The sequence below is a fragment of the Triticum aestivum genome, chromosome 6D (genome assembly GCF_018294505.1).
Source record: "Triticum aestivum cultivar Chinese Spring chromosome 6D, IWGSC CS RefSeq v2.1, whole genome shotgun sequence".
Taxonomy (NCBI): Eukaryota; Viridiplantae; Streptophyta; class Magnoliopsida; order Poales; family Poaceae; genus Triticum; species Triticum aestivum.
Genome location: NC_057811.1, coordinates 129,314,285 through 129,386,373, shown reverse-complemented (window position 1 = coordinate 129,386,373; position 72,089 = coordinate 129,314,285). Strand labels below are relative to the sequence as shown.

The window sequence follows — 72,089 nt, the reverse complement described above, 5'->3', positions numbered from 1 at the left end:
GTTCCTCCGGTAAACGGGAGTTGCATAATATCATAGTCATAGGAACATGTATAAGTCATGAAGAAAGCAATAGCAGAATACTAAACGATCAAGTACTAAGCTAACGGAATGGGTCAAGTCAATCACATTATTATCCTAATGATGTGATCCCGTTAATCAAATGACAACTGATGTCTATGCTAGGAAACATAACCATCTTTGATCAACGAGCTAGTCAAGTAGAGGCATACTAGTGACACTCTGTTTGTCTATGTATTCACACAAGTATTATGTTTCCGGTTAATACAATTCTAGCATGAATAATAAACATTTATCATGATATGAGGAAATAAATAATAACTTTATTATTGCCTCTAGGGCATATTTCCTTCAGTCTCCCACTTGCACTAGAGTCAATAATCTAGATTACACAGTAATGATTCTAACACCCATGTAGCCTTGGTGCTGATCATGTTTTGCTCGTGGAAGAGGCTTAGTCAACGGGTCTGCAACATTCAGATCCATATGTATCTTGCAAATTTCTATGTCTCCCACCTGGACTTGATCCCAGATGGAGTTGAAGCGTCTCTTGATGTGCTTGGTTCTCTTGTGAAATCTGGATTCCTTTGCCAAGGCAATTGCACCAGTATTGTCACAAAAGATTTTCATTGGACCCGATGCACTAGGTATGACACCTAGATCGGATATGAACTCCTTCATCCAGCCTCCTTCATTCGCTGCTTCTGAAGCAGCTATGTACTCCGCTTCACACGTAGATCCCGCCACAATGCTTTGTTTAGAGCTGCACCAACTGACAGCTCCACCATTCAATGTAAACACGTATCCGGTTTGCGATTTAGAATCGTCCGGATCAGTGTCAAAGCTTGCATCGACGTAACCTTTTACGACTAGCTCTTTGTCACCTCCATAAACGAGAAACATATCCTTAGTCCTTTTCAGGTATTTCAGGATGTTCTTGACCGTTGTCTAGTGATCCACTCCTGGATTACTTTGGTACCTCCCTGCTAAACTTATAGCAAGGCACACATCAGGTCTGGTACACAACATTGCATACATGATAGAGCCTATGGCTGAAGCATAGGGAACATCTTTCATTTTCTCTCTATCTTCTGCAGTGGTCGGGCATTGAGTCTGACTCAACTTCACACCTTGTAACACAGGCAAGAACCCTTTCTTTGCTTGATCCATTTTGAACTTCTTCAAAACTTTGTCAAGGTATGTCCTTGGTGAAAGTCCAATTAAGCATCTTGATCTATCTCTATAGATCTTGCTGCCCAATATGTAAGCAGCTTCACCGAGGTCTTTCATTGAAAAACTCTTATTCAAGTATCCCTTTATGCTATCCAGAAATTATATATCATTTCCAATCAGCAATATGTCATCCACATATAATATCAGAAATGCTACAGAGCTCCCACTCACTTTTTTGTAAATACAGGCTTCTCCAAAAGTCTGTATAAAACCATATGCTTTGATCACACTATCAAAACGTTTATTCCAACTCCGAGAGGCTTGCACCAGTCCATAAATGGATCGCTGGAGCTTGCACACTTTGTTAGCTCCCTTTGGATCGACAAAACCATCCGGTTGCATCATATACAACTCTTCTTCCAAAAATCCATTCAGGAATGCAGTTTTGACATCCATTTGCCAAATTTCATAATCATAAAAGGCGGCAATTGCTAACATGATTCGGACAGACTTAAGCATCGCTGCGGGTGAGAAAGTCTCATCGTAGTCAATCCTTGAACTTGTCGAAAACCTTTCGCAACAAGTCGAGCTTTATAGACAGTAACATTACCGTCAGCGTCAGTCTTCTTCTTGAAGATCCATTTATTCTCAATGGCTTGCCTATCATCGGGCAAGTCAACCAAAGTCCACACTTTGTTCTCATACATGGATCCCATCTCAGATTTCATGGCCTCAAGCCATTTTGCGGAATCTGGGCTCATCATCGCTTCCTCATAGTTCGTAGGTTCGTCATGGTCTAGTAACATGACCTCCAGAACAGGATTACCGTACCACTCTGGTGTGGATCTTACTCTGGTTGACCTACGAGGTTTAGTAGCAAATTGATCTGAAGTTTCATGATCAATATCATTAACTTCCTCACTAATTGGTGTAGATGTCACAGGAACCGGTTTCTGTGATGAACTACTTTCCAATAAGGGAGCAGGTACAATTACCTCATCAAGTTCTACTTTCCTCCCACTCACTTCTTTCGAGAGAAACTCCTTCTGTGGAAAGGATCCAAATTCAGCAACAAAAGTCTTGCCTTCAGATCTGTGATAGAAGGTGTACCCAACAGTTTCCTTTGGGTATCCTATGAAGAAACATTTCTCCGATTTGGGTTCGAGCTTATCAGGTTGAAGCTTTTTCACATAAGCATCGTAGCCCCAAACTTTAAGAAATGACAACTTTGGTTTCTTGCCAAACCATAGTTCATAAGGCGTCATCTCAAAGGATTTCGATGGTGCCCTATTTAACTTGAATGCAGCCGTCTCTAAAGCATAACACCAAAATGATAGCGGTAAATCAGTAAGAGACATCATAGATCGCACCATATCTAGTAAAGTACGATTACGACATTCGGACACACCATTACGCTGTGGTGTTTCGGGTGGCGTGAGTTGCGAAACTATTACGCATTGTTTCAAATGTAGACCAAACTCGTAACTCAAATATTCTCCTCCACGATCAGATCGTAGAAACTTTATTTTCTTGTTACGACGATTTTCCACTTCACTCTGAAATTCTTTGAACTTTTCAAATGTTTCAGACTTATGTTTCATTAATTAGATATACCCATATCTGCTCAAATCATCTGTGAAGGTGAGAAAATAACGATACCCGCCGCGAGCCTCAACATTCATTGGACCACATACATCAGTATGTGTGATCTCCAACAAATCTGTTGCTCGCTCCATTGTTCCGGAGAACGGCGTTTTAGTCATCTTGCCCATGAGGCATGGTTCGCAAGTACCAAGTGATTCCAAAAGTCCATCAGTATGGAGTTTCTTCATGCGCTTTACATCAATATGACCTAAACGGCAGTGCCACAAATAAGTTGCACTATCATTATCAACTCTGCATCTTTTGGCTTCAATATTATGAATATGTGTATCACTACTATCGAGATTCAAAAAATAGACCACTCTTCAAGGGTGCATGACCATAAAAGATATTACTCATATAAATAGAACAACCATCATTCTCTGATTTAAATGAATAACCATCTTGCATCAAACAAGATCCAGATATAATGTTCATGCTCAACGCTGGCACCAAAGAACAATTATTTAGGTCTAAAACTAATCCCGAAGGTAGATGTAGAGGTAGTGTGCCGACCGCGATCACATCGACTTTGGAACCATTTCCCACGCGCATCGTCACCTCGTCCTTAGCCAATCTTCGCTTAATCCGTAGCCCCTGTTTCAATTTGCAAATATTAGCAACAGAACCAGTATCAAATATCCAGGTACTACTGCGAGCATTAGTAAGGTACACATCAATAACATGTATATCACATATACCTTTGTTCACCTTGCCATCCTTATTATCCGCCAAATACTTGGGGCAGTTCCGCTTCCAGTGACCAGTCTGCTTGCAGTAGAAGCACTCAGTCTTAGGCTTAGGTCCAGACTTGGGTTTCTTCTCTTGAGCAGCAACTTGTTTGCTATTCTTTTTGAAGTTACCCTTTTTCTTCCCTTTGCCCTTTTTCTAGAAACTGGTGGTCTTGTTGACCATCAACACTTGATGCTCCTTCTTGATTTCTACCTCCGCAGCCTTTAGCATTGCGAAGAGCTCGGGAATTGTCTTATTCATCCCTTGCATATTATAGTTCATCACTGTAGCGACTAGACCTCAAACAGTCTAGTCTCTGTGCATCAGTGTCATCCCTGGATCGGTAATGCTGACACGCACAGTACTTGAAGGATTTATAACAGAGTAGCAATCACACACTTATTACATCGAATGTCTCAAAAGAGAACTTAATACAATAAATACGGCTTAAGGCCATCTAAAAACGATAACAGCGGAAGGCTTGGAAGATAAAGTGAGTCCATCAACTCCAACGGCATCACTGAGTATAAGACCACGACCTATGGCACCTTACTCGTCATTTGAAAAGTCTGCAACATGATACGTTGCAGCCCGAAAACGGGTCAGCACATGGAATATGCTGGCAATGTAACGCATAGAGAGTAATGAACAGAATAATGCTATCACTACATGCATGTTTGGCTGGTGGAAAGCTCTATGGTTACAGTTTTGCGAAAAGCCAATTTTTCCCTACCACAAAGGAATAAATTTTATTTAACTATCATGGTGGTTGTTAAACATTGAGAAGGTACCTCCAACTCAATCCCAATTAAGAACGTGATTAACCCAATCAAATTAAATTAAGTAACATGATGGTGAGATTCACATGATAATCCAAGAACTAGATACTCAAGATGTCCATAACCGGGGACACGGCTAACCATGATTAGATTGTACACTCTGCAGAGGTTTGCGCACTTTACCCCACAAGACTCGATCGCCTCCGCTTGATTTCTCGCACTACATGGTGTTTGAGAAACGGATGACCGAGACACAGTCTTTCAGAAACAATACTCTTTAGTCCGGGTGGACAGTTACACCTACTTTCCCCTACATCTGCTAGCCCACCTCTTCAAGAGGTAATGTAACCTACTCAACTATGCTAGAGCCCATAATAGCTTTTGGCTGCACACGGAAGTTTCTAGCATGAAAAATCTCGTGACCCCTTTGAGTCTGGGTGGCGGTCCATAGGATGATCACACGGGTACTCCGGGATATCCAAAAATACAGGCAACACTGGGTTCTCCAGGTGCCTCAATCCACCCAGATGTTGATTAAAGTAGCCAGCTTAAGTTGAACCATTAATTAACAATCTCACATCTGTCATGGTAAAATTCACTCAAACCCAATCCACGTCTACGAGCATAGCATAGCAATATAAGCAAACGTAGAAGTAACTCCCAATGGTTTGATATAAACAGGGCAATAGGTACTACCTCATCTACTTCCCAAAACCCATGTTTTAATCAGATCCTAATCATGCAATAGTTTGAGGATTGATCTAATGCAATAAAACAGGGTGGTAGAGAGGTATGATCAAAGTGTTACTTGCCTTGCTGATGATCCGTGAAACCTAGAGACTCGTAGTAGCACGCTTCGCACTCCGGGTACTCTATCGCAAACAAACAATACATAAATAAGCAACCAAGCAAGGGTGCACGGATAAAACTCAAAATAAGAGTTCTAACCAGAAAGTTCAACTTAAGAACTCCGGTTTGCAAAAAGAATCAAATCGAACGAAGCAACGAAACTCAAACGGAGAAAGAAACAAGCTTCGTTTACTAATCTGGACCTAAGTCAAATTTTACAGTAGCAAAAACTTGTTTGAGTTGGTTAATCAGAAAGAGGGTTTCGAGACAAAACTCTAGGCGCTTGAATCGCCTGATTCCGATAAACGAGCGAAAAGTTATACTAAAACGAAAAACAGATCGGAAATCGCGATCGAAAATAATCGCGAAAAATCCAAGAAAAAGAAAAACTGACGAACAGGCTAACGAACGAACGTTCGCTGTCTGCGGTTAAACGAACGAAATCGTTCGTTAAAACGAATGTACGGACGAATGTCCGCAAACTAAATAAACCGGAAAAAAACTAAACCGATCTATAAAAAAACCGCGGTTTCCAAAAAAACCACGGTTTTCCGAAGAAAACCGGCGGCGGCGTGGGTGGCTACCTCCGGCGGCGGCGAGGTCCGGCGAGGGGCAGCGGAGCTCCGGCGACGGCGGCTACGGGCGGCGGCTCCGGCGGCGGCGGCGGCGGGGCGGCGGCTAGGGTTTCGCAGGGCGGGCGAGCGGCTCGGGCTGGGCTGCGGGGCTCGGCCTCCCGGCTTATAAAGGCCGGCCGGGCCAGAGTCCTAGCCGGACACGGCCCGGTAGGTCGGTTCGTTTTCTTTTTCTTTTTTTAAATTGGACGTGCAGAAAAAGAAAGAAAAGAAATACTAAACGGACTCCAAAAATCCCGAAATAAATTTTCCCCGTCCTCTAAAAATAAGCTGGACAAGATGAACATTTATTTGGGCCTAAAATGCAATTTTGAAAAACGCGTATTTTTCCTAATTCAAATAAAATCAAATAAAACCCAAATAAAATCAAATATTTGTTTTTAATATTTTTCCTCCAATATTTCATTATTTGTGGAGAAGTCATTTTATCCCCTCTCATATATTTGATATGAAATATTTTCGGAGAGAAAATAATTAAAACAAATGATCCTATTTTCAAAATTTGAGAAAAACCCAAATATGAAACTAATGAAATCCCCAACTCTCTCCGTGGGTCCTTGAGTTGCGTAGAATTTCTAGGATCGCAAAACAAAATGCAATAAAATATTTTATGCATGATGATCTAATGTATAACATTCCAAATTGAAAATTTGGGATGTTACAATCACGAAGCTCTTGTAGCTTGGTGGCAGTGATTGAAGAATTCTGTCAATGACACTATCATCCGGAAGATTAACTCCCAGTTGAATTAAGTGATTGTTATACCCAAACATTTTGAGTATATGTTCACTGACAGAACTATTCTCCTCCATCTTGCAGCTGTAGAACTTATTGGAGACTTCATATCCCTCAATCCGGGCATTTGCTTGAAATATTAACTTCAACTCCTGGAACATCTCATATGCTCCATAACGTTCAAAACGTCGTTGAAGTCCCGGTTCTAAGCCGTAAAGCATGGCACACTGAACTATCGAGTAGTCATCAGCTTTGCTCTGCCAGACGTTCATAACATCTGGTGTTGCTCTTGCAGTAGGTCTGGCACCTAGCGGTGCTTCTAGGACGTAATTCTTCTGTGCAGCAATGAGGATAATCCTCAAGTTACGGACCCAGTCCGTGTAATTGCTACCATCATCTTTCAACTTTGCTTTCTCAAGGAACGCATTAAAAGTTAACGGAACAACAGCACGGGCCATCTATCTACAACAACATAGACAAGCAAGATACTATCAGGTACTAAGTTCATGATAAATTTAAGTTCAATTTAATCATATTACTTAAGAACTCCCACTTAGATAGACATCCCTCTAATCATCTAAGTGATCAAGTGCTCCAAGTCAACTAAACCATGTCCGATCACGATCATCACGTGAGATGGAGTAGTTTCAATGGTGAGCATCACTATGTTGATCATATCTACTATATGATTCACGCTCGACCTTTCGGTCTCAGTGTTCCGAGGCCATATCTGCATATGCTAGGCTCGTCAAGTTTAACCTGAGTATTCCGCGTGTGCAACTATTTTGCACCCGTTGTATTTGAACGTAGAGCTTATCACACCCGATCATCATGTGGTGTCTCAGCACGAAGAACTTTCGCAATGGTGCATACTCAGGGAGAACACTTATACCTTGAAATTTAGTAAGAGATCATCTTATAATGCTACCGTCGATCTAAGCAAAATAAGATGCATAAAAGATAAACATCACATGCAATCAATATAAGTGATATGATATGGCCATCATCATCTTGTGCTTGTGATCTCCATCTCCGAAGCACTGTCATGATCACCATCGTCACTGGTGCGACACCTTGATATCCATCATAGCATCGTTGTCGTCTCGCCAACTATTGCTTCTACGACTATCGCTACCGCTTAGTGATAAAGTAAAGCAATTATAGGGCGATTGCATTGCATACAATAAAGCGAAAACCATATGGCTCCTGCCAGTTGCCGATAACTCAGTTACAAAACATGATCATCTCATACAATTAAATATAGCATCATGCCTTGACCATATCACATCACAACATGCCCTGCAAAAACAAGTTAGACGTCCTCTACTTTGTTGTTGCAAGTTTTACGTGGCTGCTACGGGATGAGCAAGAACCGTTCTTACCTACGCATCAAAACCACAACGATAGTTCGTCAAGTTAGTGTTGTTTTAACCTTCTCAAGGACCGGGCGTAGCCACACTCGGTTCAACTAAAGTTGGAGAAACTGACACCCGCCAGCCACCTATGTGCAAAGCACGTCGGTAGAACCAGTCTCGCGTAAGCGTACGCGTAATGTCGGTCCGGGCCGCTTCATCCAACAATACCGCCGAACCAAAGTATGACATGCTGGTCAGCAGTATGACTTGTATCGCCCACAACTCACTTGTGTTCTACTCGTGCATATAACATCTACGCATAAAACCAGGCTCGGATGCCACTGTTGGGGAACGTAGTAATTTCAAAAAAATTCCTACGCACACACAGGATCATGGTGATGCATAGCAACGAGAGGGGAGAGTGTTGTCCACATACCCTCGTAGACCGAAAGCGGAAGCGTTAGCACAACGCGGTTGATGTAGTCGTACGTCTTCACGATCCGACCGATCCAAGTACCGAACGTACGGCACCTCCGAGTTCAGCACACGTTCAGCTCGATGACATCCCGTGAACTTCGATCCAGCAGAGCTTCACGGGAGAGTTCTGTCAGCATGACGGCGTGGTGACGGTGATGATGTTGCTACCAACGCAGGGCTTCGCCTAAGCACCGCTATGATATGACCGAGGTGGAATATGGTTGAGGGGGCACCGCACATGGATGGAATAGATCAACAGATCAACTTGTGTGTCTAGAGGTGCCCCCCTGCCCCCGTATATAAAGGAGCAAGGGGGGAGAGGCGGCCAACCAGGGAGGGTGCGCCAAGGGGGGAGTCCTACTCGCACCGGGAGTAGGACTCCTCCTTTCCTAGTAGGAGTAGGAGAAGGGGGGAAGGAGGAGGTGGATAGAAGGAAGGAGAGGGGGGCCGCCGCCCCCTTCCCTTGTCCAATTCGGACTGGGGCAAGGGGGGCCGCGCGCCACCTCCTGGCTGCCCTCTCTCTTCTCCACTAAGGCGCAATAGGCCCATTACTTCCCCGGGGGGTTCCGGTAACCCCCGGTACTCCGGTAAAATACGGATTTCACCCGGAACACTTCCGGTATCCAAATATAGGCCTCCAATATATCAATCTTTATGTCTCGACCATTTTGAGACTCCTCATCATGTCCGTGATCATATCCGGGACTCCGAACTACCTTCGGTACATCAAAACACAAAACTCATAATACTGATGGTCATCTAACTTTAAGCGTGCGGACCCTACGGGTTCGAGAACTATGTAGACATGACCGAGACATGTTTCCGGTCAATAACCAATAGCGAAACCTGGATGCTCATATTGGCTCCTACATATTCTACGAAGATCTTTATCGGTTAAACCGCATAACAACATACATTGTTCCCTTTGTCATCGGTATATTACTTGCCCGAGATTCGATCGTCGGTATCTCAATACCTAGTTCAATCTCGTTACCGGCAAGTCGCTTTACTCATTTCGTAATACATCATCCCACAACTAACTCATTAGTTACAATGCTTGCAAGGCTTATAGTGATGTGCATTATCGAGTGGGCCCAGAGATACCTCTCCGACAACCGGAGTGACAAATCCTAATCTCGAAATACGCCAACCCAACAAGTACCTTTGGAGACACCTGTAGAGCACCTTTATAATCACCCAGTTACGTTGTGACGTTTGGTAGCACACAAAGTGTTCCTCCGGTAAACGGGAGTTGCATAATCTTATAGTCATAGGAACATGTATAAGTCATGAAGAAAGCAATAGCAGAATACTAAACGATCAAGTGCTAAGCTAACGGAATGGGTCAAGTCAATCACATTATTCTCCTAATGATGTGATCCCGTTAATCAAATGACAACTCATGTCTATGGCTAGGAAACATAACCATCTTTGATCAACGAGCTAGTCAAGTAGAGGCATACTAGTGACACTCTGTTTGTCTATGTATTCACACAACTATTATGTTTCCGGTTAATACAATTCTAGCATGAATAATAAACATTTATCATGATATGAGGAAATAAATAAGAACTTTATTATTGCCTCTAGGGCATATTTCCTTCATGTATGTCACGGGTGCACGGTTGAGCCGCACGAAAAGCTTTAAGGCTATAAAAGGAAAAAAGCAAAAAGAGAGGAAAAAACAATGGGAACAAATAGGGAGAAGGAGACGAACAAAGAGTTCGGCGCTAGGCATAGAATCTTCGGAGTCTGGCCGCATTCCAAGGGTTCGGCTCTAGGCGATTATCTGACGCATCACGCAGGTGGTACGCTCCTCCAGTCAGAACTTCGTCAATGATGAAGGGACCCTCCCATTTGGGCTTGAGTTTGTCCTTTTTCTTCTCTAACAAGCGTAGAACGAGTTCGCCAGCATTATAAGTCTTGGCCCATACTTCTCTGCTTTGATATCTGCGGGCCTGATGTTGATAAAATGCGGAACGGGCTTTTGCGACGTCGCGCTCCTCCTCCAAGGCTTCTAGGCCGTCCTACCGATCGAGCTTGGCCTCTCTCTCTCTCTCTTCGTACATGCGCACTTGAGGTGAGTCATGAATAATGTCGCAGGGTAACATAGCCTCTGCACCGTACACCATGAAGAAAGGTGTGTATCCGGTAGTGCGATTGGGCGTGGTCCGCAGTCCCTAGAGTACGGAGTCGAGCTCCTCAACCCAGTGCTTGTCTGATTCCTTCAAAGACCGCACCAGCCTAGGTTTGATGCCGCTCATAATAAGACCATTGGCCCATTCGACTTGACCGTTTGTTTGCGGGTGATAGACGGAGGCGTAATCGAGATTAATGCCCAGATTGGCGCACCAATGTTTTACCTCATTGGCTGTAAAGTTGGAGCCATTATCGGTGATGATGCTGTGTGGAACACCATAACGGTGTACAACGCCGGATATAAAGTCTATCACTGGTCCGGCTTCAGCCGTTTTAACTGGTTTGGCCTCTATCCACTTAGTGAATTTATCCACCATGACCGGCAGATATTTTTTCTTATGGCTTCCTCCTTTAAGGGGTCCGGCCATATCAAGCCCCCAGACCGTGAAAGGCCAAGTGATGGGGATTGTTTGCAGAGCACTGGGTGGCATATGGCTCTGGTTGGCGAAAAGCTGGCATCCGACGCAATGTTGAACAAGGTCCTGTGCGTCTGCTCGGGCCGTCGGCCAATAAAAACTTGTACGGAAGGCCTTGCTAACAAGGGCCCGAGCTGCGGCGTGGTGACCACTGAGACCGGCATGAATTTCAGCCAAGAGCTGCCGCCCCTCCTCCTCGGTGATACATCTTTGAAGGACTCTGGTAGCGCTTTTCTTGTAGAGCTCTCCGTCGTGAACCTTGTAGGCCTTCGAACGCCGGACAATGCGGCGGGCCTCATTCCGATCCTCAGGGAGTTCCTTCCTATTAAGGTAGGCCAAGAAGGGTTCAGTCCATGGGGCAATGACTGCCATAATGAGATGGGCCGACGGTGTTATTTCGGTGGCTGAGCCCCCGATGATATCGGTGTGCTCGGAATATGGGTTGTGTTCGGATCCGGACTGGTGTTGCTGCTCTCCCCTTGAGATGTTAGGTGGGACGGGGTCGCGCTTGGCGCCGATGTGAGCAAGTACGTCCACCACTTGATTACTTTCTCGAGCCACATGATGAAACTCGAGCCCCTCGAACCGGGCCGACATTTTCAGGACGGCATTGCGATAAGCCGCCATCTTTGGATCTTTGGCATCGAAATCTCCATTTTATTTGAGATATTGCGAGTTTGAGTCCCCGCGCACTTCCAGGCGTTGTATGCCCATGGAGACGGCCATCCAAAGACCATGCAATAAGTCCTCGTATTCGGCTGCGTTGTTGGAGTATGTGTATAATATTTGGAGTACATACTAGACTACGTCTCCAGTGGGGGACGTTAAAACGATGCCCGCTCCTAATCCTGCCAGCATTTTGGAGCCATCGAAATACATAACCCAGTTGGAATATGTGCCGTACTCTTTAGGGAGTTCGGCCTCTGTCTATTTGGCGACGAAGTCCGCCAATACTTGGGATTTAATGGCTCGACGTGGTTTGTATGTTATGTCGAATGGAAGGAGCTCAATGGCCCATTTGGCAATCCGGCCCATAGCGTCGCGGTTGTTTATTATATCATTGAGAGGTACTTCGGAGGCCACCATGATCGAACACTCTTGGAAGTAGTGTCGTAGCTTCCGGGATGCCATGAAGACCGTGTATGCTATTTTTCGATAATGGAGGTACCGGGATTTGCATGGTGTGAGGACAGTGGATACGTAATATACCGGCTTCTGAAGCGGGAATTTGTGTCCGTCTTGCTCTCGCTCAACGACGAGCACGGCGCTCACCACCTGGTGTGTTGCCGATATGTATAATAGCATGGGTTCGCCGACGTTTGGCGCGGCCAGGATTGGGTTGCTCGCTAGAAGGGCTTTTATTTCCTCCAGTCCGGCCATTGCCGCGTCCGTCCACTCGAAGTGATCGGTGCGCCGGAGTAGGCGATATAGTGGCAATGCCTTTTCTCCCAATCTGGGGATAAAGCGGATTAAAGCTGCCACACATCCGGCGAGTTTTTGGACCTACTTAAGGTCTGTTGGTATAGCCAACTGTGACAAAGCTTGGATTTTGGCTGGATTTGCTTCGATTCCTCTATTGGAAACAATGAAGCCCAGTAGTTTTCCAGCAGGGACGCCGAAAACACACTTTTCCAGATTGAGCTTGATGTCATATGCACGGAGGTTGTCGAATGTGAGACGTAAATCATCTATCAGTGCCTCGACGTGCCTGGTTTTGATGACGACGTCATCCACATATGCTTCAACTGTCTTACCGATCTGCTTCTCCAGGCATGTTTGAATCATGTGTTGGTAGGTGGCGCCAGCGTTTTTGAGCCCAAAAGGCATAGTGTTGAAGCAGAAAGGCCCATATGGGGTAATGAATGCCGTTGCGGCTTTATCGGACTCCTTCATCTTGATCTGATGGTATCCGGAGTACGCATCGAGGAAACACAGTGAGTCGTGTCCTGCGGTTGCATCAATGATCTGATCGATGCGAGGGAGGGGGAAGGGATCCTTAGGGCAAGCCTTGTTGAGGTCTTTGAAATCGACGCATAGGCGCCAGGATTTATCCTTCTTTGGTACCATCACCAGGTTTGCTAGCCAGTCCGGGTGTTTTATTTCTCTGATGAATCCGGCTTCGAGTAACTTGGCTAGCTCTTCTCCCATAGCTTGTCATTTAGGTTCGGAAAAACGCCGCAGTGTTTGTTTGACCGGTTTATTTCCCTTTAAGATATTGAGGCTGTGTTCGGCTAGCCTGCGTGGGATTCCTGGCATGTCAGAAGGGTGCCAGGCGAATATGTCCCAATTTTCACGCAGGAACTCTTGTAGCGCGGCATCGACCGTTGGGTCGAGTTGTGCCCCGATAGATGCTATCTTGTTGGGGTCTGTTGGATGGACTTGGAATTTGACCATTTCTTCTGCCGGCTTGAAGGAGGTAGATTTGGGTCGTTTGTCTAGGATCACACCATCCCTGTCCATCATGGAGCGCAGTGCAGTTAATTTTCCAGCCACGAGGGCTTCAGATAATGCCTCAAGGGCGAGGGATGCGGTTTTATTTTCGGCGCGGAGTGCTATGTCCGGATCACTGGCAAGAGTGATTGTGCCGTTGGGCTCGGGCATCTTAAGCTTCATGTACCCGTAATGAGGTATAGCTTGAAAGCGTGTAAATGCATCTCGCCCCAAGAGGGCGTGATATCCGCTATTGAAAGGGGCCACTTGGAACGTTATCTCTTCGGACCGATAATTCTCCGGCGTGCCGAATACCACGTCAAGTGTGATTTTTCCCGCACACCGCGCCTCCCGACTGGGAATGATTCCTCGGAAGGTCGTGCTGCTTTGCTCGATGCGGTTCCTGTCTATTTCCATTTTGTGGAGTGTATCCTCGTAGATGAGGTTTAGTCCGCTGCCGCCGTCCATGAGAACCTTGGTGAGCCGAAAGCCGTCCACGATTGGACTGAGGACCAAGGCGGCTGGTGCTCGGACTGTCCTATATTTTGGTTCGTCACTGGCATTAAAAGTTATAGTCGTGTCATTCCAAGGGTTTATTGCTGCGATTTGGCAGACTTCGGCGAGTTCGCGGAGTGCCCTTTTGCGCCTATTGTTTGAAGCGAATGTCTCGAAGACCGTCAATACTTTGAGGTTGTCGTCTTCCGGGGGGTGTTGTTCTGGGGTATTCTTGGTGAGGATATCCTCGCCGCTCTTGGCCACTTGCCGGAGTATCCAACATGCTCTAAGGATATGGGTTGGTATGTTATCCGGTGTTGTGTGTATTTTGCATGGCCCATCGAGCCATCCTTCCAGAACGGTTCCGCGCCCCGTAATGGGCTTGTATTTCTTTGCTATTGGACCGGGCGTGCCACGAGGGTGTGCCCTTTTCGCGTGAACGAGGGGTTGAGTGGGGACCGATGGTTCCCAACGGGCTGCCTAAGTTTTCCAGGCGCTTTCCATTGCGCTGTACTTCTGTACGATAGTTGCCAAGACAGCGAAGTGTAATATACGGCGGTTGATGGCATTGAGGATTCCTTCGTCCATGCAATTGGTGCGGAACGCTGAGATCACGTCTTCGTCGCGACAATCTTTAATCTAGTCTTTGACAAGAAGGAATCTGGCCCAGAAGTGATGGACCGTTTCCTGAGACTGTTGTTGTATGCTCATGAGAGCGCTTATGTCTGGGTGGGTGGGTGGATTTAAATCTGAACCTTGACCCAATTTTGGATCCGGAGTTTGAAGATCTTCCGGACTCAACAGTCCAAGCTCCGAGATATCAACTGATTTTTTAGGCTTGTTGTCCGATTCTATGTTCGGAGGACAAGATGCATGTCTTCGCAGGTGGGTGTCCGGCTCTTCGAGTTCGGAGATCCGGACATAGTCCGTCCTCAGTACGGAGGAAGAGTTGTTGTCTCGCTCCTCGACTACCGCTATCTGGTGGGTGATCGGTGGAGCTTTGATTTCTCTCTGATCGGGTTTAAGCCCAATTCGATCATAGTCTGTAGCGACCCCCAGGGCGGCGATGTGATCTAAGAGCTCGTTTAAGGACGAAAGCTCCGCCGGATCCATCTGCTTGGAGTGTTCGGGGTCAATGCGAAGGGGATTTTCGATGACCCGAGAGGTCATCGTCGGCTTAACGGCCGAACGGGCGGTCATGATAAAGCCGCCCAGCCGGAGCTGGGGCCAGTGCTCGTACAGAGGTGATATTGTCCTTGAGAACAAGGTGAGCCATCGATCCTATCTTCGATGTCACGGTGGAACTCTCAATGAAAGCACCAATGTCGGTGTCAAAACCGGTGGATCTCGGGTAGGGGGTCCCGAACTGTGCGTCTAAGGTCGATGGTAACAGGAGACGGGGGACACAATGTTTACCCAGGTTTGGGCCCTCTCTATGGAGGTAATACCCTACTTCCTGCTTGATTGATCTTGATGAATATGAGTATTACAAGAGTTGATCTACCACGAGATCGTAATGGCTAAAACCCTAGAAGTCTAGCCTGTATGACTATGATTATGATGATCGATGTCTACGGACCTAGTCCTCCGGTTTATATAGACACCGGAGGGATCTAGGGTTACATAAGGTCAGTTATAGAGAAAGGAATCTTTATATTCAATCGCCAAGCTTGCCTTCCATGCCAAGGAGAGTCCCCTCTGGACACGGGTAGAGTCTTCGGTCTTCGTATCTTCACAGCCCATCAGTCCGGCCCATGGCTAACAGGTCGGACGCCCGAGGACCCCTTAGTCCAGGACTCCCTCACCCGCCGCGGAGACGCCGCTCGGCCGGCGTACCAGCAACGCCGGCATCGTCATCAACGAGGGTGGTAGGCGCGCCCCCTCCTCGGCTCCTTCGCGCTCCGTCAAGCCAAAGACGGAGCCGGGGCTCACCGTCGTCAAGACGGAGCCGGGGCTCCCCGTCGTGAAGACGGAGCCCGGACTCGCTGGTGGCGTCTAGGAGGAGGAGCTTGACGATGCGGCGACCCTGAAGTGGGCGCGCGACAACTGGGCGTAGACGGAGCTGCAGCGCCAGCGCCTCGCCTTCGAGGCCTTTGAAGCTCGGCGTCGGGGTCAGGACGAGGGTGGCGTGGACGTCCTCGATGACAGCGACGACGACGACGTGCCGCCGCCCCCGGTCCGCCATGGAGGCGCCGGGCAGGGGTCCAGCAGGGGCGGCCGCACCATCAAGAAGGAGGAGGCCGACGACGACGACGAGGACGGCGACGACGTAGGCGACTACGCCGCGCTCAGCGACTTCTTCGCCCCGTAGTTGTTCTTTTAAATAACTTATGTAAATGCCGAACATGTCCAATATTTATGTTGAGTTTGCCGAATTTAGCCGAACTTTGCCGAATTTTGTTTTTTTTCAAAATAAAAACCCGTGCCTGGGGGCGACCCTGGGGCGAGCGGCTGGAAACCCGCTCGCCCCCGCGCCGATTTTAGCGACGGCTCGCCTCCAGGGGGCGCTTAAACCCGCCGCTTTGGGGGCCAACGGCTGGAGATGTCTTAGCTTTATAGACGAGAGAGGTTTATATACAAGAGATACAAACGATATGCACCGCCACACACGGCAGGCACATCCACCCCACCACTCCACACGCTATGCTACTACTCTATACCATATTGATCTCCTCTTCCTCTCGCCGATGCCCATAGCATGATTTCCTGAAGGATTATATCGGCCGCTCCCCATTCGTTGACGATGTTGCTGTTGCGAAATACCCTGCCATTTCTCTGTTTCCAGAGGTTCCAACAGACTGATGTGCAAATTGTATCGAATCCTCTCCGGTATCTCTTGTCGATGCGTTTCCTGGCGGATACCCACTAGTCCCCTAATGTGTCTTCCGTGGTCGGTAGCAAAGCTACATCGATGCCAAACTTCCTGAAGCACAGAAACCACACTTGTCTCGCATAAACGCATTGCAAGAGTATATGATCCACCTTGTCTTCCTTTTGGTCGCAAAGGAAACAAGCCGAGCTGTGGTCTTGCAATCCATGTCTCTGTCGGCGATCCGATGTCCAAACTCTGCACTGAAGGGCAAGTCACAGGAAAAGTTTGCAAGTAAGCGTTGCCCAACTATGCTAGATAGCTGAGGCACATTGGAATCTGACTCCCCCTTCACACATCATTTTGTAAGCAGATTTTGCCGAGTACATGTCGCTTGCATCCCATTGCCAGATCGGGGTATCCTTTGTGTCAGGGACAAGCTCCATATGTACCAGAACTTCCCATAGCTGGATGAACTGCAGAAGATCCTTTGTATTCATCTCTCCCACGATATCTTGTGTCCATGCATGAAGGTGCATGACCTCCTTCACTTTCCTCCTGTTAACCACCTGCTGCCGATCTTTCTTGACAAGCAACGGGGCGATCTCCTTCACGCAAGCGCCGTTGATCCAACGATCTCTCCAGAATAGCACCCTAGATCCTTCCCCAACTTCCCATTTGACCAAGCTGTCAAAAGCCATCATAACTTGCTTGTCTGTGCAATAGTTGAGCCCTTGCCAGGGCCGCGAGCTGTCAGTACGCTTCAGCCACTCCCACCTTAACCTGAGAGCTATCCCTTGTTTGTAAAGATCCACCAGACCAAGACCTCCTAGCTGTTTTGGCCGGCATACTCGACACCACGCTACCGCGCACTTGCCGCCCTGAATCTCTTCCGATCCTGCCCAAAAGAATGCACGACATCCTTTATCCACTCTCTCCAGCGCCCACTTCGGGGCTTTCACCATGATCAGGTGATGAGTGGGCCTGGCCCGCACAACCTGGTTCACAAGAATGAGGCGTCCGGGCCTGGTGACAAGGCCTCTCTGCCAGCCTGGCATCATCTTAAGTACGTTATGCACAATAGGCTGCCATTCCGATCGCGTGAGTTGTTTGATCCCCAACTGTAGCCCTAGGTATCTGATGGGAAAAGTCTCCAGCTTCCATGGCAAGGCCTGTCGCACCAGCTCCTCCTCGACCTCCTCCGATCTGATCATAACTGCCAAGGATTTGGCGAAGTTAACCTTGAGACCCGATGCCTCGCCGAATAGTCTTAGCGCCTCCTGAACAAACCACAAATCCGATCTCCACAGCCTTATGAACATTACGACATCATCAGCATACAGAGAGAGCCTCTGTATCGGAGCGCAACCGGGGATATTGTTGATTGCGTTCATCTCATGCGCCTTCAAAATCATAGCAGTGAGGACGTCCATCGTAATGACAAAGAGCAAGGGTGAGATGGAGTCCCCCTACCTCAGTCCACACGCATGCATAAACTTCCTGCCAGCACATCCGTTAACTACCACTTTCGAACTTGCCGTCCTGAGCAGCGTAGCAATCCATGATCTCCAAGTGCTCGAGAAACCCTTGGCTCGCAGCACTTCGAATAAGAACGGCCAGGACAATGAGTCGAAGGCACGCGAGATATCTAGCTTTAGCATCACACTCTTCATCTTCCTTTTGTGAAGTTTCCTTGCAAGTTGCCTAACTAGCAAGAAGTTGTCATGGATATTCCAGCCCCTAATGAACGCCGTTTGGTTTGCATGTACCAGCTCTCCCATGCACGGGCAAAGCCTGGAGGCCAGAAGTTTGGACGCTAACTTCGGAATGCTATGGACCAGGCATATCGTCCTAAAGTCGTTGATATGGCAGGCCTCCGGCTTTTTGGGGATCAAGGTGATAAGGGCTTGATTTAACCTTCCAAACCCTCTCCCATTGTTGAGGAAAAGCTTGTTCAATGCTGCCATCACATCACCTTTCACAATCGCCCAAGCACACTGAAATAAGACACCAATGAACCCATCTGGCCCCGGCGCGCGATCCGAGGGCATATCCCTCACTACTTTCCAAGTCTCCTCTTCTTGGAAGACCAAATCTTGGTCATCCAGGTCGATTGGCTCAATACCCAGATAATCCAGGTCTAAGGTGTGCTCCCTAGATCCACAACTCCCCAACAGATCACTATAAGCCTCGAAAAAAGCCTCCTATTTCGCTGCTTGGTCCGTGATGGTGGTTCCTGCCACAGAGATCGCAGGAATAAAGTTTTTCAGCTTCCGTCCATTGGCCACCAGGTGAAAAAGTTTGGTATTGGCATCTCCCTCCTGCAGCCATCTCATCCTCGACCGTTGTCTCGCAATCGCTCGTTCCAAAGAAGATAACCCAAGAACCAGGTGCTTCAGAGTTCTACGCAACCATCTCTCCTCTCCCGTGAGCACACGAGTCTCCCGCGCACAGTCAAACCTCAGGATCACAAGATTTGCAATTGCAATCTGCATATCAATGTTGCCTACTCTCCTCTGACCCCACGCCGTTAAGTGCTTATTAGCACAACTTCTCAACAGGACATCAAGCCTCACGAACGGGTCTGAGATGGACTCATCACATATCCATCCTTCCTGCACCGCCTCCAAAAACCCTTCCAACTTCACCCAGAAGAGTTCAAAACAGAATCTTTTACGCGGTTGCACTTGATCCTCCAATGAAAGAAATAGCGGGCAATGGTCTGAGGCATTGGTTGACAGTGCCTGCAGCAGGCACTCCGGGTAGGCCAGCTCCCAGTCCACAGAGACCAGTCCACGATCAATTTTCGTCAGCGTGGGCCTCTCCCTCTCGTTGCTCCATGTGAACCTCCTTCCATGCAAGAACAATTCCTTGAGTGTGTTATCGTCGACAAATCTCTTGAATTTACCCATTATCCTTCTGTCTAGCAGGGAATTATTCTTGTCGGCAACATTTAGAATCATGTTGAAGTCTCCAATTGCCATCCACGGTCCCGGGAAAAGCAGCTCCCTAGCTGATAGCTCCTCCAGCATTGCGACCTTTTGTGCATCCTCTTGAGGCCCATAAACCACTGACATCCACCAGGGATCGCCCTCCGTCTGTGTCACGTAGCCCGTGATGAAGTTAGTATCGGTCACCGTGTTCGAAATCGATGCCCTTGACGAGTCCCAAGCAATGAAAATACCACCCCGGGTAGACGACGCCGGCAAGTATGCAAACCCATCATATGTTGGCCCTAGGCATTGCAAGATTACATAATGGTCTACCCTCTCCAACTTAGTCTCTAAGATACACTAGATAGCTACTTTCATGGAATCAGCTAGCTCACGTAGGGGCATTCCGCTTAGCCGGGCTGTTCAGCCCCCTCACATTCCAACATACTAACTCCACGACTGTGTACGACATTTGGAAGCAATAAGCTCCAATGTCCGTAACAAACGCTAACTACCTACACGGCTATCATGCTCTCCATCTCTCCGCCAAAGCTAATTGGCAGTGCCTTCCCGAAGATTGCCGCAATAGCCTTGAGTTGCGGCTCGCGGAGAGGCGAGTCAAAGACCACTCGCAACTGCTCCAACGCCCCCTCAGACACCGCAAGATCATCTTCTGCAATGCCTAGTGTCTTGAGTAGAATTGTTTCTGCCGCCGTGGCCTTGGATTTGGACTGGTTACCCACACCCACTGACCGAGTGTTGCATCGTGGAGTGAATGGGTCCTGGCTCGTGCGCACTCCTCGTATCGTCTCAATCTCTTTCAATAAAGGCGGGGCTAGTTTCTTGAGCATACCGGCCCAAAAGGATTTGATGTTGCCCAAAGCCAGCTGCTCTTTGGCCGAGAGACCCGCCTCCAAGGGCTGCACCGTGCTATCAGCCCCGTGAACCACCAGTTGCATGTCACCGGACATAGTCATGTCGCATGCAGATGCACCCACCAGTTGCATGCCGCCGGACGTAGTCATGTCGCATGCACATGCACCCGCTGGTGCAGTAGCACTAGGCTCCAAAATCGGAGCTTCTAGCACTGGCTTACGCGCTGGAACCACCTCCCCACTCCGCGCAGCATCCAAAGTTGATTCTGTCGCGATCTTGGGTCCCACCTGCGTAACCGATCAATTGACCGCAGCGATCGCGTCTGCCACCAAGTCCCATCCATCCGCCAAGGCAGCCCCAACATGATCAGATCTCGGGGCAACCCGCCCCTCCTCCAGCTGGATTGATTGTGGCACCCTCTCCTCCGTCCTGGGGGCTGAATCCGGCCTGGCCACAGGATCCGGCCGCAATAGATCCAAAACCCCCCTGTCGCTGTCTCGCTCGGCTGTCCACCCACCTGGGGATCCAATCTCTTGTCCTGGTCATTGATCAGAGCGGGTCCCTCAGTCCTGACTTGCCTCCCATCTGTCTCGGTAGCAGTGACCAGTCTTGGAGCCGTTTGCTCGATCCCCACTTTATTCGCTGGGCCTGCGCTCCCTCCAATGCTATCTCCAGCAGTCGATGTGCCAACCCCACTCGCTGGCAGCACCGCATTGGCTACCAGCACATTCGAGACGGTCCGCACCTCACCCTCAGTTTGAATCTCCTTGTCCTGGTGGCCGTGGTCCAACCTGCTGACCTCAAAAGTAGGCATGGCCACCTCTGTCATTGGTGAGAGGCGCCAAACAGAGGGGCCCACCCTGCCCTGAAGGGGGAACCTCCAGCCACCACTGCGGTCATCACACACCCCTCTCGTCCATGGCGGAACCACCCAATCACCTCCAGCGAAGGAATCCAAGGAGCTATCCGGAATCCCAGTCTGGCCGCTATCACCGCTCGAGCTGCCCGATCTGCGCCAAAGCTGTGGCTCCGAGAAGTCTCGCATCCTGCCTATGTGAATGATAGTGGAGGTACACTAGCAGCTGGCGGAAGGACGGCCGCCGTGCCGCAGCGTTTGGCGCCAACTCCGGTGGCTCGGGAATCCATAGCCGGCGACTCACCGGCACATCCTCCGGATCCACACACCATGCCCGCAGCTTGAACAGCGACAGGTCTTTGCGGCTCTCCGTCTCAGGGGCCAAGCTCTCAATCAGACATGCCTTCCCCAGCAGCTCCGCCTCCACGCTCCAAGACCATGCGTGCGATGGCACCCCCTCGATCAGGACGTCCACCTGACATCGCATCAGCCTTGAGGTCGCCTGAGCTTGCCGCAACCATGGCTTGGAATGGAGCTGGATGCCAAGGTGGTGAATGACCGGCGAGCTGAGCGCCCTGTTCCGAGCTTCATGGGACGAGAACACCACCAAGAAATCCTCCGGATGGTACTTGTGAACCGAGAACTAGTGTCGTGGCAAGTGTAGCTGCGCCGCAATCGCCTCCTCACAAGTCACCGGCGGCCTGGCACCTCCCACGTACATCACCACAGCCAACTGAAGCCGGCACTCCAGGCCATTCATGTCCGCCGCACGCGACATCACGCACACCTCCGGCAGGCACAACTCAAGCAGAGGCGCTGCCACCATGGGGTTGGGGGAGGGCACGGTGACCATGGGAGGAAAGTTGGGCGCAACTGACAGAGGCAGCGCCCTGGGCGCGCTCTGTCCAGGCTCCAACAACGATCCCCCCATACCCACCATCCCAGCCGCCCGTCCCGGCATGGAATTGGACACCTTGGCAATCACCGCACCCCACAGTTCGTCCTCCGAGATGGGGCTCCGAGGCCGCTTGCACTGCGAGGACACATGCCCCGAGAGCCCGCACCTGATGCACATCGGTTTGCTGGTGCAGTCCTGCCGACGGTGACCCTCCTTGAAGCAGCGAAAGCAGAGTCCATAGAGGTCAGGAGGGATGAGCCGCCGCTCCGACGAGGTAGGCGAGTCTCGACCACCCTGGGCACCAGCCTCCTGCTGGCAACGCAAGGCACGGCGCCGGCGCCACATGGCCTTGCGGGAAGGCGCCGACTTGCGCCAAGCCGGCCCGAGTGCGTGCCTTGCCAGGGCCGGCCGCTCCACCTCCACCGACGAGGAGCGAGCGGAGCACGGGGAGCCTGAGAGCCCCAACCCTGAGACCACCGGCTGCTCTAGACGCCGGGGACACCGAAGGCAGGCTGTTCTGATGCGAGCCCATCGCGAGAGAGGGGGAGTGGACGCCGGGGCCGAAGTTGTTGGGGAACGTAGTAATTTCAGAAAAATTCCTACGCACACGCAAGATCATGGTGATGCATAGCAACGAGAGAGGAGAGTGTTGTCCACGTACCCTCGTAGACCGAAAGCGGAAGCGTTAGCACAACGCGGTTGATGTAGTCGTACGTCTTCATGATCCGACCGATCAAGTACCGAACGCACGGCACCTCCGAGTTCAGCACACGTTCAGCCCGATGACGTCCCCCGAACTCCGATCCAGCCGAGTGTTGAGGGAGAGTTTCGTCAGCACGACGGCGTGGTGACGATGATGATGTTCTACCGACGCAGGGCTTCGCCTAAGCACCGCTACAGTATTATCGAGGTGGACTATGGTGGAGGGGGGCGCCACACACGGCTAAAAGATCAAACGATCAATTGTTGTGTCTTTGGGGTGCCCCCCTGCCCCCGTATATAAAGGAGCAAGGGGGGAGGTGCGGCCGGCCAGGAGGAGGCGCGCCAGGAGGAGTCCTACTCCCACCGGGAGTAGGACTCCCTCCCTTCCTTGTTGGACTAGGAGAGGAGAGGGAAGGAGAGAGGGGGAAAGGAAAGGGGGGGTGCCGCCCCCCTCCTTGTCCAATTCGGACTTGGGGGGGAGGGGCGCGCGGCTACCCCTTGGCCGCCTCTCCTCTTCCACCAATTGGGCCCATGAGGCCCAATAGCCTCCGGGGGGTTCCGGTAACCCCCCGGTACTCCGGTATATATCCGATAACCCCCGGAACCATTCCGGTGTCCGAATATAGTCATCCAATATATCAATCTTCATGTCTCGACCATTTCGAGACTCCTCGTCATGTCCGTGATCACATCCGGGACTCCTAACAACCTTCGGTACATCAAAACATATAAACTCATAATATAACTGTCATCGAAACGTTAAGCGTGCGGACCCTACGGGTTAGAGAACTATGTAGACATGGCCGAGACACGTCTCCGGTCAATAACCAATAGCGGAACCTGGATGCTCATATTGGCTCCCACATATTCTACGAAGATCTTTATCGGTCAAACCGCATAACAACATACGTTGTTCCCTTTGTCATCGGTATGTTACTTGCCCGAGATTCGATCGTCGGTATCTCAATACCTAGTTCAATCTCGTTACCGGCAAGTCTCTTTACTCGTTCCATAATAGATCATCCCTCAACTAACTCATTAGTTAAAATGCTTGCAAGGCTTATAGTGATGTGCATTACTGAGTGGGCCCAGAGGTACCTCTCCGACAATCGGAGTGACAAATCCTAATCTCGAAATACGCCAACCCAACAAGTACCTTTGGAGACACCTGTAGAGCACCTTTATAATCACCCAGTTACGTTGTGACGTTTGGTAGCACACAAAGTGTTCCTCCGGTAAACGGGAGTTGCATAATCTCATAGTCATAGGAACATGTATAAGTCATGAAGAAAGCAATAGCAACATACTAAACGATCAAGTGCTAACCTAACGGAATGGGTTAAGTCAATCACATCATTCTCCTAATGATGTGATCCCGTTAATCAAATGACAACTCATGTCTATGGCTAGGAAACATAACCATCTTTGATCAACGAGCTAGTCAAGTAGAGGCATACTAGTGACACTCTGTTTGTCTATGTACTCACACATGTATTACGTTTCCGGTTAATACAATTCTAGCATGAATAATAAACATTTATCATGAAATAAGGAAATAAATAATAACTTTATTATTGCCTCTAGGGCATATTTCCTTCAGTCTCCCACTTGCACTAGAGTCAATAATTTAGATCACATCGCCATGTGATTTAACATCAATAGTTCACATCACCATGTGATTAACACCCATAGTTCACATCGTCATGTGACCAACACCCAAAGGGTTTACTAGACTCAATAATCTAGTTCACATCGCTATGTGATTAACACCCAAAGAGTACTAAGGTGTGATCATGTTTTGCTTGTGAGAGAAGTTTAGTCAACGGGTCTGCCATATTCAGATCCGTATGTATTTTGCAAATTTCTATGTCTACAATGCTCTACTCGGAGCTACTTTAGCTAATTGCTCCCACTTTCAATATGTATCCAGATTAAGACTTAGAGTCATCTGGGTCAGTGCCAAAACTTGTATTGACGTAACCCTTTACGACGAACCTTTTTGTCACCTCCATAATCAAGAAACATATCCTTATTCCACTAAGGATAATTTCGACCGCTGTCCAGTGATCTACTCCTAGATCACTATTGTACTCCCTTGCCAAAATCAGCGTAGGGTATACAATAGATCTGGTACATAGCATGGCATACTTTATAGAACCTATGGCTGAGGCATAGGGAATGACTTTCATTCTCTTTCTATCTTCTGCCGTGGTCGGGTTTTGAGTCTTACTCAATTTCACACTTTGTAACACAGGCAAGAACTCTTTCTTTGACTGTTCCATTTTGAACTACTTCAAAATCTTGTCAAGGTATGTACTCATTGAAAAAACTTATCAAGCGTTTTGATCTATTTCTATAGATCTTGATGCTTAATATGTAAGCAGCTTCACCGAGGTCTTTCTTTGAAAAACTCCTTTCAAACACTCCTTTATGCTTTGCAGAATAATTTTACATTATTTCCGATCAACAATATGTCATTCACATATACTTATCAGAAATGTTGTAGTGCTCCCACTCACTTTCTTGTAAATACAGGCTTCACCGCAAGTCTGTATAAAACTATATGCTTTGATCAACTCATCAAAGCGTATATTCCAACTTCGAGATGCTTGCACCAGTCCATAGATGGATCGCTGGAGCTTGCACATTTTGTCAACATCTTTAGGATCGACAAAATCTTCTGGTTGCATCATATACAACTCTTCTTTAATAAATCCATTAAGGAATGCAGCTTTGTTTATCCATTTTCCAGATTTCATAAAATGCGGCAATTGCTAACATGATTCGGACAGACTTAAGCATAGATACGAGTGAGAAACTCTCATCGTAGTCAACACCTTGAACTTGTCGAAAACCTTTTGCGACAATTCTAGCTTTGTAGATAGTAACACTACTATCAGCGTCCGTCTTCCTCTTGAAGATCCATTTATTTTCTATGGCTTGCCGATCACCGGCAAGTCAACCAAAGTCCACACTTTGTTCTCATACATGGATCCCATCTCAGATTTCATGGCCACAAGCCATTTTGCGGAATCTGGGCTCATCATCGCTTCCTCATAGTTCGTAGGTTCATCATGGTCAAGTAACATGACCTCCAGAACTGGATTACCGTACCACTCTGGTGCGGATTTCATTCTGGTTGACCTACGAGGTTCGGTAGTAACTTGATCTGAAGTTACATGATCATCATCATTAGCTTCCTCACTAATTGGTGTAGGAGTCACATGAACAGATTTCTGTGATGAACTACTTTCCAATAAGGGAGCAGGTAGAGTTACGTCATCAAGTTCTACTTTCCTCCCACTCACTTCTTTCGAGAGAAACTCCTTCTCTAGAAAGGATCCATTCTTAGCAACGAATGTCTTGCCTTCGGATCTGTGATAGAAGGTGTACCCAACAGTCTCCTTTGGGTATCCTATGAAGACATATTTGTCCGAATTGGGTTTGAGCTTATCAGGATGAAACTTTTTCATATAAGCATCACAACCCCAAACTTTAAGAAACGACAACTTTGGTTTCTTGCCAAACCACAGTTCATACGGTGTCATCTCAACGGATTTAGATGGTGCCCTTTTTAACGTGAATGCAGCTGTCTCTAATGCATAACCCCAAAACGATAGCGGTAAATCAGTAAGAGACATCATAGATCGCACCATATCTAGTAGAGTACGATTACGACGTTCGGACACACCATTACGATGTGGTGTTCCGGGTGGCGTGAGTTGCGAAACTATTCCGCATTGTTTCAAATGAAGACCAAACTCATAACTCAAATATTCTCCTCCATGATCAGATCGTAGAAACTTTATTTTCTTGTTACGATGATTTTCAACTTCACTCTGAAATTCTTTGAACTTTTCAAATGTTTGAGACTTATGTTTCATTAAGTAGATATACCCATATCTGCTCAAATCATCTGTGAAGGTGAGAAAATAACGATATCCGCCACGAGCCTCAATATTCATCGGACCACATACATCTGTATGTATGATTTCCAACAAATCTGTTGCTCTCTCCATAGTTCCGGAGAATGGCGTTTTAGTCATCTTGCCCATGAGGCACGGTTCGCAAGTATCAAGTGATTCCAAAAGCCCATCAGCATGGAGTTTCTCCATGCGTTTTACACCAATATGACCTAAACGGCAGTGCCACAAATAAGTTGCACTATCATTATTAACTTTGCATCTTTTTGGCTTCAATATTATGAATATGTGTATCACTACGATCGAGATCCAACAAACCATTTTCGTTGGTGTGTATGACCATAGAAGGTTCTATTCATGTCAACAGAACAACAATTGTTCTCTAACTTAAATGAATAACCGTATTGCAATAAGCATGATCAAATCATATTTATGCTCAACGCAAACATCAAATAACACTTATTTAGGTTCAACACTAATCCCGAAATTATAGGGAGTGTGCGATGATGATCATATCAATCTTGGAACCACTTCCAACACACATCGTCACTTCACCCTTAACTAGTCTTTGTTCATTCTATAACTCCTGTTTCGAGTTACTAATTTTTAGCAACTGAACAAGTATCAAATACCCAGGGGCTACTATAAACACTAGTAAGGTACACATCAATAACATGTATATCAAATATAGCTTGTTGACTTTGCCATCCTTCTTATCCGCCAAATACTTGGGGTGGTTCCGCTTCTAGTGAAAAGTCCCTTTGCAGTAGAAGCACTTAGTCTCAGGCTTAGGTCCAGACTTGGGCTTCTTCACTTGAGCAGCAACTTGCTTGCCGTTCTTCTTGAAGTTCCCCTTCTTCCCTTTGTCCTTTCTCTTGAAACTAGTGGTCTTGTCAACCATCAACACTTGATGTTTTTCTTGATTTCTACCTTCGCCGATTTCAGCATCGCGAAGAGCTTGGGAATTGTTTTCGTCATCCCTTGCGTATTATAGTTCATCACGAAGTTCTACTAACTTGGTGATGGTGACTAGAGAATTATGTCAATCACTATTTTATCTGGAAGATTAACTCCCACTTGATTCAAGCGATTGTAGTACTCAAACATTCTGAGCACATGCTCACTAGCTGAGCAATTCTCCTCCATCTTGTAGGCAAAGTACTGTCAGAGGTCTCATACCTCTCGATACGGGCATGAGTATGAAATACCAGTTTCAACTCTTAGAACATCTTATATGCTCTGTGGCATTCAAAACATTTTTGAAGTCCCGGTTCTAAGCCGTAAAGCATGGTGCACTAAACTATCAAGTAGTCATCATACCGAGCTTTTGTCAAACGTTCACAACGTCAGCATCTACTCCTGCAAATAGGTGTATCAAGGACATAATTCTTCTGTGAAGCAATGAGGATAATCCTCAGATCACGGATCAAATCCGCATCATTGCTACTAACATCTTTCAACATAATTTTTCTCTAGGAACATATCAAAATAAACATAGGGAAGCAACAACACGAGCTATTGATCTACAACATAATTTGCAAAATACTATCAGGACTAAGTTCATGATAAATTTAAGTTCAATTAATCATATTACTTAAGAACTCCCACTTAGATAGACATCCCTCTAATCCTCTAAGTGATCACGTGATCCATATCAACTAAACCATGTCCAATCATCACGTGAGATGGAGTAGTTTCAATGGTGAACATCATTATGTTGATCATATCTACTATATGATTCACGCTCGACCTTTCGGTCTCCGTGTTCCGAGGCCATATCTGTTATATGCTAGGCTCGTCAAGCTTAACCTGAGTATTCCGCGTGTGCAACTGTTTTGCACCCGTTGTATTTGAACGTAGAGCCTATCACACCCGATCATCACGTGGTGTCTCAGCACAAAGAACTTTCGCAACGGTGCATACTCAGGGAGAACACTTATACTTTGATAATTTAGTGAGGGATCATCTTATAATGCTACCGTCAATCAAAGCAAGATAAGATGCATAAAAGATAAACATCACATGCAATCAATATAAGTGATATGATATGGCCATCATCATCTTGTGCTTGTGATCTCCATCTCCGAAGCACCATCATGATCACCATCGCCACCGGCGCGACACCTTGATCTTCATCGTAGCATCGTTGTCATCTCGCCAATCTTATGCTTCTACGACTATCGCTACCGCTTAGTGATAAAGTAAAGCATTACAGGGCGATTGCATTGCATACAATAAAGCGACAACCATATGGCTCCTGCCAGTTGCCGATAACTCGGTTACAAAACATGATCATCTCATACAATAAAATTTAGCATCATGTCTTGACCATATCACATCACAACATGCCCTGCAAAAACAAGTTAGACGTCCTCTACTTTGTTGTTGCAAATTTTACGTGGCTGCTACGGGCTTAGCAAGAACCGTTCTTACCTACGCATCAAAACCACAACGATAGTTTGTCAAGTTGGTGCTGTTTTAACCTTCGCAAGGACCGGGCGTAGCCACACTCGGTTCAACTAAAGTTGGAGAAACTGACACCCGCCAGCCACCTGTGTGCAAAGCACGTCGGTAGAACCAGTCTCGCATAAGCGTACGCGTAATGTCGGTCCGAGCCGCTTCATCCAACAATATCGCCGAACCAAAGTATGACATGCTGGTAAGCAGTATGACTTATATCGCCCACAACTCACTTGTGTTCTACTCGTGCATATAACATCAACGCATAAAACCTGGCTCGGATGCCACTGTTGGGGAACGTAGTAATTTCAAAAAAATTCCTACGCACACGCAAGATCATGGTGATGCATAGCAACGAGAGGGGAGAGTGTTGTCCACGTACCCTCGTAGACCGAAAGCGAAAGCGTTAGCACAACGCGGTTGATGTAGTCGTACGTCTTCACGATCCGACCGATCAAGTACCGAACGCACGGCATCTCCGAGTTCAGCACACGTTCAGCCCGATGACGTCCCTCGAACTCCGATCCAGCCGAGTGTGGAGGGAGAGTTTCGTCAGCACGACGGCGTGGTGACGATGTTGATGTTCTACCGACGCAGGGCTTCGCCTAAGCACCGCTACAGTATTATCGAGGTGGACTATGGTGGAGGGGGGCACCGCACACGGCTAAAAGATCAAACGATCAATTGTTGTGTCTTTGGGGTGCCCCCTGCCCCCGTATATAAAGGAGCAAGGGGGGAGGTGCGGCCGGCCAGGAGGAGGCACGCCAGGAGGACTCCTACTCCCACCGGGAGTAGGACTCCCTCCCTTCCTTGTTGGACTAGGAGAGGAAAGGGAAGGAGAGAGGGGGAAAGGAAAGGGGGGGCGCCCCCCTCCTTGTCCAATTCGGACTTGGGGGGGAGGGGCGTGCGGCTGCCCCTTGGCCGCCTCTCCTCTTCCACCAATTGGGCCCATGAGGCCCAATAGCCTCCGGGGGGGTTCCGGTAACCCCCGGTACTCCGGTATATATCCGATAACCCCCGGAACCATTCCGGTGTCCGAATATAGTCATCCAATATATCAATTTTCATGTCTCGACCATTTCGAGACTCCTCGTCATGTCCGTGATCACATCCGGGACTCCGAACAACCTTCGGTACATCAAAACATATAAACTCATAATATAACTGTCATCGAAACGTTAAGCGTGCGGACCCTACGGGTTCGAGAACTATGTAGACATGACCGAGACACGTCTCCGGTCAATAACCAATAGCGGAACCTGGATTCTCATATTGGCTCCCACATATTCTACGAAGATCTTTATCGGTCAAACCGCATAACAACATACGTTGTTCCCTTTGTCATCGGTATGTTACTTGCCCGATATTCGATTGTCGGTATCTCAATACCTAGTTCAATCTCGTTACCGGCAAGTCTCTTTACTTGTTCCATAATACATCATCCCGCAACTAACTCATTAGTTACAATGCTTGCAAGGCTTATAGTGATGTGCATTACTGGGTGGGCCCAGAGATACCTCTCTGACAATCGGAGTGAGAAATCCTAATCTCGAAATACGCCAACCCAACAAGTACCTTCGGAGACACCTATAGAGCACCTTTATAATCACCCAGTTACATTGTGACGTTTGGTAGCACACAAAGTGTTCCTCCGGTAAACGGGAGTTGCATAATCTCATAGTCATAGGAACATGTATAAGTCATGAAGAAAGCAATAGCAACATACTAAACGATCAAGTGCTAAGCTAACGGAATGGGTCAAGTCAATGACATCATTCTCCTAATGATTTGATCCCGTTAATCAAATGACAACTCATGTCTATGGCTAGGAAACATAACCATCTTTGAGCAACGAGCTAGTCAAGTAGAGGCATACTAGTGACACTCTGTTTGTCTATGTACTCACACATGTATTATGTTTCCGGTTAATACAATTCTAGCATGAATAATAAACATTTATCATGAAATAAGGAAATAAATAATAAATTTATTATTGCCTCTAGGGCATATTTCCTTCAGGAGTGGCCGTCGACGTTGGGGGGTGGACGTCGCAGTCGGAGTGGCTGGCGGCGAGGGAAGGGGGCCGCCGCGGCCGGGGCGGCCGGCGGTGGGGATGGGCGCCGAGGGGAGGAGAGGGGGAGAAGGGGCGTACCAGCAAGATGTCACTCCTAGGTGTTAATTAGAGCAACTCCAACGGGCCGACCCAAACGGACGGCGATTTCGTCCGCTTTTTGTCCGTTTGGGTCGGCCGCCCGCCCGGCGTCCGCCCTGTTTTTCATATGGGTCGGCAGCGCGCCCAACGCGTCGACCCATATGTCCAGGCGTGGCCGGCTGGCCGCACAATTTTACATTGATTTGCATTCAAACATATTGTGAAATGAAAATGTTAACAAGCAAAATAGTTTAGCCGCCCAAATAAATAGTATAGTTTTACAAGCCAAATACAAATAAAAATGTTTCACATAGTTTTGCAAACGAATAAAAGAAGATACATCTATTGATTGCCAACATGAGTCCACATATGTTCAACCAAATCATTTTGCAGTTGCACGTGAGTTTCCCAATCACGCATGTCTTCATGAAACTGAGTGAACTGCTCAAATGTTGCCGCTACTCCATGCTCAGGCACAACATTCTCACCCTGAAACTGAAAGCCTTGATCGTACAGACGTTCCGGGCGCTCATCTTCTACGATCATATTGTGCATGATCACACAAGCAGTCATCACCTCCCATAGTTTCTGCGTGCTCCAAGTATTAGCAGGATACCGAACGATGCCCCATCGAGATTGCAAAACACCAAAGGCACGCTCGACATCCTTCCTAGCACTCTCTTGCTCTTGGGCAAATCTTTTCCTTTTCTCTCCGACAGGGTTGGGTATTGTCTTGACAATAGTGGTCCACTGAGGATAGATACCGTCACCCAAATAGTCCCTTTTGTCGTAGTTGTGGCCGTTGACAGTAAAGTTCACCGGTGGGCTGTTGCCTTCGGGAAGCCTAGCAAACACCGGCGAGCGCTGAAGCACGTTGATATCATTGTGTGATCCAGCCATGCCAAAGAAAGAGTGCCAGATCCAGAGATCTTGAGACGCCACGACCTCTAGTATGACAGTGCAAGCCCTGACATGTCCCTTATACTGCCCTTGCCAAGCAGAAGGCAGTTCCTCCACTCCCAGTGCATGCAGTCTATGCTGCCAAGCATCCCCGGGAAGCCCCTGCTGGCATTCATCGCCAACAAACGGGCTGTATCTTCAGCTGTCGGCTCTCTCAAGTACTCAGGGCCAAACACAGCAATCACAGCCTTGTAGAACTTATACAGGGACTCTAGGCATGTAGACTCGCTCATACGAACGTACTCGTCAATGAGATCACCGAGCACTCCGTATGCAAGCATTCAGATGGCGGCAGTGCATTTTTGATAAGAGGAGAAACCAATCTTGCCGACAGCATCCTCTTTGCACTCAAAGTAGTCATCATAGCCGACCACTCCCTCTCTAATACGGTTGAAAACATGCCTACTCATACGGAACCGGCGACGGAATTTGTGATGTTTGAACAACGGGTTTGTTGTATCAAAGTAGTCCTTCCAGAGAAGGAAATGCCCGCTCTCTCGGTTGCGATTCAACGCCGGAAGGTGGCTCGGAATGAAGCCACGGAACAACGGCTGCTGGTTGTTGAGGTGGTGATGGACCAACACGGCAACCAATATCTCCTCCTCGTCGTTGGACGACAAATCGTCGGAGTCGCAAAGGAAATTGTGGAAAAAGAACTCGTCGGCGGAGTCCATTTTCGTACCTTGGCAAACTGTCGAACAGCTTGCCGGCGTCGAAGAAGGAGACGGCCGGCGAGGAGAGACGCGGCGCCCACAGACCAGCTAGCTGCCCTGCCGGCGTCCGACGAGCGTGCCGGTCGGATGTGGCGGGGGCGGCGAGGCATCTTCTTGGTCGCGGGCGGCTGTGCGGTGGGGGAAGCGGCGGCGGGAACCAGTTTGCTCCCCGGCGGCAAAACGGCGGCGGCGGGCGACGGGGGGCAGGGGCGCCGTTGCTGGGCGGATGTGGAGGCGGCGGCAGCTGGAAGAGTCGCCGGCAAAAATGGGCGGCGGCGTCGGTGACGGAGGAGGCGGGGCGAGGGTTGCTTGTTGCCGGGGGGAGGGGTGAGAGGGGAGGCAAATGTGCCACAGACCAGCGGGCCCGGGGACAGGAGTAGGCGAGCGCGCGCGCGTCCGTCACGTGTCCGCGCCGACGCAAATCAGGCTCAAAAATGGGCCAGGAATGGGTCGCCCGCGGACGAAAAACGGACGCGCGTCCGTTTGGGTCGGCGCGTTGGGCCGCCTTTTCTGTCTGCACCGATCCAAACGGACGGCCGCGGATGAAATGGGTCGCCCCATTGGAGTTGCTCTTAGGGTTTTCGATGAAAGACATTGCCTGATTCTTTGGACGTGGCTAGAGAGCGCCACGGCGCTCGTTTGTTGCCTGGAGCGCACAGCCGTATATAGTAATTACATGTCCTTGTGTTCAACTGTCTACACTAGAAAAGGAAATTGTTTGTCCACATCCTCTACACACATGGCTATCGATGCAATCAACCTAAATCCTATCCCACGTGCATTTATTTTAGGGTTTAAAAAATTGTAAAAGCCATAACTTTCGATTCAAGTATCGAAATTCAATTCTGTTTTCACCGTCAGGTTTCTCACGACGAGTTCTTCAAAACTAGATCCTATATGAGTACATTTCGTCAATTTTTTTCAAGGGCAACTTTGGGTGCAATGGAGGCAACTATAGTGTTATAGGGAAGCAACTGGTCTTTTTGCCCTAGTAGGACTGACTATTAGGTTGGTTTGCGTAAAAAATGAGAAAAATCACACAAAACATAACGCAACTTTAGTGCTACATGCAAAACAAATTCATTGCACTGTGTGTATCTGTGAATTTTGCTAACATCATCCCAACTTGAGTATCATGACTGCTCAATTGCCTATTGTTGATGGTCAGTTCCTACCCTTGATGTTCAATTGCCTATACATGCTATAAATTACCTATCATTGATGTATAGTTGCCTGCTTTTGGTAATGAGTTGTCTACAATTGTTGCACAATTGCCTAACTTTTCAAAATAGTTGCCTACAATACAATGAAGTTATTTATCATTGTTTTCTAGGTTGCCTACAAACACTCTAAAGTGGCCAAGATTCATCATCATGTTGCCTACCATAACTAGCAATAGTAGACACGAAAGCATCACGGGTAGATGACTTCATAGTATTATAGGCAATTTAGAAATGATGACATACTAGCGTGAACAATAGGAAAATTAGAGGTACTGGCGAGGAAGTTAGGAGAAAATTAGATAAAATTAACTAGGACACAGAATGTAGTGAAGTTGCCTGCTTTTAGCACTAAAGTTGCCTCTGGTAGAAGGAAAATTGTGATGTTATATACCTCTGTTTCGAAGTTGTTTTGTATCATTAGTTATATGCTTATTGTTGCTAATTAGTTATTTTTAATGGAGTGAGGTTGCTTCTGTTTAGTACTAAAGTTGCCTCATCTAGCATCAAAATTGCTCTTAAAAATATTAAAGAAACATATTCATGTTGAGTTTAGTTTTGGAAAGCTCGTCACGACCTGACTAGCCAACTCATGTGTGTTTTCCATCATTATTTCTGAAGATTTCAATGATTTTTGTAGGCAACTCGACCAAAAATTAAGGATTTGCGTAGGTTTGTAGGCAATTGTCTGATCCGCTCCGCTATGAAACTTCTGATAACCCCCTATGCAACTTCTCATCTAACACCGTGACCTGACTAGCCAACGACCATGCGCTTAGTAGTGTTGACAACTTAGATCCCATGATGGACAACTTTCATAATATTTTAGGCAATTACGGATCACTCGTGGGAAGCTTCGTAGTGATGTAGGCAACTTGGTTTCTGAGGCAGACAACTCCAAAACCATGTTAGACAACTTCCCATTTTACGGTGAACAACTTTCACAATATGATAGGCAACGAACTATGTAACCACCTATTACCTATTGCACACAACTAAGTAGGAGGCTACTACGCGAATTCACTTATACACATGGTGCAATTCTTCTAGCATCGAAGTTGCTCATCTTTAGCACTAAATTTGCCTCATCTAGCATCAAAGTTGCTCTTTAGAAAAGATCATCAAAAGATATTCATATGGGAGCTAGTTTTGAAGAGCTCGTCACAAGGAATTCAGCGGTGAATACGGATCATCATTCGGACACGCGGTGTGAAAATTATAGTTTTTTGAATTTTCTTGTACCAGAATTAATGCACATTACGTCATCGCTGGGTTGACACGGTTGGTCGGACGAGGTGAAGAAAAATCAACGCCATGTAATTAAAGAATCTTTCCATATATAGAATAAATGGATGGACAGTTTACCAAATCCGAAAGCAGTTGTTGCATCGTTCAGTCTATGAGCATGGGCTCGCGACGTCCATTAAGCGCAGTTGCACGATTGAGTATCTGGGTGATTCTTTTTATCAAACCGTGCTCCAGAGCCACGTTTCTCAGCTTGGCCTCAAAGTGAAAAGTGAAAGACCGCGTGGCTCGCCGCTCCGTTTTCTTTTGGACTCCGGTCTCTGGTTGCGCAACGTGCTGTTGCCGCCTATAAATACCACGGTCGGGGATCGGGGTTTCTCCTCTCCTTATTCCTTCCGAGTTTCTTTTCTTTCTTTTCGCCACCCCTTATCTTGCTCCGATGCAGTTGCTCCTCGCTGTGGCTTAGCTAGGGTTTCCTCAGCAGCCGGAGGTGCACATCGAGGGCAGATTTATCGGCTAAGTTCCGACTGGCGGCGCCGTAGGACGAGTTCGGGCCTACTTCGGCGACTGCGAGTTTGGGTTCTCATCGGCCAGTGCGTTCATCTTATCGAGGTACGAGGTGGCTCTCAGTTGGGGATTCTCGGGGTAAGGGTCGATCGCGAGGCTGCGGTTCCGAGCGCGAGACTCCGATCCAGTTTCTCCACTGCCTTAGCGCCTTTTCTCCACTTTATCTCCTGTTTTAAAAGAATTTTTTTTGCTCCCACCGCGTGCATCTGTTCTTCTGACATGCGCTTGCTGTTTGCTTGCTTATGCACCGTTTTGGTAGGGGTTGAATGCATGCTAGATTACAGACACGTTTGCTGTTTGCTTGCTTGTCCCCCGTTTTGGTAGGGGTTGAATGTATGCTAAATTACAGATTTGTGTGCTGTTTGCTTGCTTGTGCCGCTGTTTTGGTAGGGGTCGAATGTATGTATGCTTACAGATTTGTGTGTTGATTTAGTTGCGATAGGTTGATTTCCGGTGGGGATTGGCCTGGGGTAGCCCGGTGAGCACCAACGCATTGTGGCAACAGATAAAAGAAGGTGCACTAGTGCAGATCTATTGTTGGCACGAGCAAACAATAGATTTGCGGAAACACTAACGCCCACACGCATCTCGCCCACACGCGTGGATCCGCGTCCGTTTGTGGGTGCATGAATCTTGGCATGTTTGTGGTGCCATGTAGGACTGGGCTGGTGTGTGGGCATTCACCCGGTCGCCCACACGTCCGTTTCACCACACGGAGGGGCCGGTGTGTGGGTGTTTAGCAGTTCGCCCACACGTCAGTTTTCACTCACGCACAGGGGCTGGTGTGTGGGCGTTTATCAGTTCGCCCACACACCCATCTCCTCTCCCACACCCAAAGCTGTCACTTGCCATGTGTTTTGCAGGGTACATGGCAACTGCCCTAGTGTGTTTTGTAAGCAGATGGCAACTCTCTCTTTTACCCGAACATGTCAGTTGCCATGTGTTTTGCAGGATACATGGCAACTGCCCTAGTGTGCTTGTAAGCAGATGACAACTCTCTCTTTACCCGAACATGTTATTTTGTCATGTCTCTTTGTAGCACTACACGGCTACTGCCTAGTGTTAGTAGGTGGCAACTTTTAAAGTTTTCAAATCATGGCAACTGTAGTAAACGAGACCATACATGGCAACTGCCTAGTGTTAGTAGGTGGCAACCCCTAAAGTTTTCAAATCATGGCAACTATAGTAAGCCAGACCATACATGGCAACAGCTGCAGTTGTCCAAAAACGGCATCTGGCACTCGACCTGAGATGGCATCCGACATGGCAACTCTAGTTCAGCGACATGATAACTGCAGTTAAACGAACATGGGAGAGGGTCCGGAGCATGGCAACTGCGGGGCGCGTGGTGACTATCATGCGGGGTGTGCGGGACCATGAGGTAGGAGGCCTGACGTACGGGCGTATGGGCGTTATCTATTTTGCCACATGTAGGCGTGTGAGAGAGACCGCAAGGAAAAAAAGAGGTGTGTGGGCATTATTTGTTTTGCCCACACGTAGGCGTGTGGGCTGATCCTCTTAGACACCACACCACACAAAACGTGTGGGCAAACCCCTTAACGCCCACACGTGTGGTAGTTATCGTCGTCCTAGATTTGATAAGAGGTGCGGAAAAAAAACGCAGATAGATTCCGACTTGAGTTACGACTTATGCTCTCCAAGCCTTTGGCACTTGAAAGTTTCTAATACTTTCTTAGATTTACCATTGCCAACTTATGTCAATCATCTCAATCTTCATAGATCCAGACACTAACTTGAACATGGTACTTGCCAACACCATTGAGCACCCTTGCGCACTTCTTTGACCACCTATTTATCTTAGTCCATTATGTTCCATGTGCGACGCATTAACCACGTCGAGCCTTTGCAATCTCAACCACTAGAGAAATTTCACTATATAATTCGACCGGCATTGAGGTGCATCACGTGCTTCTCTTTTTCCACTACATATACTTCACCTATGCTACGCAGTAGCCTCTAGTCTCCTTCATCAGCTCTGACATGACTCCATGGTGGATGATCACACGACCTTTGTGCCCATCTACTCTCGTCTCAAATATCCCCACATCCGTCTTCTCTATTTAAATGAACTCCACACCCTATTTGTGTTGAAGCCAATGAGCTCTTGCCAGCGAACCTAGGGCTTGCACGACATCTTGCAGCGCCACAGAAGTTGAATATAATCAGCATCGAACATATTAGGATCTACTAAATCAAATATTTACAGCATGAAAATATATTTTAGGATGAATCTAATCTAATAAAACTAATTTGGTGTTACAAATGTTGGTATATTTTTCAATTCAATAGTCTTGGTCAAACTTAGAGATGTTTGACTTAGGACAAAGTGCGAACTTCAAATATTTTGGAACGAAGGGAGTAGGTGTCAATTCCTATTATGATCTCATGCACATGTATAGGTTTGATAAAAATTAGCTCCAATCAGACTTAGCACATCCGATTGCTTCAAATTTTGACCGCCTATATCTTATGTATCTTTAGAATTTCTATCCTCTTCTCTTATGGCTGCCCTTGTTTGTGCTTGTCATGGACCAACGATTTGGTTGTGTTGTTGCTGCTCCATCTTGGCCCACCATGTGTGCCTTGTGGAGGCACCATGACGTCAGTTGGCTCGGTCGTGGATGCATGTGTTGTCGCCACTTCAAATCCTTTAGTTGATTCGCTGAAACTGCACACCATTCTCATCGATCATCACTTGTCCTCATATATTCTTTTTATCTCTATTCTATGTGCGGGCACCCATGATCAACTAGATCCTTTGCATTGTTAAGCTTCATGCACTAGCCAACGCAACCAAAAGTCCAAACTAATGGAAAGGGCTAGGCAATCCACGTATACACTTCAACACCCCCTCTCGTGTGTGACGTGGGAAGTCAACACGTGAATAGACTAAGAGGGCTCAAGAGGCTATACGTGGACACAAGGGGGGGGGGCAACAACAGTTTTTGGATAAATTGCGAAAGCCAGGACTTGAACTCAAGACCTTAGCCCCTGATACAATGTTAAGCTTCATGCAGTAGCCAACGCAACCAAAAGTCCAAACTAATGGAAAGGGCTAGGCATCCACATATACACTTCAACATGCATATCGCTTTAATTGTTACATAATCTTTGGCTTGCTTTAGCATTTCCAAACCTCCATTGCACCATGGGTCCGAAAAAGGTGTTGCCGAAAGCTTACCCTCCACCATACCATCGTCCTACCCATTTAGTGGTGGGGACGAGGGGGCGAGTAGGGGCCTGCATCCCCAACCATCGACGAGACATTTGGCAATTAGTAGGTTAGCAATCACACAACCGTTTACACGTACTAGCCCCCTGTCTCATGGGAAAAGGGACTATGAGAAGCACATATACTAGCCCCTCGCTTAAAATCAGGAAAAGGAGGAGCTATGAGAAGCCCACTCTTGATGGAATCCTTTCATTAGTCTCCAAGGCCTGGCGTAATTAGTCTATCGTGATTAACGCAAACAGTTAGGGTTGTGCCATTGCCTCTGCCTCTACACCCCTGTTGTCTGCCCTTTAGCTCGCGACCAGAACAAGGGTCTGCACTAGGGAACTCTTGCCTGCACTACTCTAGTCTTCGATTTAGTCATAGAAATAATAAGGCTAGCAATATCACTATTGATTATTCCCTTCGTTCCAGAATATAAGGTGTATTGGTTTCCGTGCAAGTCAACCATTTGAATGTTTGACCAAGATTATAAAATAAAATAACAACATCTGCAATACCTAGTAGATAAAATATGAAACTACTTTTCATGATGGATCAAATGATAAAAATTTCGTATTGTTGATATATTTTTCTAAAAACTCGGTCAAACTTGCACTTGTTTGACTTAAAAAAAAACAAATACACCTTATATAAAGGAACGGAGGGAGTACTATATTATCTCTCTCAAATTATATACATTAGATTTAGTACTTTTGGTTATGTGATATGTGATCTAGTTCAAAAATTGTAGTTCAGTAGTTATGAAGAGAAAAGCATTGTTAAACACCATCAACATTTATTCCTTTTTGATTTTTCTACAAATCAAACATCAGATTTTTTAACATGGCAAATCAAACATTTTTTATGGCAAATTATGTTGTTGCAATGATTTTTCATGCTTGCAAAGGAAATTGACATCCTCACCACAACCTAATTTGCCATAAAAAATGTCCGATTTGCCATGGTCAAAAGCCTGACGTCAGATTTTAACATTACCATTCATTTTGAGTGTCGTATAATGGGGTGAGACATTCCTTTGGCATTGCATGGAAATATTCAAGGATAGATAATTAGTAGCTAAGCTCTCTTGTGACAAAATTAGTAATATCTTTTTATCTTATTTCAATCATAGAGTCAAATTTAAAATAATACAAATACAACCGTTTTGTAGGGTCTAGCTAACAAATTATTATAGTAATATGATAATTATTTTTCTATAAATTTTAATAGTTCTAAGTGGCAAAATATTATAGAAATGGAATCATGTTTTTATTCACAATTTTTTTGGCCCTCCATATCGAAATCCTGGCTCCACCATTAGGCTTGCCTCGATCAAATCCTGGCTTAGCCCCTGTACCCATCTAAGTATAACTATAGAGCACCATATGCTTATATGAGGGAACGCCCTCACCCTTATAAAGCGTGCTTTGCCACCTCCCATGACTGGTCACACATTGGCTAGCATTTAGTGTTCCAACCCATCAATATTGACCGGCAAGGTTTGGTATTAGGGCACATGGGCTCTGCCGCTATCCAGAACCAATGTGGGACTAAAACCCAACATTTTGAGCCAAGAGTTAGGTGCTTTGAGAAAAACAATATGTTTTCAACAACGGTGTATAGAACATTTTTTATTTATGTGTTCCCAAAATGTAGTTCACCATTAGTCATACAAAATATTTGTATTTCGCCATATGGTACATTTTGTACATTTGTAGTATAATTTACTGGACTTGTTAGTTTCCTCTTGTCTATCTTCCAATATGGTCTCCAAAATTTAGTGTTTTGAGTTGAGGGTATGATGTCTGATGATATATGTACAATTTGGAGAAACCTAATTTCATTTTCAGGAGTGTCAAATAATTTAGCGTTAGTTATTCATATGAAATTATAGAAATAAATTATGCAATGTTATTCACTAGTAGCGAGAATAGATATGACGTGAATAACATTTGAAATCTTCAATGTTCAAGATATCACTTACCGTTTACTGCTCGATCGACTTGGGTTTAGAGATTAATCAAAAACCGACTAATTAATCGATTTATCTGTCGGCTATTGATCGACCAGTTTTTGTTTTCCAAATCATAGGTTTCCAACACCAAAAAGTCTAAAATGTGCTATATTTAACACAAAAATTAATGAGATACCATGCTCATGGCTGCTTGAAACTATACAGTGGAGGAACTTCTCCTTGAGTAGGGGATTGCAGCAGGTCTTGTGTTGCTAGGTTCCCAACACTAAAATGTGCTATATTCAACACAAAATTAATATTGGACAGAGAAGAGAGGGAGAAACCATGTTCATCACTGCTTAACTAGAGAAGAGAGGGAGAAACAATGCTCATTGTTGCTTGAAACTATACCGCGGAGGAGGTTCTCCTCGAGTAGGGGATGGCAACAAGTCTTGTGTTGCTAGAGGAAGGGGTGGCAACGAAAATCTTCTCTAGGTGGCGTCGGCTGTCGTGCTCTTGGATGAGATGGTAGGTGTAGAGGCGCCGGTGCGTCAACTCCTGGGGAAGACGAGGGAGAGATCCAAAGAGTGAGGAGCTTAGGCTGGCTAGCTCTAGCTGTCAGAGGCTAGTATGTTGGCGGCGGCGGGGTGAATCGGAAGCATGGTGATGCACCGGGTAGTACCCAAACGCGGGGTGATATATTTTGTGGGAGGTAGCTGGGGGCGAGGGCCAATTTTGAGGTTTTTGCCTGGAGGGGTCTTGACAATCGGTATATGTCCAATAAGTCGCTTGTCAAGCCGATAAATTTGCCAACCGATTAACCCAACCAATATGGCATGATCTTAGCAGTGACCCATCGAGTTGTGATAAACCGTTTGATATCTTGAACATTGGAAACCTTGAAAAGCACCACAACTGCAAATGCCCAGCAAGTTCTTGCTAAAGAACAATCACACATAAGAACCTCGATGACTGTGTGACAACCATCACGTGTTGAGGCGTTCCTTGCCATCCTTACATGTGTGTCAAATGATCCTACCTGCTTGAGTTCTTGCCCACCCACGATACACTACAATAACCCTATGGAGATGACCATGCTGACCCGGAGCACCTTCATACAAGAGCGTCTTCCCAAACCATTGCAGTATAATAGGCTCCATCTTTATGTGACATCTGTCCATCCAACTCACACAAGAAAGTTGCAGACATGGCAAAAGGTTGTTGTTAAATGTGTTGACCTCTTATAGTCCTTCCACTGTTGAGATCTACTGTCAAGTTGAGGAGCGAACCGGTATACCCATTCGAAACTGCTTGGCCGAAGCATTTGTGTTGGATTGTGTGTTTATCTGGAACCGCTAAATCGGCCATGAACACTCCTTTCTACACGCTATTTGGTGCTTGACCTCAATTTCACATCGGCCAGACGGTCACAATTTCTTAACCATGTGTTTAGTGCGTAACCAATATTGAGGCTTGCCACATTTCATTATAGATATGGCCCATGTGTTGCAGGAGTTCTCGACCTCAATTGCTAGGTAACAATTTCTTGGCCAGTTTCCAATTTTTATTATTCATGTAACCTGAGTGTTGTTGGAGCAAAGGTGTGTTTGGTTTATAACCTATCCATACCTATTGTTCTTATGCCATAGATTCACTTTCTGGACAAAGTTGATGGCAATACCAGTCATCAACAAGACATGCTTCAACCAAACTTTGTGGTCCTAATTTTGTTTGTGACAAATTGTTTAAGTTTGTTATATTGATCCAAGGCCCATGGTTGTCTTCTAGTGTCCTCACAGTTGGACTCGAAGCAAACTTGCCTTAAGGTTGGCACCATAGAATTAGAAAGTAATAACACTTTCATGGTAAAAGTTAGAAGACAAGTTTGTTGGGTTCTTAATTTTTGTACATCAAGTATATTATCCATGTTGTCTTCCTATAGAGGTGATTGGGTTGATGTTCTCTTTATAGATATTGCTTGGGTGCAACTGTGTCTTTTGGCATCCTGTTTGCCACCCACTGAAAAACTTTGAGGCTAGTTCGTGAATTATCTGAAGCAAATGGGAAATCGAAGACATGCCGGTGGCCATGGCTTTGGTCCAAGTTCTTTCAAGCGATCAACAAAGAAGAAACAAAGTAGTATCTGGAAGAAGAGCGTGGCTCAAACAAAGAGAACTCTAGAACATTTTAGAGTACCGGTGGCAAATAGATATAACAATGCTAATGGAAGAGGTGATGATGTTTTTGTGACTCAGAAGGCAAGGCAAATTCCTCCAGAGGCGACTAGCAACTCTAAGGTTGAGTGTCATGCAAAAGATTTATCATGCCCCTTGTCCTCAAGGTTGAACAATGGTTCTTCCAGGATGAAAAATAGTATGAGGCCCTCCAGCTCAAGGCCAAACAATAGCGTGGTTGGTCCACGGAACAATATTGAAATGCCCTCTTCCTCAAGGCCAACCAATGGCTTGAAATCTTCGAAGAAGGATAGAAAGTCTTCTTCAAGGCCAAAGAATATCGAGTTGTACTCGAGGTCTAACAAATGCCCAATTTCTAGTGAGGAGGATGTTCAAAAGTCTAGACCGTCTTTGTCAAGGTCGAATAGCCCAATTTCTCGACCTAAGCCTAAGCGCTCTTCCTTGAGGCAGGACAATGGTAGATCCTCCCCGCCAAAGAGCAAGCCTAAGCTCTCTTCCTTGAGGCAAGACAATGATAGAGCCTCCCCGCCAAAGAACATTGGGATGCCTAGGTCACCTTCCTCAATACCAAACATTTACATGGTTTCTCCATCGAAGGAATTTGAGAAGTCTTCGTTGTCTTCAAGTCCAAACTATGGCTTTGTTCCTTCGCAGAAGGATATCGAGCAACTTATGTCTGCGCCACCCGGGGCCTCTTGGCTTGGAGATGGAATTTCCTCAGTATATCCTGCCTCCAGAGGGTTGGACGATGACTCAAATTCCCCATTTCATATTTCAAAGATATCACACCCCTCGTCGGTGGTTTCTAACTCAAATAATGTCAAACAAACAATGATTGGTGAAGATAAGAATGGAGACCTCTCGATGGGGAAGGAAGCTTCGACTTCTAGCCTAGGGTTGAAGGGTAAAGTCATGCAAGATCTCCAACCTCACTTCGGAGTCAATTGTGGTCCTTTATTCGTTAAGAACCTTTCAAGTCGCCAACCAGCTGAGGCATATCCCATGAGCAATAACACGGAGCAAAATACAAATCACGGTCGACTTGCTAGTAGAAAGCGGAACACCGCCCTTATGAATGATGGAAGAGCCGATGATGACAAGTCTAAGAGCAAGATTACAAAACCATTGGTTGAAGAGAAGTTTGATTCACATGAGGATGATGATAATGATGTTGGGAATGGTAGGCCAAAGGAGACAAGGAGAAGACCTGTAGGGTATGAGGATGAAGACTGCAATTACGTGGAGCAGAATGCAAATCACAATCAACTTGATAGTAGAAAGTGGAACACTGCCCTTACAAATGATGGAAGAGGCGACGACGACAAGTCTAAGGGCAAGATGATGAAGCCATTGTTGGATGAGAAGCTTGATTCAAATGAGGACGATGATAATGAAGTTGAGAATGGTAGGCCAAAGAAGGCAAGAAGGCCTACAGGGGATGAATATGCAGACAGTGATTATGGTGATCAAAATCTTGCAAGTCGCCAATCAGCCATGGCATCTTTCATGACCAATTGCGTGGAGCAGAAAGCAAATCACAATCCGCTTGATAGTAGTAAGCGAAACACTACCCTTACGAATGACGGAAGAGGCGATGATGACAGGTCTAAGGGCAAGATGGCAGAATCATTGTTGGAAGAGAAGCTTGATTCGCATGATGACGATGATAATGAAGTTGAGAATTATAGGTTGAAGAAAAGGAGAAAACTTATAGGGTATGAGGGTGAAGATGACGACGGTGGTGGCCAAAATCTTGCCGGTGTGGAAAGTGGTACTGCTATGATAACACAAAAAGTTGTTGTGAAGGAGACCAATGTCTCCAATCCACCCGTTTCAGAATCTTTCAAGCTGCAACACTATAGTTCCCTTCCCATCGATGAACCTATTTGGAGGTAGAACATATCCTTTCCTTTTCCATTTTCAAGTGTCAATAGGCACTCTCCCTATGTGCTGATGCTTTTGTTTTTTGTTCAACAGTGGACTCATCAAGACATGCAGCAAGGACTATGTTTCATTAGATGCACATTTGTCAACCAAATACTGTGAGATTGTGTGTAAATTGTCAAGATCATTGCAGCCGGTGGTTGAAGTAACAAAGCTGTCTAGGATGGAGGCTTGGCCTAGGAGCTTTGAGGTGTCAAGACCCACTGATAGTGACATCGCTTTGTATTTCTTTCCCCACAAAATGAGGTGTCTTGCTTACCCCTCGACACTAATCTGCATAACGTCCACCTTTTTGCACCATCCGGTATCTAATAATTACTGGTTTCTGTTACTAGGCAACGTACGGACCTTGATCAACTAGTTAAGGAAGTTGTGGAAAATGATATGGTCTTACTAGCTGTTGTCGGCGAGGCCGAAATGCTGATTTTCCCTTCTATTCTACTGCCTGAACAACACCAAAGTATGTCTTCTGCTCTTTTCGGAACATATATTTGTAAAAGAAAAAAATGATGCTGCAGTTGATTTCTAGCGATATTCGCATTCATCCTTTATAAATAACATAAAATCTCTTGAACCTGTATCTAAGTCGTTCTTTACATTGTAATCTTTGTCACTCATGGGTTACGAACTTCGCTCTCTCTTGCGTGCAGCTTTCCAAGGACGACCCTACCTGTGGGCGGCATTCAGGCCCAGAAGAGCAAATAAGTTTCGTACAGTGGAAGAACAGCGACATGGCAAAGGCCATTGTGCACAGGAGGAAGAGATGGTAAAACAGCCTGAAGCTCCTGAAGAAGCAGAGGGGCAAGGCATGGAGCAGGAACACATCCCAGCAGAGGGGCAAGGCATGGAGCAGGAACACATCCCGGCAGAGGGGCAAGGCATGGAGCAAGTACACATCCCAGCAGAGGGGCAAGGCATGGAGCAGGAACAGTCGTCGGTCCAACCCAACGCTCCAGCACCTGTTGAAGGTGTAGCCAGGGCTACTTCGGCTCCCACCGTGCTGGCTGCAACGTCTGCAAGCCATGGACAGACCCACTCAAGCTTGGGTGCCCCCACAGGCGCACTGTTCGGCTTTGTGGCTCAGCTAACTCCAAGATTTGAGCAACTCATCCAGGAGATGCAACGTGAAGGCGCTGTGATGGTTGCGGTGCGAGGGGAGATGAAGGCTTCGAGCTCATCCTGAAGCCTCGCCATGGTGTAGTCTGACCCTAGCCTTGAGCCGTCCTCTGTAAAATGGTAGCGTATGTGCTGTGCGCTTTGTAGGTAGGCAAGGTAGTGGACTTGTGATCTGAGCCTTGGTCGACCTTCGCGTGCCTACTAGTTAATCTACTACCCCCTCTGTAAAGAAATATCTGTTCACAGCAATTTGCCCTAAGTTCAGAGTTGCTTTTCCCTAAGTTCAGAGTTGCTTTTAAAACCCTTTTGCAGCGCCCTTAAATATCCTTACAAATACTAGACTCCCAAAAAATGGGGAGCTGTTAGTGTTTCGAGTTTTATCCCTGATGGACCCTGTTGTAATTTTTCTTAGTCTTTTTTAAATAAACCAGAAGCTTTATTCATTGGAGATAACCAATAAATTGTTTACGAGCATCGTTACAATCTCATTTAAGGCTCCTCAAACCAATCAAAAGTTAAGAAAAATCTAGCTAATCTAGTGAACTCGTGAGCAACTTTATTACTCCCTTCGTCCTAAAATGTAAGACGTTTTCTCCGTCCCAAAATCTAAGACGCTTTTTGATACTATCACGGTCTTATAAAACATCTTACATTTCAGGACAGAGGGAATAGTTTATTTGATAGGCTCCCAAGGAGCGGAGAGCCGTGAGCGTTTTGAGTTTTCTTTCCCTCGTGGACCATACACCTGATCCATATTAATTATCGCTGTAAGTTGTATTAGATTAGCGATAATTCATATTGATTGGAGGGAGTATTTTTATTTTATATTTTAGTTCAGTTGATGAAAAGCATTGCTTTGCCATGGGGTCGTCACTTGGTTAGGGTTTTGCTGGCATTATGTTGCATACTTGTGTTCGTGCTGGTTCGCGAACAAAGCACCGAGACGATTCCCTCGTGTTGGCAAAGGTCCAGCCCATGGGCATGCCCGCCTCGGCCCCCACGCCTTAGTCCTCTGTGCCACCACTCACCATGACTATCCACCTTCTCGAGTGTACCGATGCTCTATCCTTCAATGTTGTAGATTCGTCGTTGTTAGATGGTCGTCGACTACTGCTCATGCTTTCTCGGCTTGCGCGCGCGTGTGTGAACATGAATGTTTTTTATACCGATGAATCTGCTAAACACATAAAAAAACATAAATATCATGATTGTGGAATAAGCCGATACAACCAAGTGGTGCGGCAAAGAGCGCGACCGCCCCTAGTAAATGAATTTACTAAACCGGCTAAGCTTTGAATTTTTTGGTTTTCTTTGAATATTTTTACTGCCTATCATGGATTTACATGAAGGTGCACTTTCTGTTATGCATGTGGATCAAACATGTTGGCTCACATGGTTAGTTGCCCTGGTCCCTAGAAAAATCTACAAATGGACCCACCACTCACCGTTGTTACTTTCCTCTCTAGAACCCCCCTCCAATCCTTCTCATATCATCTCGCCCACGATGCACCTCAGGAGTAGCGGTAGCCAACGATGCGCTCTCCCCCACCCTCTCCAGTAGGGAGACGCACAGCGGCGTGTCGGTGACGAAAGAACAACAAAGGCCAGTGCCTTCTCCCCCGACCTCTTCCGCTAGCACGATATCCTCCCACCATGCCTTTCCTCTGTCGGCCATGGGAGCCAACATCCAACCTGTTCGGGGTCTCGACTCCAAGAGCTTTTAGAGCAGCGACGCACCTTCTTCACCATTGCATCTCTCCGATAACTGTGGGAACCCGTGGTCTGACGGCCGACCCTACCAGCCCCACCATCCCCCCATCCCAGACAGCTCTCCACCGACCACGCCGACCTTGCCTACCTCGTCGCCTCCCCTCGCCAACCTCGCCCCGGCCGCCTCCCCGACTCAAGTATCTCGGCTTTTTTTACGACTCAACCTCGCCGACGATCGCTTCCCCCGTCTCAACTCTGGTAACCTCTTCACTAATGTGACCTTATGACTGAACAAGAGTTCTACATCATGTTTAATTTGTGGTACTTCATATTTTGGTGTTTGTTAGTTCCCTTGCATTTTTTTTTCATGTTTACGCAATTCTGACATCTCATGTGAAATGATGTGTTATGTTGTACAAAGAGATATGCATTGAGGCCAAATAATCAATTTAGTGTAGCTTACTGGGCATGGTGCCTTTTTGTTCCCCGTCCTCCTTGCTAGATTATATCATGTTCCATGTATAACTTGTATATTTCCCCCGTATAATGGGTTTTCTGCATACTTACCATCTATACATGTGTATATATATATATTGGCCATTGTCCACTAGGAAATACAAATTGCATATTTTCTAACATAGTATTAGATCCTAGTTCAATTTTGTTCATGCAACTCATGATGCGATCCTCCTGTTGTGTCTCCGTCCCGGTCACCGTTGATCTCTCTTCTCCGTCGGCATCGATCTTTCACTGATGTTTCCATCCCTCTATCATCTCCAGTCTACATGTACTGCTCGATTTGGTCAGCCATGCTCGTCCACACCATCGCTCGGCTCAAGGTTTGCTCCCTATCGACCTGGTACACTAATGAGGACATGACTACCTCGGATACGGCCAAAAATATTGCATACGTGCATATTTGTGAGGTGATTGCTAATGCAAATTATGCAATAATTTATTTATGTTATTCAGAACAAAAATACTTCACGGACTTTTGTGTCATGTCTAATTGTAGGTGTATGGGACATTTGTACAATCCATATATGAAGATAAGGGAAAAAGAGAAGTTTATGTGTTGTTCAAAAAGTCCTCTCACGTCACTTTTGGGCCAAGAGAAAATAGAGTTCAAGTCCCACATGTTCTGGACTCAGATTCGGACTGCACAGACATACCTGGATGAAAACTCCAAGATCTCTTCCATCCGTACTCCGAATTGGGTGATTCTTTTTTTGTTGAAAAGTTTATTTCATGCACTTTCCAACCCAATTAGATTCACCTTCAAATTTGTCCGGAGCGTTGAGATATTGACAAAACAATCTGATGCTGCAGCAGAATCCGAGTCAAACTACAAGTCCAAAGGTGTTGCATCACCTCTACTTGGGCCCATGAGCCTTGGACGACCTAGGATTAGTTTTAGGCTGCCTTGGGACGTCCTCCCACCTCCTTGGCCGCCACCCCTTGCTCCTATATAAGCAGATCAATCTAGTAGCTTTTTCCTTGAGATTTGTTTAGTTAAAAGTTAGCCATTGCAACTTCGTGTACTTTGTTTGTGTCCAACGACCAGACCAAGACCGCTTTCGGATCCCCACTTTTATCAATATTTCATATATATTCGCCATATTCAGACTGCATTATCATATTCTTGCTTGTTCTTCGATTACTTGCAGGAATAGACCTTCGTGGTCAAGTTGATCGTGCTCCGGCGTGGTCAATAACCTCTTGGAGTTGGTTTAGCAATTGCTAAGGCGCAACGTTGTGCATGTTTGTAGTCAGATCGTCAAAGTCGTCTCCACCAAATCGACAGTTACTATCTCATCGAAAGATCGGGACACCCTCGCCTTTATCATACTCTGTCGTTTGCCTCATCACGTCGTACTGTAGCCGCTTCTGATCTTGACCAGTCCCAAGAGGGGGCCCTAAGGTGTGCGCTTTCTATGTCAGTTCCTGGATCAATAACCAACACACACAGTCGATGATGAAATACCAAGAATACACCACATGTCATGTTATTACATCGCAGATCCAGTGCTTTACTGTACACACATGCTTGGCTCATGGACTAGCTTAAATTATAATCATGCAGTGGATAAGGAATATTAGTTATGTGGCGTCCATCCACCGACAGGCAAGAGTTGAGTATAACGTCGTAACCCTACTTCGTATCTCTCCTTCGACACGGTAAGCCTACAACATAATACTGAAGGAAATATGCCCTAGAGGCAATAATAAAGTTGTTATTTATATTTCCTTATATCATGATAAATATCTATTATTCATGCTAGAATTGTATTAACTGTAAACTTGATACATGTGTGGATACATAGACAAAACACAGTGTCCCTAGTAAGCCTCTACTAGACTAGCTCGTTAATCAAAGATGGCTTAAGTTTCCTAACCATAGACATGTGTTGTCATTTGATGAATGGGATCACATCATTAGGAGAATGATGTGATGGACATGACCCATTCGTCAGCTTAGCATAATGATCGTTAAGTTTTATTGCTATTGCTTTCTTCATGACTTATACATATTCCTTTGACTATGAGTTTATGCAACTCCCGGATACCGGAGGAATACCTTGTGTGCTATCAAACCTCACAACGTAACTGGGTGATTATAAAGATGCTCTACAGGTATCTCTGAAGGTGTTTGTTGGGTTATCATAGATCAAGATTAGGATTTGTCACTCCGAGTATCAGAGAGGTATCTCTGGGCCCTCTCGGTAATGCACATCATAATAAGCCTTGCAAGCAATGTGACTAATGAGTTAGTTACAGGGTGATGCATTACGGAATGAGTAAAGAGACTTTCCGGTAACGAGATTGAACTAGGTATGAAGATACCGATGATCGAATCTCGGGCAAGTAACATACCGATGACAAAGGGAATAACGTATGTTGTCATAACGGTTCGACCGATAAAGATCTTCATAGAATATGTGGGAACCAATATGAGCATCCAGGTTCCGCTATTGGTTATTTACCGGAGAGGTGTCTCGGTCATGTCTACATAGTTCTCGAACCCGTAGGGTCCGCACGCTTAACGTTTGATGACGATTTGTATTATATGAGTTATGTGATTTGGTGATCGAATATTGTTCGGAGTCCCGGATGAGATCACGGACATGACGAGGAGTCTCGAAATGGTCGAGAGGTAAAGATTGATATATTGGATGATAGTATTCGGACACCGGAAGTGTTCCGAAGTGTATCGGGTACATATCGGAGTACCGGGAGGGTTACCGAAACCCCCCGGGGGAAGATATGGGCCATGGGAGGGAGGCACACCAGCCCACAAAGTGGTGGTGTGCCCACCACAGGGAAGGAGTCCGAATTGGACTAGGGGAGGGGGCGGCGCCCCCCTTTCCTCACTACAAAAAAAGACACATCCGTGACATTTTGGGCCGAACGAATTTTTTTCCTGTCATGCTTATGACACTTCTATGACGATAATTGTGACAAAACCTGGTATCATCATAGATGTGGTGGGCTCCTACTTCTATGACAAAAAATCATGTCAGAAAATGGGCTTTTCGTCCTGGGCGGGCCAGAGACGCAGCTGCATGACATTCTTTGGGCCGTCCATGACGGAGAAAACCGTGGTAGAAGCGAGGGCGAGGAAAATATCAGAGTTTTCCCAGTTACGATGGGTGGTCGGGGGCCGAGCGATGCTCGTTTCTCTCGTACACGTAGGCGCGTGGGTGTGAGGCGTTGGGCTCTAACTGAACCCGAGCGACTGCACTACAGGCTACGCGTTACTGAACCCGAGCGATCGATCGATGGCTGTTAACTGAACCCGATCGAGCGATTCCTTCGCTACTGCTGCTAACTGAAGCCGATCGAACACTGCTGCCTCCTTCCCTTGATGAACAGTGAGCGTTGTTGGGGGGTTTGGATGAATAGTTCCCGGTAGGGGCTTGGATGAACAAGACCCCGTGGTAGTAGAGGCCATTGCCGCTGGATGAACAGTACCCCGATCGATCGAGCCGATGGAGGGCTGGATGAACAGGACCCCGTGGAGGGCTGGTTGAACAGTAGCCGGTGGAGGGCTGGATGAACAGTAGCCCGTGGAGGGGTGGTTGAACAGGACCCCGTGGAGAGGGCTGGTTGAACAGTAGCCGGTGGAGGCTGGATGAACAGTCGCAGGTGGAGGCTAGAGGAGGTCGACGGTGGATGAACAGGAGCCTGTGGAGGCAGTCGACGATGGATGAACAGTAGCCCGTTGAGGCAGACGACGGTGGAGATGAACAGTATCCCGTGGAGTCCCGTTTTGCGGTACGCCACACCCCTCCCGATGAACAGGACCCCCGTTTCGACCGTAGCGCTCCAACACAAGTCCGTTTCCTCCGTTTTGCGGTACGCCACACCCCTCCCGATCAACAGGACCCTGTTTCGACCGTAGGAGGTTCGTTTTCTCCGTTTTGTGGACGCCAGACCCCTCCCGATGAACAGGATCCCGTTTCGACCGTGGCCGGTCAAACACAAGGCCGTTTCCTCCGTTCTGCGGTACGTTAGGCCTCGTTTCCAACGGCTGTTCCGTCCAAGCCGGTTGCCTCCCGATGAACAACACGCGTTCCGTTGCCTCCCAATGAACATGACGCATTCCGTTGCCTCCCCATGAACACGACGACGATGCAGTTTCTCCGTTCCGACCCAGCCATGTACACGAGCCCTAGCCGTACGTATGCGCGAGTAGGCGTTCGAGACCCTGCCCGTATGTACGTACATGGCCGTATTTACGTTCTTGCACCCTGGCCGCTGTACGTACGTGTACATGCTACATGCGCGCCTCTACTACGACACGTGCGCGCCTCTACATCGACCAGTATATATGTACACGTTCGCGACCAGAATGACAACGCTACGTATGCTTCAACCGGGTGGGTCCCGACTGTCAGGCACTTCCTTGCGTGCGAAGATGTAGCTGGTGGGTCCTAGCAGTCAGGGGGAAAAGTTTTTTTTTGTGAAATACGGTGGCCCGTCCGGTGGGTCCCTGCAATCAGGTGGAGGAATCATTATTTCCCGCATAATAAGGAGGCACTTCCTTGTTGCGGCCGTGGACCCAACTGTCAGCCTCTCCACGTACAGTACTCTTCCGATGGAAGTCGTTCCTTGACCACATTGACCATGCCGCGCCGAGGGCACCAGGGCGGTGGACGACGGCGAGGCCTAGGAAGGGGACGACACGGAGCCGGGGAAGACGCGGCAGTGGATGCCCACGTAGAGAGGAGTACGAGGGTTCACTGGTTCGGCTTCGGTGTGAGGCTGCCGTCGCCGCAGAATAACAGGGGATGTGGATGAGTGGAGGGATGGCCTGGCCAGCGGTGGGAGTAGTAGGGGGCGGTGAGCCTCCGCGGCAGCATAGCCGGCCACAGGAGGCAGGAGCAGGCGGCACGACCGGCGCTGCTTTGGGCGGCTGGAGCAAGAAGACCAGAGGTTGAAGAAGCACTACGGCCGTTGGATGGACATCGTACGGTCACTGGAGTTAGAATCGTTCATATTGACTAACTTGACAAAGCCCTCCGTCCCGTCAACTTAGTAGGCCCACAAGTCAGCCTCCCACTATGCTGGGTCCCAGCTAGCAGGGGGTATTCATTTTTTGTGCATAATAAGGAGGCACTTCCTTGCGTGCGAAGATATAGCTGGTGGGTCCGACCTGTCAGCGGGGGAACTTTTTTTCGCGAAATACAAAGGCCCTTCCAGTGGGTCCCAGATGTCAGGTGGAGGAATCATTATTTTGCGCGTAATAAGGAGGCATTTCCTTGTGTGCGGCCATGGACCCAGCTATCAGCCTCTCCACGTATGGATGTCGTTCGTTGACCATGTTGACCACGCCGCGCCGAGAGCACCAGGGCGGTGGACGACGGCGAGGCCTAGGAAGGGGACGACGCGGAGCCGGGGAAGACGCGGCAGTGGATGCCCACGCGAAGAGGAGTACGAGGGTTCACTGGTTCAGCTAGGGTGTGAGGATGCCGTCGCCGCAGGGCCTAGTCAGCGGTGGGAGTGGTAGGGGCGGTGAGGCCTCCGCGGCAGCATAGCCGGCCACGGGAGGCAGGAGCAGGCGACACGACCGGCGCTGCTTTGGGCGGCTGGAGCAAGAAGACCAGAGGTTGACGAATCACAACGGCCGTTGGATGGACATCGTAAGGTCACTGCAGCTAGAATCCTTTATATTGACTAAGTTCACAAAGCCCTTCGTACGCGTCAACTTAGTAGGCCCACAGGTCAGCCTCCGAAACGGTGCGCCCCAGATGCCAGACGGCACCAAAGGACAGCAACATAACCACAAGCAAATTAAACCAATCATAGCAATTCACCAATTACCGATAGGACAGCGAAAATCTACTCAGACATCATAGGATGGCAACACATCATTGGATAATAATATGAAGCATAAAGCACCATGTTCAAGTAGAGGGTACAACGGGTTGCGGGAGAGTGGACCGCTGTAGATAGATGGGGGAAGGTGATGAAGATGTTGGTGAAGATGACGGAGGTGTTGGTGTAGATCGCCGTCACACGATGATGGCCCCGGCGGTGTTCCGGCGCCACCGGGAGAGAGGGGGAGAGGGCCCCCTCCTTCTTCTTCTTCCTTGACCTTCCCCCTAGATGGGAGAAGGGTTTACCCCCTGGTCCATGGCTTCCATGGCGGCGGAGGGGCGAGAGCTCCTCCGAGATTGGATATGTCTCTCTGTCTCTCTATGTTTCTGCCTTCCACATTATGGCCTTTCATCGTTTCTTATATTATCGGAGATCCGTAACTCCGACTGGGCTGAAATGTTAACACGACTTGTATCCGGATATTGGCTTTCTTGCGGCGAAAGAAGGGCACCAACCGCCTTACGGGGTGGCCATGAGGGTCAGGGGCGCGCCCCCTGCCTCGTGGCCCCCTCGGGCATCGTCTCGCGTTGATTCTTCTTCCCAAAAATCACATATATATCCAAAAAATATATCAATAAGTTTTTATCCCGTTTGGAATCTGTTTGATATGGATTTTCTGCGAAACAAAAACATGCAACAAACAGAAACTGGCACTGGGCACTGGATCAATATGTTAGTCCCAAAAATAGTATAAAAAGTTGCCAAAAGTATATGAAAGTTGTATAATATTGGCATGGAACAATCAAAAATTATAGATACGACGGAGATGTATCAGCGGGTTACGCGTGCAATTTGAGAGACGAGTGTATATTTTACTAATCGAAATCGACCAACCAAGCGCTTCGCCCGAGACCATGTGCTTTTATTTACAAGTGTTAGCTTTACAAGCGGTTTTGGTTGCAAAACGATGATCCAATCACGGCCTAAGATGATGAGTTGGTCGAAAGATCATATGGTTTCACCTCTAACCTACCCGAGTTGTCGTATAGGCTATGAATGAAACATAAGACAATAAACTTCTTAAGCACAGAAACAACAGAAGAGGATGATCTTCTTAACATGCAAATCACAGGCATTAGATCAACATGCAAAACAATATGAAGCATTATTCTCAGGAGGCACGGTGAACAACTCGTGATGCCGCATGCCACAGCATTCCAAGCTCAACTTTGCAATCAAACTCACAAGGCCTGGCATTACATAGGAAACATTCAGAACAAACTCTTAAAATACCTTACATAAGTCAACATTCATGTGACTATGCATCTCAGCAAAGTAAATATACTTCTGAACTGAAGACAGGAATAGGGAAAAACGATCGACGTTGCTCACAGCAAAGAGCGTCCCACTCAAAAATATCAAATGCATGTCTTCTGGCTAACATCAATTAGCAAAAATTGACAAGGTTTTCCAATTCCAATATATTAAACTAATGTCTTCTTGCTAACATCAATGATTAACTTTGACAAGCTTTTCCCATTCAAAATATGTAATGCCTATGATTGTGGAACGAGCAGGGTTTGTCATCAGTTTGTCATATGATAGTCCGGTGGCTCAAGGTGACGACGAATGATTAGAGAACCATTCGATGTATTGTGCATGATGAAGTATTATGGAGGGCACGAACCATCTGAACATTTTGTGTAGTTCCACTAAAATCAAGCTGAGCATCCCTGTGGATTTCATATTTATATGCTGCCAGAAAACAAAGACACATCAGCACACACATGAATATTGGCCCCAGTGTCAACCCACCAATCGGTGGACTAACAAACTGAAAGTACGGTAAACAGATTACCATACCCAGATGCCCCATCATTGTTGCTTAGAGTGACATTGACAGACTTGGAGTCCTGTCCTGGCTTCTTGGTACTTGTTTGGGTACTTGTTTGGGCACTTGTTTGCCTAGTGTTCCTCCGAACCACAAGTAAAGAAGCCATATCTCTTTTTGTCTTTCTTCTTACCCTTCTTAATGGCCGACGCTGGCAACTCCATTCAAACATATAGTCCGGTGGCTCAAGGTGACGACGAATGATTAGAGAACCATTTGATGTATTGTGCATGATGAAGTATTATGGAGGACACAAACCATCTGAACATTTTGTGCAGTTCCACTAAAATCAAGCTGAGCATCCCTGTGGATTTCGTATTTATATGCTGCAAGAAAACAAAGACACATCAGCACACACATGAATATTGGCCCCAGTGTCAACCCACCAATCGGTGGACTAACAAACTGAAAGTATGGTAAACAGATTACCATACCCAGATGCCCCATCATTGTTGCTTAGAATGACATTGACAGACTTGGAGTCTTGTCCTGGCTTCTTGTACTTGTTTGGGCACTTTTTGCCCAGTGCACTCCACGTGTTGTAGAGTTTCCTATGCTCTCTGCAGACTAGTCATGTCACCAGCATCTACTAATACTCTGTAAAGCTTCTCGATCATTCCTTGTGTAATGTAGCGCAAACAGTGACTGCTTCTTTTTGCAAAGTGGTAAGACCAACTGGACCCACTAATGTAGCAGTTTCCCTTAGACACATTGGCTCCTTTTGTGTAGTTCAACTAAAATCAAAGTCGGAATAAAACCGAGCTTTAATTTTGATATCCCTGTAAGCAACAATAGGTATAAGGGAAACAATTCCTGAGAAATAACGTTTGATGACTTGTACTCCCAGAAGAAAAACATCTACTGATCTACCTTATCTTAATGGGAAAGAAAGCAGGAGAGTAGCAATTCTCAATCAGTGTGATTCATTCATATTAACAGAGACATTATCTTAACAATGCCTTGTTTCAACATGTATAAAGACCGACAAAGCCGAAAAGTACCATTCCTAAAACAATGCGACTGATTCATTTTAACAGAGACATTATCTTAACAATACCTTGGTTAAACATGTAGAAAGAACTACAAAGCAGGATCGTACCATTTGTAAAACACTATAACTGATATATAATAACAGAGACATTATCTGAACAATACATTTCTTAAACATGTACTCCGGCCGATCCCTAATAGAAATGGTACTCCCGCCGATCCCTAACAAGTGTTTTTTTTGAGAACTTGTACAGTGGGAGAGGTTCCCACTGTGTTTGTATTACTCAAAAAGTAGGGTACACTGTACAACACATATTTACAAGCATCTCATCCACCACTTTGGGGGAGAGTGTGATCTGACCAAGTCCTGGACTAACTAGTGGGGTGGAAGGTTGTTTACAAAAGAGAGAATAAAGTCTCTCAAGTCCACTCTTGTTCTGTGTTGGAGGAGGGTGAAGTCTTGCTTGAACCTATCAAGCCAGCCGTGGTATGTTGGAGGGATGCCTCTGAAGTGTTTGTTATTCCTTTCTTTCCATATGCTCCAAGCTGCTTGTAAGAAGATTTCCATGAATACGGGTTTGTTCCAATCGTTAGAGGCCTTACTTATCCAGTGCAGCCTGGAGCCAGATTCTTCCCACATGATCCCTAGTTTGGACCAACAGTTTTTGTTGAAAGGGCATTGGAAGATCATGTGTTCCACATCCTCTTCAACTTGTTGATTGCATAAGAGGCAGCTGAGGTCATCTCCGATGTTGTAGTGCCTTCTCTTGAGCATATTGCGAGTGTTTAGTCGATCAGAGAGTAGCAACCATCCAAACATCTTGATTTTTAGCGTGACTTTGGACTTCCAGAGCCAGTGGTAGGATTGGTGGGCCTTCACATCCCGAAAGTAGAATTTGTAATATCTATTAGCTTTGAAGTCTTTCGAACCCCAACAATATTCCCACATATCATGTGTGTGAGAATCTTCATGATTACCGATGTGTAGCACTTTTTGTTGCAGGTCACGAACTTCTCCATGTGCTTGCACCGAAAGGGGAAGGTGAAACGTTTCATGGAGGGAGGTGGATCCCAAGAAATCTTTTACAGAGATCCCTAACAAGTGTTGCAGTTTTGAACTAAGATTCAGTAGTTAATTCTGAGGAAAGTCGGACTAACCTTTCAAGACCAAGATTTGAAACAACTCGTGAGGAAGACCTAAAAGAGATCTCAACACATATATGGAAATCCGGTCTCCTTTTGAGTAGTTCCACCAAAATTAAGCGAAGCAAAATGTCGCAATAGCAACAAGTTGAATAGATATCCCTGTTTTAACAGAGGCAAAAAAGGAATCAATTACTGGCCAATAAAGGAGGATGAAACATGCGGCCACAAAAATGGTAATCCCTCCAATCCCTAACAAGTGTTGAAGTTTTGAACTAAGATTCAGTAATTAATTCTAAGAGTGGCTGTAGGACCGAAAGTATGTCTAGAGGGGGGGTGATTAGACTACTTGACCAAATAAAAATCTAGCCTTTTCCCAATTTTAGTTCTTGGCATATTTTAGCAACTTAGCACAAGTCAAGCAATCAACCTACACATGCAATTCTAAGAGTGTAGCAGCGGAATGTAAAACAATTGCATATGAAGGTAAAGGGAGGAGTTTGAGGGAGCAAACACAATGTTGACACGGAGATTTTTATCCGTGGTTCCGATAGGTGGTGCTATCGTACATCCACGTTGATGGAGACTTCAACCCACGAAGGGTAACGGTTGCGCGAGTCCACGGAGGGCTCCACCCACGAAGGGTCCACGAAGAAGCAACCTTGTCTATCCCACCATGGTCGTCGCCCACGAAGGACTTGCCTCACTCGGGTAGATCTTCACGAAGTAGGCGATCTCCTTGCCCTTACAAACTCCTTGGTTCAACTCCACAATCTTGACGGAGGCTCCCAGGTGACACCTAGCCAATCTAGGAGACACCACTCTCCAAGAGGTAACAAATGGTGTGTTGATGATGAACTCCTTGCTCTTGTGCTTCAAATGATAGTCTCCCCAACACTCAACTCTCTCTCATAGGATTGGATTTGGTGGAAAGATGATTTGAGTGGAAAGCAACTTGGGGAAGACTAGAGATCAAGATTTATATGGTTGGAATGGAATATCTTGGCCTCAACACAAGTGTAGGTGGTTCTCTCTCAGAAAATATATGTTGGAAGTGTAGGCATGTTCTGATGGCTCTCTCCATGAATAAAGAGTGGGTGGAGGGGTATATATAGCCTCCACACAAAATCTAACCGTTACACACAATTTACCAAACTCGGTGGGACCGAATCATGAAACTCGGTCGGACCGATTTGGTTCATAATGTGACCGTTAGGGTTTTCGGTGGGACCGACATATCAACTCGGTAGGACCGATGTCATTAGGGTAAGGGCATAATGTAATCTCGGTGAGACCGATTACACAAACTCGGTGGGACCGATTTTGGTAATAGACAAACAGAGAGTTGGTCAGGCAGACTCGGTGGGACCGATTCGCTCATCTCGGTTGGACCCAAACGTTGCGAAAGGGAAACAGAGAGTTTGCATTGAAATCTCGGTGGGACCGATCGCTCATCTCGGTTTGACCGAAACGTTACAAAGGGAAACAGAGAGATTACAATCCCATCTCGGTGAGACCGAAAAGACTAGGGTTTCTGGCAGTGGCTATGTCAAGTGAACTCGGTGGCGCCGGATAGAAATTTTCGATGGGGCCGAGTTTGACTTTTGGTTTGGGACATATGTGGATATGAGAAAGTAGTTGACGGCTTTGGAGCATATCACTAAGCATTTTGAGCAAGAACCTCATTAAGCAGCACCTCACCCCCTCTTAATAGTATTGGCTTTTCCTATGGACTCAATGTGATCTTGGATCACTAAAATGAAAAATGTAGAGTCTTGTGCTTTGAGCTTGAGCCAATCCTTTTGTCCTTGGCATTTTGAGGGGTCCACTTTTCTAATCCATGCCATGCCAATCATTGATCTTTCCTGAAATATTTATCTTGAAATAGCATTAGCTCAATGAGCTATATGTTGTTAGGAATTACCAAAACCACCCAGGGATAGTTGCACTTTCAATCTCCCCCTTTTTGGTAATTGATGAGAACATATAGATCAAAGCTTCGACAAATGGTAAAAAGATTGAAAAACATCGTCGCTTTGAGAAGTATGTGATAAGCAAGAGCTCCCCCTAAATTTGTGCATTATTTAAAATTTGCTTTTGAATGCAAATGCACAATCAATTTGCTTTTGAATTACCAAAACCACCCAGGGATAGTTGCACTTTCAATCTCCCCCTTTTTGGTAATTGATGACAACATATAGATCAAAGCTTTGACAAATGATAAAAAGGTTGAAAAACATCGTCGCTTTGAGAAGTATGTGATAAGCAAGAGCTCCCCCTAAATTTGTGCATTATTTAAAATTTGCTTTTGAATGCAAATGCACAATCAATTAGGATCATGGGTTACTCTTCCATGTCACATACATCTTGGTGGAGCGCTCAAAAGGATAGAAATTGAAAGCATGCACTCATCACCAAGCAAGTGAATGATCATATAAGGATATAAGAGATAAGAGAATATCATCCAACAAGCATAAAGGTAGCATATGATCCAACACATGATCAACAAGTATCTCACAAGGACATAAAGTATCTCACACAAGCACACAATCAAAAAGTTCAACCAAAAACAAGAGAGATAAAAAGCAACACTCTCTCTCGAAGCCTATGATCTATACATTTTTCTCCCCCTTTGGAAACAAGTTACCAAAAAGTTCAAAAAAAGCATAGTACTGAACGTCTCTCAGGCTAGATCTTCGGTAGGTGGTGTAGAGATGACTCCAAGGACGAAAGCTTCTTTTGATGTAGCTGGAGCTGGTGGAGTGGCTGCTGGAGGTGGCAGTGGAGCTGTAGCTGCTGGAGCTGATGTTGTAGCTCTAGTATCTGTAACTGGCACTGCAGCAGACCTCTGGCTTCAGGGCACCCTAGCAAAAGCATCTGTAGTTGACTTGCCCTTCTTCTCCTCCACTTCCTCCTGAAGTTGCTCAACTGCTGACTGAATCTCAGTTACTTTGACATCAAGATCATATAATTTCTGCTCAATGATCCTCTCCAAGCTCTCCTGGTTTTGAGTCAGGGTGGCCAAGCCCTTCTCAATCCTCAAGGTGGATTGGATCAGATATCGAAGCTGATCTTGCTTGGATTTCAAGAACACTTGAGATGCCTCTTCAACAGTTGGCATTCTTGCAGCTTTCTCTGCCCTTGCCTTCTCTCTCTTCTCTTGTGCTTGCACAGATGTGGGGTCTTCCTCATTCATCACAACAGTGTTATCTTCAAAATCAGGCTGCAGAGGAAGGTGCTCCTTGTCCAACAAGTATGTACCTGTGCCCATCTTGGAGTTGATGAGCTCCTGAATGTGTGGAGCATACCCACAACTTCTCTTTTGGTCAGCATCTGTCCTCTTGATTGTTTCCACAATTAGACTCATCACTTTGAACTTGTGAGGCACATCAAATAAGTGTAGCCAATTGATAGCATGTCCTTTGATCATCTTGCGATCTCCAGACTTGGGTAGCAATGTGTGCCTAAGGATCCAGTTGATGGTAGGTAGACCAGGCAACAAGCAGTGTACAGATCCAAGCTTGTGAGTCTCCAAAGCTTTATCTGGGATCTCCTTGTACATGTTGGCCATAGAGTTGTGGTCTTTCTTCTTGGTGGCATACACATCCAAGTCATCTTCATGTTCTTCAGGGGCATTGATCAGCTTGGCCCATTTTTCTACTGTCGATTGGTACCTAGTACCCTCAGACATCCATATAATCCTCCCATCTGGATAGAAATGGGCTGTAGAATAGAATTGCATGATCAGCTCATCATTCCACTTGGTGAGCTTTTGTCCAACAAATGTATCTACTCCACAAGCTTTGAAGCTGTCATAGACTCCTGGATAGTGATCTTCATTTTCCTTGATGTACTCCCAGTCTATCCATCTCATGTCACATACTATGGGCTTCTTGTCAAGCAGGATTGTCTCATAGAAATCTTGTTGTTCCTTTGTGTGGAACCTGTAATCAACTGCTGTTCTCCTCCTGACAGCATATGGATCAGACTGTCTCCACAGTCTTAGTCCTGCATCCTTTCTGATCCTCATATCTTCTGCAACAGGATGTGCATCATTATGGTCAGGGATCTTTGGCTTCAACTTTCTCAAGACAAGAGAATCATCATCATCATCATCATCATCTTCTTCTTCTTCTTCTTCTTCTTCTTCTTCCTCTTCTTCTTCTTCTTCTTCTTCTTCTTCTTCTGCTTCAGGCACTAGGGCCTTGTTCTTTTCCTCAGCTGGAATACTCCTGGTGTTCCTTTTGGGTTTTGGGGGCTTCTGAGTTTGAGCTTTGGGAGCAGACTTGGGCTTAGATGAAGCAGCCCCTGATCTGATTGCATCTCCCATAAGCTTCTGAGCTTTGGGTGCTGGTGCAGCATCCTCTTCTTCTTCCTCTTCTCCTTCAGAATCTCTCTTCATTGAGGGCTTGCCAAGAACTCTGGCAGTAGTGGTTCTTGCCCTCTTCTTCTTCTTGTCCTCACCAGCTGCCTTGGGCAAGTTACTAGGTGTGCTCCTGCTGCCCTCATCATAGCTGCTGGAGGGACTAGTGCCCTCACTCAAATGTACCTGTTCTTTAGACTTGTTCTGACAGTCACTTTGATCAGCCATCTCTTCAAGCTCACTGACAGCAGACCCTGTGAATAGGTTGTAAATGAGGTAGAGTAGATGAGCATCACAAAGTACAAAGGTTTTTCAAAACAATTGAGTCAAAAAGCTTAGTTTTAGTTCTCTACAGAAGTGATCTCGGAGCTACCGAATTGACAAACTCGGTGATACCGAAGCAACACTTGGAACCTAAACTAGTGAACTCGGTTGGGCTGAGTCACAGTTCGCTGGCACCGAGATTGCTAGGGTTTCATAGAATCTTGAACTCGGTCACACCGATTTGCACGTTTCGGTCGGACCGAAAAGCGCATGTGCAATGGCCAAGACCGAATCGGTGAGACCGATTTCTACATTTCGGTCGGTCCGAGATGAGTTCTGCGGAGAGCTAACCCTAAAATTTTCGAATCAATCTAGACCTAAGGAAGTTTTAGCTGGATGGATCAATCTCAATCGTGGCAAGAAACATGGCATTGTCCTTGTGCTAGGAATCGGAGTGAAAAAGACAGCACAAGGGGTCGAACACTTACCCTAGAGCGACGAGTGTTCGCTACGGCGGCAACGGCGGGGCAGATTGCTGTTGACGGCGGCGGAGACCAGCGGTGGGAGGTCGCTGGCGGCGAGAGGACGATCCGGAGACCCGAAGAGGCAAAGCAGGTCACGCGCGGGTGAAGGGTTTCGGAAAAATTTCCAAAATTTGACCCGTCAATATATATAACCTGACCTTGTTGGTGTGACCGAGTGGAACAACTCAGTGGCACCGAGATGCAAAACTGCAGGCAGTTACTACAACTCAGTGTGACCGAAAGGTTCTAATTGGTTGCACCGAGATTGAAAAGCTAGATCAACTAAGTGATCTCGGTAGGACCGAAAAGGATGAATCAGTCGGACCGAAATGCACAAAGAGGTTTTGGAAGTTTAAGTCTATGACGAATCGGGGACTCCCAGTGCTCCTCACATAGAGTGGTTAGAATCTGACTTGATAAAACTTTGTGATGTAGCATGAATAGAGTTTGAGACGAGGAAAGCATAGATAGCTAGAGGGAGTTCTTAGGCATTCTTGTCCATCCATTTGGCTAAAGAGAAAAATCCAAACAATCAAAGCAACAAATGGATGTCCTCGAATGAGAAAAATATGCATCAACATGCTCACACAATAATGTGGCAAAAGAAATTTGTGACAAAGCATGCACAAACACTCTAGCATCTATCAAGCAATTGGCGATGACTAGGTCATCTATATATGAGTATATTGACTTAGGAGTCAAATAAGAACATTTGATCATAGGTCATACTCATCGTTTAAGCACAAGTGGGGTTACCACTTTTACATAAAGCATTGTTGTGCTCACACCATTAGAGTTGCTTTAGCTCAATTCTCAGAGTAAAGCTCCCCCTAGATGTGATATCCCCCCTAAGAGGGATGAACTAACCTTGGGTTTTGTCGATGATGACTTCATGTAGGTAATGAAGATGTGGATGCTCAATGTTGATGTAGATCATTCAGAGCATTCTATTGGAGTGAGTTGCACTTTCAATACCTACACGGGTTAGTCAACAAGGAACAAGCAAGGATATCCATAGACATAGAGTGATGTATACACAGGATGATATCCATGAAAGCATTAGATTACCTTGTCCCTTGTCTTACCAACAAGAGGGTCTGTGACTCCATGAACTAGTGCAAGATATGGAAGATGTTTGCACTTGTCCTTGCCAAAATGATAAGAGTGAAGTATGTTGGCGGAGTCACCCTCAAGAACTCTCTAGTTCTTCTTCTTCGGGATCCACACCATCTTGATGGGAATCCATGGAGTTGTAGTCGTACTTGATGAAGTAGAAGTTGATGTAGTCTTGGGAACCCACTTGACCAAGGCCTTAGGTGCTTCTTCAAATGCATCAATCTCCTCTTGAAGCTTGTCCTTGCCTTTTTTGCTTGTGGTCTTGTGGTGGAAGATCATCTTGAGCTTGTGTTCCTTGGAAAGAAGTAGGATCATACTTCTCTTGTTGAGGAACAAACTTCGTCTTAGGGTATTGATCTTCTTCCCACTCAACTCCATTGGCATTGAACTTTCGTTCAAAACCAACACCTTGATTCTTCTAGTGCCTTCCTTGCTTGCGTACAATTTCCTCAAATTGCTTACTTCCGGCAAGGCTCTTGTAAACACCTTTCTCTATAATTCCCTTCAATAAGCTATTTTCTTGCTCAAGTGTAACTTGGCTAAGAGAATCACTAGTGGAATCAAGAGAACTACTAGAAGCAACAACATTGGATTTAGCATGATTGTTGTTACTACTAGATGAAGAATCTTTCTTGTTCTTGTTGCTAGATTTAACTTGTGGCATGTAAGTAGACAAGAGTAAACGCTTGGCAATGTAAGAAGAACTTTTCTTGCGAAGATCATCATTGATTGCTTTTAAGAACTCGTGCTCCTGCTCAAGGTTGAGCTTTTCAAAGCGTAGCTTCTCATGAGTCTTTAAAAGTTCTCGATGATCTTCCAAGGTAGTCTCATGAGCTAACTTAAGAGTGTTTAGTTCTTTAGTTAGACGCTCAATCTCCTTCTTATCATCGTCATTCGTTTTATCTTGATTAGCATGATTAATAGCAAGTTCATCATAGTTTTCATAACTAGAGTTGTCAACAAGTAAATCATCATCTCCTAGCAAATCATCTTCATCACTATTGAAATCAACATACTCGGGGTGTGTTACCTTTGGACCTTTAGCCATGAAGCATCTTCCAATTCCTTCATTTGGTGAGTCAAATATGTCGTAGGAGTTGGTTGTCACAAGTGCTAGTCCGGCAACACCTTCATCTTGAGTATATTCGGAGTCGGAGTGATAACTTATTTCGGAGTGATGGTCGGAGTCGGAGCCGGATACCCACTCACCCACATGAGCTTGATGTCTTCGTTTTGTGTAGCTCCTTGATGACTTGTCCTTCCTCTCCGAATCCTTGCTTCTTCGAGAGGGTCTTCGTTCATAACGATCATCTCTACTCCTCCTCTCTCTTGATGGTGATTCTTCTCTCCTACTCCTTCTCTTGGGAGAATCTTCTCTTCTTTTGTAGGGAGCCGTACACTCATTGGAATAGTGTCCGGGTCTTCCACAATTGTAGCAGTTATGCTCACGACTAGAAGATCTTTTGTCATTGTAGGACCTTGACTTGGAACTTCTTTCCTTGCTTCTACTCTTGTAGAACTTGTTGAATTTCTTCACCATTAGGCTCAATTCTTCATTGAAGGTTTGCTTCTCACTTGATGATGTGGGGGCATCACATGAGGCTTTGTAAGCACCACTTGACTTGTTGTGAAGCTCTTCCTTATCCTTAAGTGACATCTCATGAGCAACAATTTTTCCAATGACTTCCATTGGCTTGAGATCTTTGTAGTTGGGCATCATTTGGATCAATGTGCACACGGTATCATATTTTCCATCCAAGGCTCGTAGGATCTTCTTGATGATGAATCTATCGGTCATCTCTTCACTTCCTAAGCCGGCAATCTCATTTGTGATGAGAGCAAGCCTAGAGTACATTTCAATGACGCCTTCACCATCCTTCATTTTGAACTTGTCAAGTTGACTTTGAAGCACATCCAATTTGGATTCCTTGACGGAGTCGGTACCTTCGTGCATATCAATTAAAGTATCCCAAATTTCCTTTGCATTCTCAAGACGGCTGATTTTGTTGAATTCCTCGGGGCACAATCCGTTGAAGAGAATATCACAAGCTTGAGCATTGTATTGCAGCATCTTCAACTCTTCCGCGGTAGCTTCACGGTTCGGTTCTCTCCCATCAAAGAATTCACCTTGCAAGCCAATACACACAATAACCCAAACGGTGGGGTTATGTCCAAGAATATGCATTTTCATATTATGCTTCCAACTAGCAAAATTTGTACCATCAAAGTAAGGACCTCTACGGCGGTAATTTCCGTCGCTAGACGCCATACTTCCTAGGTTGTGAAACCAAGGCTATGACCACCAAAAGCTATGGAAATCAAAACAAATGGAGACCAAAGCTCTGATACCACTTGTAGAATCAAAAGTATGTCTAGAGGGGGGTGATTGGACTACTTGACCAAATAAAAATCTAGCCTTTTCCCAATTTTAGTTATTGGCAGATTTTAGAAACTTAGCACAAGTCAAGCAATCAACCTACACATGCAATTCTAAGAGTGTAGCAGCGGAATGTAAAACAATTGCATATGTAGGTAAAGGGAGGAGTTTGAGGGAGCAAACGCAATGTTGACATAGAGATTTTTATCCGTGGTTCCGATAGGTGGTGCTATCGTACATCCACGTTGATGGAGACTTCAACCCACGAAGGGTAACGGTTGCGCGAGTCCACGGAGGGCTCCACCCACGAAGGGTCCATGAAGAAGCAACCTTGTCTATCCCACCATGGCCGTCGCCCATGAAGGACTTGCCTCACTCGGGTAGATCTTCACGAAGTAGGCGATCTCCTTGCCCTTACAAACTCCTTGGTTCAACTCCACAATCTTGACGGAGGCTCCCAAGTGACACCTAGCCAATCTAGGAGACACCACTCTCCAAGAGGTAACAAATGGTGTGTTGATGATGAACTCCTTGCTCTTGTGCTTCAAATGATAGTCTCCCCAACACTCAACTCTCTCTCATAGGATTGGATTTGGTGGAAAGATGATTTGAGTGGAAAGCAACTTGGGGAAGACTAGAGATCAAGATTTATATGGTTGGAATGGAATATCTTGGCCTCAACACAAGTGTAGGTGGTTCTCTCTCAGAAAATATATGTTGGAAGTGTAGGCATGTTCTGATGGCTCTCTCCACGAATGAAGAGTGGGTGGAGGGGTATATATAGCCTCCACACAAAATCTAGCCGTTACACACAATTTACCAAACTCGGTGGGACTGAATCATGAAACTCGGTCGGACCGATTTGGTTCATAATGTGACCGTTAGGGTTTTCGGTGGGACCGACATATCAACTCGGTAGGACCGATGTCATTAGGGTTAGGGCATAACGTAATCTCGGTGAGACCGATTACACAAACTCGGTGGGACCGATTTTGGTAATAGACAAACAGAGAGTTGGTCAGGCAGATCGGTGGGACCGATTCACTCATCTCGGTTGGACCGAAACGTTACCAAAGGGAAATGAGAATTTGCATTGCAATCTCAGTGCGACCGATCGCTCATCTCGGTTTGACCGAAACGTTATGAAGTGAAACAGAGAGACTACAATCCCATCTTGGTGAGACCGAGATCCCTATCGGTGAGACCGAAAAGACTAGGGTTTCTGGCAGTGGCTATGTCAAGTGAACTCGGTGGTGCCGGATAGAAAGTTTCGGTGGGGCCGAGTTTGAATTTTGGTTTGGGACATATGTGGATATGAGAAAGTAGTTGAGGGCTTTGAAGCATATCACTAAGCATTTTGAGCAAGAACCTCATTAAGTAGCACCTCACCCCCTCTTAATAGTATTGTCTTTTCCTATGGACTCAATGTGATCTTGGATCACTAAAAAATGTAGAGTCTTGTGCTTTGAGCTTGAGCCAATCCTTTTGTCCTTGGCATTTCGAGGGGTCCACTTTTCTAATCCATGCCATGCCAATCATTCAGCTTTCCTGAAATATTTATCTTGAAATAGCATTAGCTCAATGAGCTATATGTTGTTAGGAATTACCAAAACCACCCAGGGATAGTTGCACTTTCAGTGGCATTGCTTAATTTTACCAGCGGCATTAGATTAACAAAAAGAATAAACAGTTCTAGGGGAGAGTGGGCGCAACAACACCATGTGCTTCCATCTACTTATAAAGGGGGTGATGCAGAGTTTTGTTGTAACAAAGAAACAAGCATCATGTCTGGGTTGGAACAAATTTTGCCCACTTAATGGTAAAAGACAGCAGTTCAATAGCTTCAATTCAACATTTATCCAAAATAGTACCAATACAAGTAGCACAACATCTCAAAGCACACTGCAGCATCATGTGGATGAAAGTCGGTACTGACCTTTCTTGACCAAGATTTGAAACAACACGCGAGGAGGACTTGAAAGAAATCCCAACACATATATGAAAATCCATGATCTCCTTTTGTGCAGTTCCACCAAAATTAAGCAAAGTCGCTGGTGTGACATTCAAGTTGAATTGCACAAAACACTCTTAAAACAAAAGTGTTTCGCGTAGCGAAGCAAAATGTCGCAATAGCAACAAGTTGAACATATGTCCCTGTTTTAAGAGAGGCAAAAAAGGAATCAATTACTGGCCAATAAAGGAGGATGAAACATGCGGCCACAAAAATGGTAATCCTGCCAATCCCTAACAAGTGTTGCAGTTTTGAACTAAGATTCAATAGTTAATTCTGAGAGTGGCATTGCTTAATTTTACCAGCGGCATTAGATTAACAAAAAGTATAAATAGTTCCAGGGAGAGTGGGCGTAACAACACCATGTGCTTCCATCTACTTATAAAGGGGGTGATGCAGAGTTTGTTGTAACAAAGCAACAAGCATCATGTCTGGGTTGGTACCATTTTTGTTCACTACTTAATGGGAAAAGACAGCAATACAATAGCTTCAATTCAACATTTATTTAAAACAGTACCAATACAAGTAGCACAACATTTCAAAACACACTGCACGATCATGTGGATGAAGGCAAGTACCAACCTGTCATGACGCATACAAGATCACCTACGAATCTGCCAACACGAATAGGAAATCCAATCTCGTTTTGTGCAGTTGCACTGAAATCAAGCAAAGTCGCCGGTGTGACATTTAAGTTTGCTATAGCAACAAGTTGAATGGATATCCCTGTTTTAACAGAGGCAAAAAGGAAACAATTACTGGCCAATAAAGGAGGATAAAAAACGGCGACAAAAAGAAGCATCTAACTTATCTTGATGGAAAACAAAGTAGGACAGTAGCATTTCTAAACGGTTGCATTGATTCATATTAACAGAGACATTCTCTTAAAACAACATTCGTAAGAATGTAATTTACTTTTAACAGTGGCATTGCTTCAATTTTCCAGCAGCATTCTTAGATTAATTGTCGATGTCAAAACCGGCGGATCTCGGGTAGGGGGTCCCGAACTGTGCATCTAAGGCGGATGGTAACAGGAGGCGGGGGACACGATGTTTACCCAGGTTCGGGCCCTCTCGATGGAGGTAATACCCTACTTCCTGCTTGATTGATCTTGATGATATGAGCATTACAAGAGTTGATCTACCACGAGATCGTAGAGGCTAAACCCTAGAAGCTAGCCTATGGTATGATTGTTGTTGTCCTACGGACTAAACCCTCCGGTTTATATAGACACAAGAGGGGCTAGGGTTACACAGAGTCGGTTACAAGGGAGGAGATCTACATATCCGTATTGCCAAGCTTCTTCCACGCCAAGGAGAGTCCCATCCGGACACGGGACGAAGTCTTGAGTCTTGTATCTTCATGGTCCAACAGTCCGGCAGAAGTATATAGCCCGGCTATCTGAGGACCCCCTAATCCCGGACTCCCTCAGTAGCCCCTGAACCAGGCTTCAATGACGATGGGTCCGGCACGCAGATTGTCTTCGGCATTGCAAGGCGGGTTCCTCCTCCGAATACTCCATAGAAGATTTTGAACACAAAGATAGTGTCCGGCTCTGCAAAACAAATTCCACATACCACCGTAGAGAGAATAATATTTCCACAAATCTAATCTACCGACGCATTTTGCAGCATGACATCACACCACGGCCCGGTCATTATTCGAACCATTTTTCACAACCAGCTGCTGCACATATTGCGAGGCGGTTTTCTTGGCATGTCTTGTCGAAGCAGAGATCGTGTCCCCTTATCACGGGATTCTCATCAATACGGGTATGGGTAACCCAACCACGCCATTAACTACGGCGTTTGGGGAATAAGCGAGTTTACCAGGTAGGTGGGGAGACACATAGCCTCTTCCGCCCTTATAAAGGGACAAGGATTCACCCTTTTCACCCACGCCTTCTTCCTCCTTGCTCATCCATTCTTGCGCACTCGAGCTCCAGCGCTCAAGTTCGCGTTTTTCTCCTCAAACCACTCCAAGCATGTCCGGAGCGGGAGGCAAGTGGATGGTCTCCTCCATTATGAAGGAGAACATCACAAAGCTGCGGGGAGCCGGATATCTGGCCGCGGATATCGCGCACCGGCTGCCAGAGGCGGGGCAGATCATCCCTACTCCAGAATCCCATGAGAGGGTGGTTTTCCTTACCCACTTCGTCTGCGGACTGGGATTCCCCCTCCACCCGTTTGTCCGCGGGCTCATGTTCTACCATGGGATGGATTTTCACGATCTGGCCCCCAATTTCATCCTCAACATCTTGACGTTTATCGCCGTGTGCGAGGCCTTCCTCCGCATCAAGCCCCACTTCGGCCTGTGGCTAAAGACCTTAAATGTTAAACCGAAGGTGGTGGTCGGCCAGCAAGCGGAGTGCGGAGGCGCCAAGGTGGGCAAAATGCCCAACGTCACCTGGCTCGAAGGCTCCTATGTGGAGACCATAAAGGGGCGGCAATCGGGATGGTTCTACATCACCGAGCCGCGCGACACCAACTGGATGGCGGCCCCCAAATTTCAATCCGGAATCCCCATGCGGCTCACCTCCTGGAAAGAGAAGGGCCTGTCCTGGGGTTCCCCGGTAGAGCTGACCGGACTCCAGACATACATCAAAAACATGATGAGCAAGAAAATCAAGCTCGTCAACGTGGTCTAAGTCATGCTCTTTCGCCAGATCCTCCCGTGTCAAAGACGGGCAT

The 72,089-nt window shown here is 46.3% G+C and overlaps 1 protein-coding gene across 1 annotated transcript; it reads left to right on the top strand.

Annotated features, from left to right (window-relative positions):
- Positions 1 to 36,050: 36,050 nt before the first annotated feature.
- On the top strand, positions 36,051 to 46,970 carry LOC123144072 (protein IWS1 homolog A). The gene is made up of 5 exons (XM_044563091.1): positions 36,051 to 36,290; positions 43,406 to 45,521; positions 45,607 to 45,819; positions 45,909 to 46,033; positions 46,224 to 46,970. The coding sequence occupies exons 2-5, from the start codon at positions 43,495 to 43,497 to the stop codon at positions 46,754 to 46,756; spliced, it is 2,898 nt and encodes a 965-aa protein (XP_044419026.1). The 5' UTR covers positions 36,051 to 36,290; positions 43,406 to 43,494; the 3' UTR covers positions 46,757 to 46,970.
- Positions 46,971 to 72,089: the final 25,119 nt, after the last annotated feature.

Bases quoted from the DNA above. Each gene is read 5' to 3' on its own strand.
- LOC123144072 (XM_044563091.1), top strand. From the start codon at position 43,495: ATGGGAAATCGAAGACATGCCGGTGGCCATGGCTTTGGTCCAAGTTCT. The intron at 45,522-45,606 runs GTAGAACATATC...TTTGTTCAACAG, and splicing joins ATCGATGAACCTATTTGGAG to TGGACTCATCAAGACATGCA. The intron at 46,034-46,223 runs GTATGTCTTCTG...TCTTGCGTGCAG, and splicing joins ACTGCCTGAACAACACCAAA to CTTTCCAAGGACGACCCTAC.